General features: G+C 33.5%; 6 protein-coding genes, 1 long non-coding RNA gene and 1 pseudogene across 14 annotated transcripts in view; 4 read left to right on the top strand and 4 right to left on the bottom strand.

Annotated features, from left to right (window-relative positions):
- LOC146938946 (cytochrome P450 86A1 pseudogene) overlaps positions 1–1,236 on the bottom strand; it is a 2,124-nt pseudogene extending 888 nt beyond the window's left edge. The window contains exon 1 of the transcript XR_015031458.1: positions 1–1,236. This exon is cut by the window's left edge and continues 888 nt beyond it. The product of XR_015031458.1 is annotated as a cytochrome P450 86A1 pseudogene (transcript).
- Positions 1,237–22,123: 20,887 nt separating this feature from the next.
- Positions 22,124–22,688, top strand: LOC146938945 (uncharacterized). The gene has a single exon (XM_085752785.1). It carries the CDS (start codon positions 22,279–22,281, stop codon positions 22,564–22,566), a length of 288 nt encoding a protein of 95 aa, XP_085608911.1. The 5' UTR covers positions 22,124–22,278; the 3' UTR covers positions 22,567–22,688.
- A 2,520-nt stretch (positions 22,689–25,208) lies between these two features.
- THIC (thiaminC) lies at positions 25,209–30,390 on the bottom strand. 6 transcript variants are annotated; one of them, XR_015031456.1, is made up of 7 exons: positions 29,338–30,390; positions 28,824–29,146; positions 28,561–28,688; positions 27,334–28,160; positions 26,100–26,779; positions 25,766–25,866; positions 25,209–25,613 (listed from the first exon to the last, which is right to left on the bottom strand). XR_015031456.1 is itself a non-coding variant. In XM_085752784.1 (6 exons), the coding sequence occupies exons 2-6, from the start codon at positions 29,132–29,134 to the stop codon at positions 25,857–25,859; spliced, it is 1,956 nt and encodes a 651-aa protein (XP_085608910.1). In that variant the 5' UTR covers positions 29,135–29,146; positions 29,338–30,390; the 3' UTR covers positions 25,674–25,856. The 6 variants fall into 6 exon arrangements, 2 of the variants coding, with proteins under 2 accessions (XP_085608910.1, XP_085608909.1); XR_015031457.1 differs by having other exon boundaries at positions 25,799–25,866; XR_015031454.1 differs by having other exon boundaries at positions 30,329–30,390.
- Positions 30,391–41,299: 10,909 nt separating this feature from the next.
- LOC146938943 (ATP-dependent zinc metalloprotease FTSH 9, chloroplastic-like) lies at positions 41,300–48,551 on the bottom strand. The gene is made up of 13 exons (XM_085752782.1): positions 47,675–48,551; positions 45,567–45,632; positions 45,325–45,456; positions 45,104–45,169; positions 44,337–44,522; positions 44,152–44,238; positions 43,936–44,049; positions 43,564–43,688; positions 43,371–43,479; positions 43,058–43,183; positions 42,591–42,914; positions 42,389–42,512; positions 41,300–41,823 (listed from the first exon to the last, which is right to left on the bottom strand). Exons 1-13 carry the CDS (start codon positions 48,446–48,448, stop codon positions 41,678–41,680), a joined length of 2,379 nt encoding a protein of 792 aa, XP_085608908.1. The 5' UTR covers positions 48,449–48,551; the 3' UTR covers positions 41,300–41,677.
- A 3,711-nt stretch (positions 48,552–52,262) lies between these two features.
- Positions 52,263–58,811, top strand: LOC146938942 (uncharacterized). Of its 2 annotated transcripts, none has more exons than XM_085752781.1 (5): positions 52,263–53,587; positions 54,923–55,851; positions 56,487–56,894; positions 57,197–57,388; positions 57,545–58,811. In XM_085752781.1, the coding sequence occupies exons 1-5, from the start codon at positions 52,444–52,446 to the stop codon at positions 58,568–58,570; spliced, it is 3,699 nt and encodes a 1,232-aa protein (XP_085608907.1). In that variant the 5' UTR covers positions 52,263–52,443; the 3' UTR covers positions 58,571–58,811. The 2 variants fall into 2 exon arrangements, with proteins under 2 accessions (XP_085608907.1, XP_085608906.1); XM_085752780.1 differs by having other exon boundaries at positions 52,269–53,587; positions 57,542–58,811.
- An 851-nt stretch (positions 58,812–59,662) lies between these two features.
- On the bottom strand, positions 59,663–59,986 carry LOC146938941 (pectinesterase inhibitor-like). Its single transcript, XM_085749707.1, has one exon. It carries the CDS (start codon positions 59,984–59,986, stop codon positions 59,663–59,665), a length of 324 nt encoding a protein of 107 aa, XP_085605833.1.
- Positions 59,987–63,068: 3,082 nt separating this feature from the next.
- LOC146938940 (pectinesterase inhibitor-like) lies at positions 63,069–63,392 on the top strand. The gene has a single exon (XM_085749706.1). It carries the CDS (start codon positions 63,069–63,071, stop codon positions 63,390–63,392), a length of 324 nt encoding a protein of 107 aa, XP_085605832.1.
- A 5,139-nt stretch (positions 63,393–68,531) lies between these two features.
- Positions 68,532–71,130, top strand: LOC146938939 (uncharacterized). The gene is made up of 3 exons (XR_015031453.1): positions 68,532–70,256; positions 70,362–70,470; positions 70,703–71,130. It is a non-coding gene; the product is annotated as an uncharacterized LOC146938939 (long non-coding RNA).
- The last annotated feature ends 959 nt before the right edge of the window (positions 71,131–72,089 follow it).

Below are 72,089 nucleotides of genomic sequence, written 5' to 3'. Positions count from 1 at the left end.
ATGTCTCAGCCAATGCAGCTTTTAGATAAACAAGCTTATCTGCTTCCTCAAAATCCACGGCTTCCTCCGTCCACCGGCGAGAATCACCACCGCGAGTTTCAGCCAAAACCGCCGTTAACTCTGCTAGAATCTTCTCCTCCACGCTAGGATGATTCATGACAAGCCAGAAAAACCAGCTCAATGCCACTGATGAAGTGTCTCTCCCAGCTAGAACAAAATTCAATGCAATGTGTCTAAGTTTTCCAGCATCAAACGGTTTTCCATCCCCGTCGCGCTTCTTCAAAAAGCGCGATAAAAGATCATCGGAGGGGGATTTCTCACGAGCCGAAACGGCGTCCTTCATGTAATTTTCAACAACATTTAAACTCTCTCTCAATTTTTTCTCAGCACCAAAATCTAGAAGCTTCTGGATCCTCCAAAAGAATCCAGGGTAAAGTAGTCTTTGCAATGTAGCTTCAGTGGCGTAATCGAAAGAAAGAGAAAAGGGGTTATCTGGAAGATCCGGAGAAAGAGTCTCCGGATCTTTACCGAAAGTGAGTCCACAGATGTTATCAAAAGTTAACCTTAAAAGAAGATCTTGCAAATCAACGGTAACTTTTTCTTTTACCGCTTTGTCTAGAATGCACCATAACCGGTTTTTTATGGTTCGGTTCACCCAACGAGCCATGGCTTGACGAAGGGTTCGAGTTGTGAATTCGAGTGCAGCGGTTTTACGTTGAACCAGCCATGTGTCACCATCGCTATTGAAGATTCCGTGTCCTAAAAGATCATGGAAAGCGGTTTGCCATGTTGGTCCTTTTGGGTAATTATCAAACCGGGTTCGGAGGATATGTTCGATGTTTTTTGGGTGGCTTGTGACCGTGTAGAAGCCTTGTTTACGGGCTAAGAATGGGAAAGGTAGGATACATGTTTGGTAAGTGTTTGAACCGCCGGTTTGGTTTAGGTTTGAGGTCATCCAATCGTGAACCCGGTTCCGGTTCATGAAGAGAACCGGGAGGCTACCGAAAAATGGAAACACTTTTGGACCGGTTAGGGTTCGAGCAAGTAAGTGGAACCATAATAAATATGCAAATAATGCAGCTGCAAGGGTGAAAAAAAGAGGAAGTGTATTTGTATCAACTTCCATCATCATAATGAAATATGTGTATGGTACTATAATTATTATTGTTGTAAGGATTGTGTGAATTTGTGTTGTTTGGGGAACTTTAAGCAATATATATAATTGGGTTTTGGTTTGGAGTTTAAGGAGAGATGATTGATGTTTATATATATGAAGATAATGGGATGGGATTTAGGAATGGTTGTTGGGAATTTTTTGGCCTTAGATAGTCTGATTAGTCTCTGTTTGGTTGATAGAAGTGGTACGTGTGATACTAAACAAAGTAGAGACATCCATGCATATGCACTTTTTACTTCTATTTCTGTTTTTAGTTCAGCATAATTGTTATCCATCTCATAAGTGTTTTTTTATTAGGGGATCTCGTAATTTTGTATTGTTTTTCTATCTAAATTAATTACCTGTCATTTGTTATTATATTAATTACTTTTTTTCAATAATATATCTTTATTTTTTATAGCTCAACTCACTTTAATTATTTTAGTGTCCGTTTGTTTATAGGGTATGATGGATGTTTCTTAAATTGTTATTATAGAAGGGCATATTCTTTCATCGGTGGATAGAGGCCCTATGATCATATGCTTCTAATTGTTCTAGCTGTTGTTGAAAGTGTGAGACAAAGGACTAATGATGTAAACATGATGTAACATAGAAGACTAGTTCAAGACAAAATAAACTTATTTTGCAAATGAAAGATTTATTGTTAATTTTCGAGAGTATTTGAAGTTTTTTGTGGCACTAGGAAATAAAAAGTGTTATCCCTCTCCAAAAAAAAGTTATTGATTTTGAAGTATAAAATTAATAAAATAGGGGTATACGTTACACTTCATATAAAATGATGATAATGACTCTTGTTACCCTTCATTACTCATCTTATATCACTGTTACTCTTCATTACTCATCTTATATCACTATTCCTAATTTATATTCCCAATCAAACCATAAAACAAATATATCTTCTTTTAAAAAATAAAACAAATATATCTATGTGTGTAAGCAAGTAAAAAAAAGTACATACATAACTCCTAACTACTTTAGTCTCTTTGATGACCAATTAATAAACTTGACAAACTCCTTTGTTTTGATTTGATTCTTGCGAAGCACGGTACAAGTGTAAAGTGTAAGACAAAGAGTAGTTAGAGATGGTATACCCGAAAGAGAAAATGGGTTTTCTGAAAAAATTGGAAATAACTTGAAATGAATTTGTAGTGTTTCGTGTGAGAAAAATTAGTATCAACAGAAAGACTTTACTAGCTTGTTATAGGAAAAAAATGAAGAAAATAACTGATGACAAAAGCAAACGAGAAAAATTTCATTTATCCCCTTTTTCCTTCATAGATTACGCCAACCCATTATTTATGTTTTTACCCTTTTTTTTCTCTTCCGAAAACTTGCAACATTATTTTTTAGTCAAACGGTTTGTTTGAAACAAATGTTATATTGTATGGGCCAAATATGACGTCCTACACAGCCGGATGATCTAGGATATGCTTCGGTAGTGCTCCTACACAGTCGGAACAAAACGGTTGACACGTAGGAATTGTGGGGCATCATCTAGATTAGCCCTGTGAAAATAATCACATTAAGTGCTCCATAGCCCATTCCTAAAAATAAAAAAGCTTAATAGCAGTTTTAGTCCTCTAACTTTCTTAAAGTTGCTATTTTGACCCCCTAAGAAAAAAACTACAAAACCGCCCCTTAAGTTTTGCACCTTTGGCAGTTTTGCCCCCCAAGGTCAATTTTGACTCGGTCTACGCTGACGTGACACCCTAACTGAGGTGCCACGTGTTATTTTTTTATTTTTTATTTTGCCTTGGGAGGTCAAAACTGCTACAGTTGCAAAACTTAGGGGACGGTTTTGTAGTTTTTTTTCTTAAGGGGTCAAAATCGCAACTTCGTGAAAGTTAGGGGGTGAAAACTGCTATTAAGTCAAATAAAAATAAACAAATATTCCACCATCACATTTATATACATCAACACATCTATATACAAACACAATTATACCAACACATTTATAATACTATATACAACATGTTAAATTACTACCTCAAGTAGGCATAAGTATCTGTTGATGAAGTCCTTAGCCTCAGAAAGCTGCTGGTAGAGATTAGCCAGTGTCATCCCACCCTATGACCATTCATGTACCCTACTCAAAATATGCATTCCTTCAAGACATACCACTTTGGTGTGTTTGTTTGTCCGAGTGAATGGTGCATTCGACCAAGTACAACATAAATCCCTCAAGCAACAATAATGTGTGTTATCTCTCTCCGCCTCCTCCTCATAATTAGTTGGGCCCTCTAACTCATTGGTCCGACTAAGATGCTTCTCGTATAACTTCCTCAACCAGGGAATACCATCAATGCCACCCCATTGTGAGCCTGTATCAGCAATCGCCTCCTCCTTAGTCACACCCAACGAAGTCGTCACCGGCTCAAAATTGTACTCATAAGTACTCTGGTCGCTATATTTCATCAGCTTCCCTATGATAGAGATGTGTAGAAGACACGCCACATCTTCAAGTGTGACGATCATCCCCCCAACAGGTTAATGGAAGTTGTTGGTCTCCTTATGCCACTTCTCTCTCACAATGAGGTCATAAGGGCACCACTGGTGGTAACAAACCCAGTCTGAAGCAATGAGGTCATAAGGGCACCACTGGTGGTAACAAACCCAGTCTGAAGTAATGGGGAAAGACCATATGCATTAACTTTATTCGAGAACCAATCTGAAGTCGCTGTCGGGAGTTCCAACAAGCCATCCGTAATCCTCCTCCCGTGCAAGACAACCTTTAAATATGCGTCGACTGACTTTGAAATACAAAAAAGAAAACAAAAAACAAACCTTTGAAAATATAAACATTTGAATAATTAAAATATATAACATTTCAATATAACATTTGAATCGTTAAAAATATAATAATTAAATTAAACATTTCAATAATCAATAACAAACCAATAAACTTACTTCAACGTCGCTCCAAAGCTTGCAAGTGACATGTTTACCGAATAGCAGTAGAAGAGACGTGTTAGTAGGCCCCATTGGGAAAAGCACCTGATGCAGGTGGAGCTTTCGGTGCCCCATGCTGCTGAGGCTCCTCCTCATTGTGTGGCTCCTCAAACTGCTAAGGTTTCTTGTAGTGCTCACAATGCTACGTGTAGTGCTCCTCAACAGTGTGTTAGTACTTCTCCTCCTCATAGTGCTGGGTAGGGTCCAATATCTAGGACGCACTAGTATGGGACATCCCCTCTGTGCCACTCCTACGTCCGTGTCCCATTTTAGTAATTGGGTTTGCAGCCTGCCTCTCACTGTGTGCATTGGAGGTCATCATCTCCTTGTCAAGTCTCTACCTATTTGGCATGTCAAACATATCTATACAACATAAAACAACGAAAAAATCAATCAACAATTCATTGAGACATTTTATCAAACATTTGAACTTCAAAAAATCATTATGGGTTCATTGTGTTATTTCAATCTCTAAACTATCACATTACATTCAAACTTACTCTGACCAATATTCAAAGTCATATTTCTAAGTATTTGATCATTAAATACAAAAAAAAAACTTACAATTTCATCAACCCTTAAAAAGTAACATTTCTCAATTTGTTTTAAAATAAAATAACAAATCTAACATTTAAAACAAAAAGACCATTGCAAAAAGATCATGAACAGTTACTTGTAGTTGAGGTTGAAGTTGAACTTGATTTGCTTGAAGTTGAAGAAATTCGTGCTTGAAGGGAGAAAAGTCATTTTTTTTTCAACTTTTGAAACTATGGCAAAACTGCTGCTGTTCTGGAATAAACCAAAACTTCGGGGCAGTTAACTGCCCTACGATCATTTAGCGAGCGGAATTTAACTGCTTCTGGGAACGAGCTGAAGTTAACTGCCGTTGGTGGTATTAGTGTATTTTTAGGGTGTGATTGAGCAAAATCTTAAGTTAGAATAGCCATTTGTGTTTGGTGGTCTGACTACCATTATAGGTCTGTTTTTTATATTTTAGCATTATTTGCTAAGTCACTTTTAAGTGAGGCATTTCTCCCGTGTTTTTTATTTACATAAAAAAAACCATCTCATTTCATTTATAATAAAATTTTCAATACAAAATGACATATGATGATGGACTGAGCAACTAGCATACGACAATAATGCCCTTGCTAAATAGTTTTGTATCGAAACTTATCGTATTTGTAATAATCTAAGTGAAGTTTTACAAGTATCTACAGTAGCTACGAATTGTGAATTGATACTAAGCTTACTAGACATATCGTCAACCACTTGCTTACAATCAAGTTTAACTGACAGTGTCCTTAAACTCATATTACAAAGCCAAACTATTGCCTCCTTTAATCCCCAAGCATCTGTTTCATGAATTGGAATCATATCACCTTTGTTCCTTGAAATTATCACATCTATGTTTCATTTGACCTCACCCTCTACCGGCCTATGCCAATGAACCAGAATTTTGCGTCCTTAGTCCATTTTGAGTTATTTTGTGCCGCTTCTCCAACTTTATCACTCAATTTCCTCACACAGACCTGCTTCTGTTGAAACAATAAGTCACATTGAGATGAACCGATACGAAAGGACGCGTTTTGACATCCTTCCATAACTTGCAGTTCATTCTCTTCCAAATGCACCATAATATCATTGCATACATACATAAATCATGTTGTGACATCATGTTTAATTGTTGAGAGAAAAGAGAGATAAAGCTACATAGAGCTTCCAACTTATCGCAAATAAAACATCACAAGCCTTCTTCAGCCCATACCTCTTCAACCTTGCTGCACCAAAAAATAAAAACATTGCATTCGTTCTCAAAAGATCTTTCACAATGCACACAATGCTTCAGAGAATTCACTCCTCGAGTTTGGAGTCTTTCTTTTATCGGAAGACACCCTCTAGTTGCAGGCCAAAGAAACACTTTTACTTTATGTGAAATTATTAAGCTACAAAGTCTCAATCAATTTCATCCACTCTTAGCTCTTTATTATCCACAAGATGCTCCATGATGTGATGATGTGTCGTCTTTAATTTCAATTGCAACCAACTCTTGAAAACTCCCAAATTTACTGTTTTAATTAAGTATAATTAAATTACTGTGTAGAAACAACAATCTATGTGGAGACAAATCTCTTTAAAAATTGTTTTGTAGTTGGGCATTGTTTATGTGTTTCACTATGGAAAAGTCTAAGTTTGGGATTTCTAATGAAACTAGCAACATTAAGATACTAGAGAACAAGAACTAAAGAAGATCAAGTTTGTCTCAATAAAAAAAAAAGAGAAAAGAGAAAAATATAATAAAAGTTGAACTAAAAAAATCAACTTACAAAAAATTTTGTGAGACAAATGTTTGTAAATCATTTGATCTGCATTATTATTCAGTTCTCTAGGCCTCCAGTTTTGATCAAATGTTCTTCTTTTATGGGTTATGGGGGGACACTTGTTCAAATAAGTAGGAAGTGCTTAACTCTAGTTTTGTTTATTAAACCTACTTCCCAAATTATTCCACCTTCAGCCTAAGCGTGATTATAACCTAAAACAATCCTTAAAAGTGTGTATTGTGATATAACTTTTATTGATGTTTAAAAACTTTTTAAGTCTTGGTAATATGATGGTTGGCATGTCGACTGTGTGTACCATTAATTATTCATGGCATTGCAAAAGTTGTGAAATGAATGAATGGCAAGCAAGTTAGCCCATCAATTGCTAACATGAATATGAACTTTTGATTATACCATTGGTGAGGTAAATGTTATTTTACTGTCTAATTTTATTTTAAAGTTTGTTCCTTGAGGACAAGTGCTGATGCAAGTTTGGATTTGTGATGACACTAGGTCATATATCATTTTGTTAGTAGTTTTTGTGTGTGTGTGTGTGTATTTTAGTAGAGTTCAGGTGGTTCTGCATGAGTTACAAGCTACAACAGAACAAAAACTATGTGCGCAAGTACGGATCAGATCATGCCACGATTTATGATCATCGGAGCACGATCTCGAGCAAGTTTAGAGAGATTTTGGTTCGCAAAATATCGGACCACGATGATATCTCATCAGGCCACAAATTGGTGGCGCGTCTGGCTTCAATTTGAAATGAATGAGAAATCGAACCACAATCTGTCACGATCGGGGCACGATTTTGGCATTAAAATATATTTTTCTATAAAGCCAGACTGTTTTCTAGAGCAGGGGTTCGAAATTTTAGAGAAAGAAACTGATATTTGGAGCTGGAGATCTGAGCAAAGGTGGGAGACCATCAAAACTCATAGCCAGTTATCAAATACATGTAACAAATCCTATTTTGTATTAGTTATTTGTGCTTTATCCTTGAGTAGCTAAGTTCTTTGAGATTAGGTCATAGATGATTCTTTTCTAAGCTCATAACCATGTAATTTGTAACTCTAAATTATGATGAATGTTAATCTAGTTTATTCAGTATAAATCATGTGTAATCCTTTTATGATTCTAACTCACTAGAACTCATCTTAGAGATTATAGGACTGCTGACACCAACTTAAAACTCATACCTATTTATACTGTTCAACTTAACATATTATATTGTGATAGACAATTGTTAGGTTGTGATTCTAAAATTAACGGACTTAAAACCTTTGATGATTATAGGTTCACCTAAGGAATTATGGAATTATAATTAGAGAGGAGAGCTTTGAGTCAAGGGATTGAACTGAGCTATTTTGTTAATTATCATAAACTGCATATCATTTGTATGATCTAGGTGCAAATTACTAATGAGTAATGGACAGATGATTCGAAAGACCTAATCTTTTCTCTCAACATATTTCAAAACCAACTTTATTTTCAATATTTATTATAATAGCAACCAAAACCAATTTAGTAATTTAGTAGTATTTATTATTTCAGCCTAATTTTCTAGAACTTTCTATTTTGTTTTCAGTTTGTTATTGTTAGGCCGTTTGTTATTTCCCTATTTAAGCTTAACAGTTGTAGCCTAAGAGGACAACTTATACACTTTTTGATTCAATATTAAGCTTAACAGTTGTAGCCTAAGAGGACAACTTATACACTTTTTGATTCAATAAAATTATTTGAGATTTTCTCTCAATTCTGGTGGATTCCGGAACCCTATTTTCACAAGTTTGTCGCTTGAAAACTTGTTCTTTTCTACCTAGGTTTAGCGCTTGCTAACCCTTGCTTCTGTACTGCGTCATAATAGGACGGCTAACACTAGCTTATATCTCATTCATACCTATTTATATTGTTCAACTTAACCGATGATATTGGGATAGAAAATTGTTAGGTTGTGATTCTAAAATTAACGAACTTAATGCCTTTAGGGTCCGTTTGATGGTCAGGATAGGGAGATATAATATGATACATTAATCATATCATGTTTAAATCTCATGTTTGATGCACCAAAGAGATAGAATAAAATAAACCATTTTCCTATCCTATCCTGACTTTCCTTTGTAATTTCTTTCCGGAGTATTGGCTGCGTTAAAAATTATCCTGATGGGATTAAAAGATCGTTACTTATTTATTATCTTGATATTCTGTCATTTTTAAAATATTGTCATTTTTAAAGTAATGATAACATGTATTTTCTATTATAATTAATAACATGTCATTTTTACAATATTTAATTAATTATGAGAACAATTTTTTCATTTAATTATAATGATATCCTGTTTGTTATCATGTGCGCATCAAACACTTGATAGGATTAATGTTTATCATGTCCTTATCATATCCTATCTTTATCCAACTTTATATCATATCATGTCTTTATCCTATCCTGTCCATCAAACGGACCCCTCAATGATTATAGGTTCACCTAAGGAATTAAGGAATTATAATTAGAGAAGATTGCTCTGAGTTAAGGGATTGACTTGAACTATTTTAATAATTGTCATAAATTGAAAATCATTTGTATGATCTAAGTGCAGATTACCAATGAGTACCAGACAGATGATCCGAAGACTTAATCTTTTCTACCAACATATTTCAAAACCAACTTTATTTTCAATATTTATTTACAATTGCAACCAAAACCAATTTGCCTAAGGCAACGCCCCCCGATTTACGTGTATCCAGATTGTTAATATTATTGTGACGTAGAAATTAAGAATACTCCATGTAGATATTACAAATTATTTGATTACTTCGATAGTTTAGTACACTTGCTGAAATTGTATCAGGTTTGAACATTTTAATGAAACTTTTTTTTATGTCATTTGCTTAATTATTTTATCTTAAATTTTAGGTTTTTGGATGTCATTCGCTTTAATGCTATTTTATATCCAACATCTATTATTTTAAATTCTTTCACTTTTGATATTTGGTGGATTATGACAACGACAAAATATAGATATGTTATACCAAGTTAACAAAATACATGCTTATTTGACATTATGAGTGAAGATGTGATGTTAATATCACTAATGTGGTTGCTAACTTGCTATTAGTTTAATGGGATGATCTAACCCACCGTAAGCTCCCCCACAAAGTCTCTCAACATTATGATGAACTATTTTGTTAGTGTTTGAATGTCATTTGTTTAATTTTTTTCAACTAAAATTTAGTGTTTGAATGCATATTTATTAGACTTTTAAAAATAATGTTTTGTTTTTTAATTGAATCTAATTTTTCAAAAATTTCCAAGCTTTATTCCATGTACTCTCAGAGACAAACAACGAACTTTTTTTTTTTCAATTTTTTCTTTGAAGAAAGTCCGTTTTTTTTTTTTTTTTTTTAAGTATGTCCCATGGGCAAGAATTGCGAGAACGCCAATACATACAAAGCAACAAAAAACCTTAGCAGCCAGCCAGCCACTTTAGTATTATTTATTTCTCTAATGCGTTATCTGTTTCATGATATATCAAAAAAAAAAAAAAAAAAACGTGGCAACCACTTGTTTTATTACGTTCATGTTTATGGTGTTCTGTTCTGTAAAAAAAGTATTCTTCTTCTATTTATAGTACTCCCTCCGGTCCTATCTATAAGAGAAATTTTTGTCAACAAAAGTTAATGTATTCGGTTTAAAAAGTGGACCAGATACATCTACTTTTGTTGACCAAAATTTCTTTTATAAATAGGACTGGTGGGAGCAGTATACTTTTTTTAGGCTGACCAAAAATTAAAACATTAATATAGTAATACTAGATTATCAAAAAAAGACAACTCTAATTTAAAATGTCAAAAGTTTTTTTAGTAACATCACACGACATTCAAAACTAAGAACGTTATTTCATTTTTAAAATAAGATAAGATGTCAATATTTGACCTTACTCTATTTTTTGTATATATTTTCAGTCTACCCTTACGTTTATAAATATCATCCAAAGTTCCTACTTTTTACCAAGCACAAAATACAGAGTATAGCTTAAGCCAAGAATCCAGTAATCATATTTGGCTATTGGCTATTTCTCTACCAAACCATGACCATCACCATGATCATGAACTACTTAACTCTATTTTACACTCATCTAAAATGTGTATTAGATATTCTTACATATTATCCCTTTTATAACCTTCAAGATGTAGAATGTGTTGTGTGTCTCTGCAAAATAGAAGAAGGAGATGAGATTAGTGTATTGAGATGTGATCATATGTATCACAGACATTGTTTAGATAAATGGATTAGTTTCAAGAACAATACTTGTCCTCTTTGTAGAGAATCATTGAGACCAGAAAGACCTATCACTGAGCATGGAGTAGAAGTTCTTTCATTTGATTTTTGTTCCATCCGTAGTGATCGAGACCGTGATGATTGGTGGTTACGTTAAATTTAATATGACTTTCATTATTGTTTGTAACTCTATACAATTAACAAATTTATACAAGATCTCATGATATATATTTGTCATATCAAATTATCGTAGTAAATGCATTTAATTGAGTAATAATCAATATTTTATTTTTAGAGGGAGTAATAATCAATAATTAAAATTTTCATATCAATTTATCAAATCAACTTCTTTCTTGTTAAGTATATTAAAGAATTATGACATATCCTACTTGGATCATTACCAGTATAAATAAAAAAAATAGATAAAAGGAGAATGATATTATTGTCCATGACCACACATTATCATATGTATTATTTTTTCTATCATATTACTTTTTCGTGCATCCTATTTTTTACTCGAAAACTCCCATTGTTCGGATTTTGTAATCCGACCCATATTGTAGGAATATTCGGATTGTGCAATCTGAAACGTAATAAAACCAAGAAAATGTTTTATGATTAATATCAAAGATCTCTGCTAACCATCGTACGATCCCCACAAAAACGGCAAAGCAATTTCAAGGATCATATGAACGTCGTAAGACACTCTTAACTAAAAACGAGAAAGAAATTGTAAGAATGGATGAGAAGTGAACAAAGAATGAATATTTCAAAAAGTATGCAAATTTATAGCCATAAACCTTTCTTAGACTGTAACTACAGTAAAAGAAAACGTTTACAATGTCTAAACTGACCAAATATGCGTTAAACACACCACAAACTGTCTAAATTTTTGGTGTAACGCGACCATCTAAATTCTAGGATTGTTCAATTATGTATGTCGAACACTTCACAAACTTTTCAATTATATAATTTGAACTGTTCGAGACTGTGCGTAAGCTTGATCTTTTGAGGTTTTTCATTATGAATAGCACAGGAAAAAAAACAACATAGTTTAACAATGTAAAACAACATTGTAAGAGAAGTGATGATGAAAGGGAAAGTGTTCCAAGAGGTGTTTTTTTAACTTGATCCAACTAACATATTTCTATCGACAGGTCTACTGGATCAAGTTCACAACAATTTCTTCGTGTTCAAATCCACTAAATAATGATGAAAGGCAAGGCATACCAAGAAGTGTTTTTTAGCTTGATTTTGTTGCCTTGCCAACTAACATATTTATATTGTCAGGGCAACGAGATCAAGTTCAAAATAACCTCTTGTAGTTCAGATCCATCGGATAATTTTTCATAGTTCATTGTTGTGCTTTTTAAAAAATGAACCGAACGCGTTAATTTATACAAGTTTTTGTTCGGCGTAGACCACAGAAACTGTCGGTGCAATGCGCACCATAAAAAAAATTGTGTACTTGACTTGTTCAGTTTCTAAAACCTGAATTGTCAAAGGGTGAGAAAATAAATAGTGGTTTATGAATACAAACATTGAATTACGATCCATGTGTTATTGTGTAAAACATGCTCTCTTTAGTTACTAAATTCTTAAGTGTCGAGTGTAGACTTTAGATAGTTTAGCGCCACTTGATTCACATTTCAAAGATCCATACTCGTGTTCTTTTTACACAATGTCAAATGAAAATATGCAATAATCTCGGTTCATTTCTTTTATCTTTGTGTATATTTTGTTAATTTTTTTATAGAGGCACCATCTCATGATTTCCCCAAAGAATCCAAATTCAAAGGATCGTCCTCACACTTATAAGTGAAGTAGTTGGAGTTCGAACCTCAATTATAATGTACAACCCAATAATTTCATCATTTTTACTGGTTAAACAAAGACTTGTGAGCTATTTATAATATTTTTATATTTTTTAGGGGAGCTACTTATAGTATATTATTAGTATGTTTCTTTTACGTAGTATATTATTGATCTTGTTTATACATGAAGAACATATGGTTTATCGCAAGTCAAAAACTCTCACATAAGATATCACATGTAACATGTTCATATTAATAGTTTAGTAAAATAATTATTTAGGCTGTCCAGAAATTAAAACATTAGTATAATACTAGAATATCAAAAAAATACAGCTCCAGTTTAAAATATCAAAAGTTTTTTAGAAACATCACACAAGACATTTTAAACTAAGCACGGTTCTTTCATTTTTTTAAGTAAGCTGTTTCTATTTGACCTTACTCTATTTTTGTTTATATTTCCATAGTCTACCCTTATGTTTATAAATATCACCCAAAGTTCATACTTCTTACTAAGCACAAAATAGAGTATAGCCAAGAATCTTGTAATCTTATTTGGCTATTTCTCTACCCAAACATAACCTTCACCATGATCATGAACTACTTAACTCTATTTTACACTCATCTAAAATGGGTATTAGATATTCTAACATATTATCCCTTCTATAAACTTCATGATTCTAATTTTCCAATAATTGGAGCAATGTACGATGTTTACAATTATGAACACACCAAGGAAGATGTAGAATGTGTTGTGTGTCTCTGCAAAATAGAAGAAGGAGATGAGATTAGTGTATTGAGATGTGACCATATGTATCACAGACATTGTTTAGATAAATGGGTTTGTTTCAAGAACAATACTTGTCCTCTTTGTAGAGAATCATTGAGACCAGAAAGACCTATCACTGAGCATGGAGTAGAAGTTCTTTCATTTGATTTTTGTGTCATCCGTAGTGATCGAAATCGTGATGATTGGTGGCTACGTTGAGTTCAATATGACTTTCATTATTGTTTGTATCATTTAACAAATGTTTAATAGCAGTTTTGGCCCCCTATGTTTACAGAAGTTGCGATTTTGGCCCCCTAACTAAAATAATTCGATTTTGGCCCCCTATGTTTTGCCCCCTTTGCACTTTTGACCCCCTAGGCCAATTTTGACCAAGTCAATGCTGACGTGGCGCCACATGTGTAATTTTTTTTTATTTTTTATTTATATTTTTTTTAAAAAAGTATTTTTTAAATTTTTTAATTAAAAAAATTTAAAAAGTATTTTTTTATTTTTTTAATAATTATAAAAAATAAAAAATTACACACGTGGCGCCACGTCAGCATTGACTTGGTCAAAATTGGCCTAGGGGGCCAAAAGTGCAAAGGGGGCAAAACATAGGGGGCCAAAATCGCAACTTCTTGAAACATAGGGGGTCAAAACTGTTATTAAGCCTTTAAAAAATTTATAGAAGATCTCATGATATATATTTGTCATATCAAATTATCTTAGTAAATGCATTTAATTGTGTAATAATCATTTTTTTTAGGGGACAAATAATCAATAATTAAAATCTTCATATCAATTTATCAAACTGACTTCTTTGTTTTTTTTTTTAAAGAAAACCAACTTCTTTTTTGGTAAGTAACTAAGTATATTAAGGAATTATGATACATCCCACTTTTTTAATATCAAAAATGTTTTAAGGGTCAAATTCATGGTGCTAGGGGTTGTAATTCGCCTTGGATACCACGATTATGGCCATAATAATCAACACTCCTGACCTAAAATTAAGAAAAATCAACTTATCAAACTCTAATACTTGCATCATTACTAGTATAAAAAAAAGAAAGATAAAGGAGAATGATATATGTTTTTTGAAAACTCGATATTCAGTCTAAGAGCCGACAAATTCGAAGAATTCAATCTTACTGTCTACTTACAAAAAAGAGAATGATATTATTGTTCATTCTCTTCCACACAGTATCATATTGTTCTATCCACCCGAGTTCTTATCAGTCACACTCTCTAATGGAGTTAGGTCCAATAATTAAAAGTGAACCCATTTTAAAGTGGCCACTTAAAGATCTATGTTTTTGCATGTCCAATATTAGAAGGTAGAATAATAAAATGTCTTAAAAGCGATTATACTTTTTGATAATATAAAATCAGTGATTTTTTAAGAGAATTTATTTTGTGCCATCCAAGTCTCTCTTCATACACGCTTTGTTTTTTCAATTTTACATCTGTTCGGATTATAAAACTCAAGCCCCCAAAAAAGAATATAGTTCAGATTATATAATTTGAAACATGCCTGTTTATAAGTAAGAATCGGAACTCACCCCTCATTTATACACATTGGATTTTTGACCTAAAAAACAACCAAAACACCCAAAATTCAAACCATCATACATTGTTGATGGTACTAGGGCTCATGCACGGTTCAACTATATGGCAAAGGAGTTCGTGTGCAGGCAACATGTGTATCTGAGAAGTAGGTTGTTGATATAAAGGACATGTAGCTAAACCGAGACTACGATGTCTGAGTATATCTATTATATTTGGTGACATCACAATCTTTACTGACAAGAGCATCTAGTATCTTGATGTGACTTATTTGGAGTACTTATGAAACCTCGTGATTGTAGCTAGGGGTGTTCAAATCCAAACCGATCCAAAATAAAACCGCAAACCGATCCAAAAAAACCGAAAACCGCAAAAAACCGAATATATTTGGATGCGTTTGGATGTTGTTTTGTAAAAACCGCTAAGATCGGATCGGATTTCGGATCACTTTTTCAAAACCGAACCAAACCGAACCGAACCGCAAAAATAAATATTAATACTTATTTATTCTTTTATTAGTATTATAGATTGCATTATTATGTTGTTTATTAAATTTTAATCTTATACATTGCACTAATTTAATCTATATTATTATTACTTCATATGTTTCAAAAATAATCGATAATTTTCATACTATAATTTTATTTTCTTAATATATTTTGCATCAAACCTATTATTTTACCGTGTTTGTGTAATATTAATATTAATAAAAAAAATTATATTCTTCAAAAAAGAGTAAATAAAAAAATATATTTTGCATTTTGGACATCCAAAAACCGATCCAAATTAAACCGCATATATTTGGATCAGTTCGGTTCGGATTTTTTTAGAATACTCATCCAAACCGAACCGAACCGCATGAGATTTTTATTTTGGATCGGTTGACATTTTGCCTCAAAACCGATCCAAACCGCACCGCGAACACCCCTAATTGTAGCATTTTTGCATGGGGGTGACTTCCCTGACACACTTGTACATGGATCTTAACATTGCATGCGTTTATAAGACCAGGAAACTGGCTGGCTACATGATACTATTTTAAGTGTAACAAAAAAATTGTTATTTAAGTAAATGTTAAAAATGTTATATTGTGTTTCTTTATTGATTAGTATATGTTGATGGTGGCATGCATATTTTAGCACTTCGATGGAGTCGGGCCTAGACCAAAAAGAGATCACTATTACTTTTTGCACCATATGCTATTCTCACGCACCCTATAAGAAAGACTAAAATACCCCTGGTTCGGATTATATAACTCGAACCAGATTGTTAGCATTTTTCGGGATAGAAAATCCGAAAACTTACGAACTGTGATTTTTTGTGTTTTATATGATGCCAAAGGTCCCTGCTGATCGCCGTATAATCCCCGCATAAGCTGCAAAGCATGAAGAAATGAAGAAAAGGTAAAAAATGTCGAAGAAAAAGCAAGAAAAGATGTGAAATGAAGAATGAAGGAATTTGTTGAAGATGTAAGCCTATTTATAGCCTAAAACACGGACTAGATCATAACTAAAGTCTAATAAAAGGTTTTCCACCGTCCAAAAATTTATTAAACACACCACTAACCGTCCAAACATTTGGTAAAACGCCACCGTCCAAAAAAACCGAGAGTTTTCGGATTATATAATCTGAAAATGTCCAAACAAAATTCGGATAATATAATCCATACCTGTCCAAGAATTTGTTTAAGAATAATCTTCAAATTTTAGTTTAATCTATGTGTTTAAATGTTATAATATGTGTTTGTTTATTGATTAGTATATGTTGATGGTGGCATGCATATTTTAGCACTTCGATGGAGTCGGGCCTAGACCAAAAAGAGATGACTATTACTTTTCCCACCCTATGCTATTCTCACGCACCCGACAAAAAAGACTAAAATACACATGGTTCGGATTATATAACCCGAACCAGATTGTTAGCATTTTTCGGAATATAAATTCAAAAAACTTACGAACTATGATTTTTTGTGTTTTAATTGATGTCAAAGGTCCCCGTTGACCGTCGTATATTCTCCGCATAAGCTGCAAATCATGAAGGAATGAATAAAAGGTAAAAAATGTTGAAGAAAAAGCAAGAAAATATGTGAAGTGAAGAATGAAGGAATTTGTTGAAGATGTAAGACTATTTATAGCCTAAAACACATCCTAGATCATAACTACAGTCAAATAAAAGGTTTTCCACTGTCCAAAAATTTATTAAACACACCACTAACTGTCCAAACCTTTGGTAAAAACGCCACCGTCCAAAAAAACTGAGAGTTTTCGGATTATATAATCCAAAAATAATTAAACATCTTAAATTAAAACAAGAAAATAACAACTTGGAAGGTGTTCAAAGAGGTGATTTTGAACTTGATCTTGCTGGCCTGCCAACTAACATATTTCGATCGGCAAGTCAACTGGATCAAATTCATAAGAACCTCTTTGGAATCAGATCTGCAACATAACGATGAAAAACAATGTGTTTCAAGATGATTGTTTTGAATTAGATCATGTTGCCTTGCCAACTGAGATATTTATATCGCCAAGGCAGCTAGATCTAACTCATAGCAATCTCTTGGTGTACAAAGTTTTTTTTTGTGTGTTTTACAACAAATGAACCAAGCACGCTTATTAATAGAAGTATTAGTGTGTCATGGACCACAGAAGCTGTCGGTGCAATGTGAACCACACAAAAATCTGTGTTGAACTGGTTCGGATTATATGATCTGAACTATACTTACACCATATCATAATGTGTTTAATGAATGATCTTCAAATTTTAATTCAATCCATGTGTTTAAATGAACATCTTTAGCGTAAAGTAAAACATAATGAAAATTTAAAGAATATATGTATCTATTATTGAATATTCTCATCTATAGCGTAAGGTTAAGGGAAGAATTTTTTGCCAGCATTATGTAGATCTTCGGCTAGCCGAAGATCTTCAACATATATATATGTTGTGAAAGTGCCTCAAAATTGAAGAAATTGGAATTCTGGTAGCAGAAAATCGGTGGCCGATTTTCAGTGCATGGTGGCCGATTTTGGACTCTGTTTTTTTTGTCTGTTGGTTTTGTAAAAATCGGTGGCCGATTTGGCGAGCACGGTGGCCGATTTTGACAGCAGAAAATAAAACAGAAACGTATTTTTGGGCCTAGATTTGTTCCAGTTTTATTGAGGATTCTTTTACTATAAATATAGGCATTGTATCAGTGTAAACCTGGAGATAGAGGGGGCTGAAACAAGGGTTTAGAAATCAAACTAGGGTTTGTATAGAGTTTGTCTCTTGGCAACAAACTAGGGTTTGAAGGTTGATTCACCTTGGGAAACACTATTAGGATTGAGTCTCTTGGTTACGGGAAGAGGCTGGGATTTGGGTAGAATTCGGCGGGAGACTTATTCTTGTAACCCATTGATATCTCTTTTGTAACGTTACTCATCATATAGTGGAACGGAGGGCCGCTCTCTCCCCCAGACTAGGTCAATTTGGACCGAACTGGGTCAACAAATTCTTTTGTGTTCTCTCTTCTTTTCTCTCTCGCTGTTTTCTACTTTTGGCTTGTGTTTATAATTGTTCCATACACTTTGATTTTGGTTGCTTGATTATCCCTTGGTCCACACATCAAGTTTGTTATTGGTGTGATTTCTCATCGAATTCGCAACAATTGGCGCCCACTGTGGGGCAAAGGTCAAAGAATAATCAAGTATCATGAGTTCGAAGTGGGATATTGAGAAGTTTACCGGCGATAACGATTTTGGGTTATGGAAGGTAAAGATGGAAGTGGTGTTAATACAACAAAAGTGTGAGAAAGCTTTGAAGGGCGAAGGTTCGTTACCGGTCACCATGTCACGAGCGGAGAAGACCGAGATGGTGGACAAGGCCAGGAGTGCCATTGTCTTGTACCTCGGAGATAAAGTTTTGAGAGAAGTAGCAAAGGAACCAACCGCGGCATCGATTTGGGCAAAGTTGAAATCTTTGTATATGACAAAGTCTTTGGCTCATCGGCAAGTCCTAAAACAACAATTTTACTCATTCAAGATGGTAAAGTCAAAGGCCGTCATGGAGCTATTTGTGGAGTTCAACAAAATCATTGTTGATTTGGAGAACATTGAGGTGTGTCATGAGGATGCGGGTGCTCTGATGGTGTGGTGTTGTTTGGAGGATGAAGAAGGTGGTGTGTCTCACCTTGAGAATGATGCCTAGTGGAGCGGTGGTCGTCTGGAGAGACGATAAACACTCAACATCAGCCTGGAGAGGCGGTGGTAAGAATACTCAGGATCTACCTGTTGAGGTAGAGTTTCAAGGTGGAAGACATAATGGGATGTACTCATTTGTTAGTTGAGAGGTTGGAAGCTCATCTTTAGGTGGAGTTGAACACACCGGGAGTGGTACGACTATGGAGGACCTTGGGTGCTATGCTTGAGTGGTGAGCAAGGGATTTCTTCCTGAAGACAGAAGGCATTCCGGAGGTTGAAGAATGTATAGCACGGCTTGTGAAATTACCCTAAAAGTCCAAGGGTGATTGGATGCAAGGTGATCTTCAAGGAAGCGGGAGATGTCTCGTATTGAAGAGGTATGGTGTAGTCTTGTAGAACTACCTGAAATTCCTAGTGTAGTTTGGATACAAAGATCTTCGAGAAGGCGGAAGACATTCTGATGGCTGAAGAGGTTAAGGTGTGTACTTGTGGAACTACCTAAAATTCCTTGAGTAGTTTGGACACAAGGATCTTCAAAGGGGCGGAAGGCATTCCTATGGTTGAAGAGGTTAGGGTGTAAACTTGTGGAGCTACTTGGTGTAGTGGGAAGCAAGGGAAAGAGCAGCAAGGTGGTTGATGGTTTGGGATCATCACTAATTTAGAGTCAAGGTGGAGATTGTTGTGAAAGTGCCTCAAAATTGAAGAAATTGGAATTCTGGTAGCAGAAAATCGGTGGCCGATTTTCAGTGCACGGTGGCCGATTTTTGACTCTGTTTTTTTTGTCTGTTGGTTCTGTAAAAATCGATGGCCGATTTGGTGAGCATGGTGACCGATTTTGACAGCAGAAAATAAAACAGAAACGTATTTTCGGGCCTAGATTTGTTCCAGTTTTATTGAGGATTCTTTTACTATAAATATAGTCAACAAATTCTTTTGTGCTCTCTCTTCTTTTCTCTCTCGCTGTTTTCTACTTTTGGCTTGTGTTTATAATTGTTCCGTACCCTTTGATTTTGGTTGCTTGATTATCCCTTGCTCCACACATCAAGTTTGTTATTGGTGTGATCTCTCATCGAATTCGCAACAATATATATATATATAATTTAAAAAACAATAAAACAACTTAATTCAACAACATATAACTAACCATAGATAAAACATAATTCGACAACATAAAACACGTAATAAAAACAACATAAAATACATAATTAAATAAAACATACATAATCACAGATAAACTAAATTAATGTCTTCATGTGGTGCATCCAGGAGTGCCCTGACCTCTTTGTAGTTCTTGGGCCGGATCAAACTTTTATGAATTTGTTCAACTGATCTGACAAACGAAACGTCCAACTCGATCGGCCCTCTATTACTGTATTGACCAAAGATCGAGAACATGGTTCTCACGTCGTCGTTCATGAGCTTCATTCAGTTGAACCGCACACTCCCGACTGAGTCAATCGTTGGACGTCGATGCTCAACACCATCCATCCTCTGTGTGTCTCTGTAGTTGAGTTGGCGGTTGATTTGATCCAGTCGACCCTTCAACCCGGAGAGGGTGACATCAGTGCCAATCCTAAATAGATGGGGGTGGTTTCCCCCCGTTGTAGTAAATTGCAGCTAGATTGGTGTTCAGATCAAACACAAAGTTTTCAATGGGTTTTTTTGTATGTGGGTTACTGGGACACCTATTTAAAGAGGTTTCTGGGCGTCCTGGACCACATAAACTGTCGGTGCAATGTGGACCACACAAAAAAGATTATGTCCTAAACATTATCAGTTATATAATCTGAAACTTCCCTCACCCTACATAAAGTACGAAGTTTCTCTCATTTTCACCCAGTATAGAATAAATTCGTATTATATAATCCGAAAATCATGTGTAAGAGTTCATATTATATAATCCGAACCAAGTCAGAGTTTTTTGCTGGTGGTCTGCACCACATAAAACACGTTTTCAAAGATTTTTACCATGGCTGGTAAAACCCCTTTGAAACACGTTTTTTGACTTAGAATTAAGTGTAGTTACACTATATGCAACCCTTCCCCCTATAAATAGACTTCAAACCTTCAATATTTCTCACACCATCATCTCACACTCTCTCCACCTCTCCTCATCTTCCTTCTACAACAATGTGTTTCCATCGTTGGCCTTTCATAAAAAGAGGCTACTTTGAAAATTCATCGATTGTATGAACGGTCAAAGGGGATGGCAATGCGCTAGATAGAAGTGCGATTTATCTGGGTGTCAGGTTGATATGTTCGGGTGCAAGGTTAACCATCAAGATCTCTTTCGGCCTAGAGAGGAAACAAACCATACCTCAACCCTTCCCTCCCCACCATCTAATTCTCCTTCCCCTTCCCCATCAGCTTGCACCACTAGTTTAGCTCTCCCCCTATCTTCTTGCGCTGCAGATTTAGTTTTAAGTTTGTGATAAATTAGCTTTAGGTGTTTCAATATTCTATGTAACAAGCTTTAAGCTTCAACTTTATTGTAAATGTATTGATATAATAATAAAATGAGATTTTATGTGTATCATTTTGAGCTTATATATATATATATATATATATATATATATATATATATTATATTTTATATTTGAATTTATTTTATGATTATGGCATCTAAATAATTTAAAATAAACCAAAGTCTAATTAAAAATCTTGTAAAAGCCATTTTTGGATTATATAATCCGAAAATTTCTGAAAATCTTGTTCGGATTATATAATCTGAACCAAGGGTATTTTGAAAAGAAAAAAAATAGGACGCGTGAGAAAAGTAATAGTCAAAAAATTTCTTCATATTTTGGGCCTTATTCCTTTCTTGATATGATCCAATATAACACTTGACCAAGAAAATACCCAAAAGGGGGTAGAAGAGGCAATGGTTCTAGTTTAGCCACACGTCAAAGTCACAGCCTCATCAACCAAGGATATGAACCTCCAACTTGCCATAACTTTGCATATATGTGAAAAATTATAGGTACCAAATAAAATAAAAAACAATCAAGATAATGCACTTGTGGAGGACTCGTGGTATAAAGTCCCATGTCACCATACTAAACATAATCCAATGGCTCACATTCCCTTATTAGATCCAGCCACAAAAGATATACATTATATTATCATCAACACTTTGCAACCACTCTCCTCAATCACAAAATTCTCTCCACCCCATTTTCTTCTAAAGTACCATTGATTAATTCTCAAAGTCTCAAAGATATCAAAATGACTTCATTGTTCATGTCATTTACTCCAACAACTACTAGAACTAGAGTTTTGGCACCTACTGCAACAAAGGGTACTACAAGTGCACCCATCAAAGAAGAGAAAGGTTTTCTGGATTGGATTCTTGGAGGAATGCAGAAGGAAGACCAGTTTTTTGAGACTGATCCTATCCTCAAGAAGGTGGAGGAGAAGAGTGGAGGAACAGCTAGCAACGGTCGCAAGAACACCGTGGTTGTGCCACCACAAAAGAAGAAGGGTGGTGGCCTTGGTGGCTTGTTTGCCAAGTGAAGAAGCAATTAATTTGCCTTCAATTTTTTTTACATGTTTTAAATGTATGCATTGTTGTACTTTCCACTTGGCCATCTTGACCTTATGAATATATAATTTATGGTATCAATAATTATGCTTGATGTTGGTTCATATTTTATTTACATTTTACAGAAAAAAATCTATTCATTTTGGATCAGTTACCAACCAGGTATAATCTGTTTAACAATTTGAACTCTTTATTTTTTTTTTTCATAGGCAAATGTTAGTGGTTAATTTGTTAGCTAGAGAGAGAAAATTAGAGCTTCTAATAGAACTAATGTCTTGAAAGGAGTGAGGTAAATTTCAACAAAGTATGTAACTTTCATTCTAGGGACTTCCAAATATAATCTTCTGCTTTAAGTTTTAACTCTACCTTCTGCAGTAAAATATTCAAATTAAATTTCAATAGAATCAAGTGAAGAAAATATGAATGGCATGGCCTATACACTGTTAACTGGTTTTTAATAAAATATTGATCCAAATTTGGCATAGTACTGTTAACTGAAAAATTTCCTCTAATTAAAGATGCAGAAATTTGCACTGCTGTGGCCAGACTCAAGAATAATTTTTTATTAGATCTCTAATGTATCCTCTCAAGCAAGAGGGCTGCTTTGCTGGGTGATTTGCAGGAGTGACATATATGTTAGGGTGTTAAGAAGATCGTAAATTCAACTCTCATTACTAATAAAATAACAAGTAACATCTGTCTTTTAAAACAATTCTTTTGCGGTGGAGCGAAGATGGAACTCTTAACCATTTTACCACACCTTTTTTCGGTGTGCCAGAGTATTGAACCTCGGTCACCAAGTTTGAAGAACAAATTTTCAATTTTCAACCAAGTGATTCTAGGGTAACTATCATTTTACCACACATCTGACACCATGATTATGGAGAAGCTATGATAAGCTTATGAAAATCTCTAACGATGCACACATTATTAGAACTTGGTAACTCATCTAAAGAAGATACAATAAGTTAAGTTTATGTAGTTCTCTTAGATATATAGCACACATATATGACACATTCAACAACAACCTTCTGGTGTCAAACCATTGTTATTCAGTAAACCTTATCACATGCAAGATAATACACTCTGATATATAGCAAGCACACCTGAATGGTTCAGATTCTATGAATCAAGCTTTCTTAAAGAAAAACGCATTAACTCGTTTTTAGGAGTAGCGGTTAAGGAATTTGATCTAGAAAAGGAAGATTGGATGTGGAAGAACTCAATGCAATCCTCAACAGCAGATGCTCTAAAATAATCAGCAGAGACACCAATAGTCTTTGATCTTCCCATGGAAGATGAAACTCGGTTCGAGGATCTTCTCACAGACGACATGCACATGGCTTTTTTAACTCTTTCTGCAACACCCTTCAGAAACTCAATAGGGGAAAATTCTGACCTCCAAGGAATCCTTATTATGCAGCAGAACTTTCCATGCAAGTTTCTAGCTTCTCTCTTCCTAATGTTCTTTTTCCATGACATGCTAGTTTTCTCAAAGAAGTAGCTAGTGCAACTCATTTGTTTCTCTTTTATTTTCATTTTGCATGGTGATTGTGTTATATACAATGGAGGTAGTGAAAGGAAGAGGGAATTTGTTTGTAATGTTATGTGGTAAAAGATAAAAGGAATTGTAGTTGGTAAGACCCAACAATATAGTCGTTAGAATGGTTGGAAATGAGTAAATAAGAAGGTTCAGATTTAGTTAGCCATGTTAATAAATTTTCTTTTGCTATAAATGAAACATTTTTCATGGTTGAGACTTGAGAGTGTGTTTGAATTTTTTATAATCTTTAATAGACCCTTAATTAGGAAACAAGTATGTGTGTGTTTTTCTTGTGAGTTTTGGTTTGTCATGAAAGAGGTGTATAGAAGGTACAAAGACTAGTGCCCAAAAAAAGGTAGGTTAAGGATGGTTAGAAAAGAGGAATATGTAATTGGTGAAAAGGAAACAAATGAGAAGAGAAATTTGTTTTCTTATTTCCCATTGACTATGTAGAGAATACTTTCATGATACTTTACTTAGGCAAAGACATAGTGGGATTTTGGTTCAATAAACATTCCTGGTTCCCTTATATTTGGACAAATCATAAGAGAAAAACCTTCAATCTTAATAATGTTGTGGCAGCAAATAAAAGATTGGATGGTTGAAATGGTTGGGAAGATTAGGTTAGCTTTTAGTGTTTGAATTCTAAATCTTCTGTTTAGTATCGTGCATCCTTCAATTCATCAACCTAGCCTCAGCGGTTGGATTAATCTAATGATGGAGATATAATACTATCTTTAAACCATAAAGATACGGAAATTGCTTGATCTCGCGAGAGAAAAATTCCCGAACGTGTTGTTGGCAATTTCTTTAAAACAGCAGCGGTTTCCTGATTTGTATCCAAGGGCCCATGTTTTCCACCAAAAGAAATCTAAGGATGGAAAACACTTCGCAATACCTTCGCTATGTTGCAGTTCGCTGCAAATAGCACTACTCTAAAGATAATGTGAGCTATATTTTATTAGACATGTAGGATTAAAATAATGCGTGTACTTGACGAGTTTGAAATGTGTGCTGCCACAATCCTGTGATTGCACGCAGTCAACCACATTGATGACCGTTTGATCAATATTGAACAATCAATATTTCAAACTCGTATTTTAACCCAAATCCATACATCACATAGTTTCGTCAGAGAAAACTTCACCTTTCATGATTATGAGAGATTTAGTATAATTTATGATGTATTATAAGACCTTCATTCTATATTTTAACAATAGGAAACTAATTATTCAGATCATGCAGTATATTCTTCAAGTTCAGCTACTTTCCAACCGTGAACTATTGGCACGACCAACATGCTGTAGCCGCTTCCGCAAATAGTATATAACACATCTGCAGAAATATAACAAAAACAAAAAAGTAATGCACGCTCCCTACGCAGGCATCACCCTGATCAGGTTCGAAGGGACTGTCTCAGCCCGAACTGCTAGCGTGCTAGCTTAATAGCCAGAGCTCATGCAGATACAGGCACCCCTGGTGCATCTCGCGAGTTAATAACTTCCCAAAAGATAAAGATTGTAACAAACAAGATGATTTGATAGTAATGCAATTTATTGCTGAGAATTGGATAACACGACAAAAGTAGAATAAAGATGAAGTTCTTAAAAGTTGTTCACAAAGTAAACTTTGTATTATTCCATAGCCTGAAAATACATCACCATCCTGGCGGGCCAGTTGTGTATCTAGCTCCATGTTCTCTCAAATGATTTGGACCATTTATATAGCCCTGCAAAAAAAGTACTTGGATTATGATATGTTAAGTAATCAATCAAAGGGACCGCATGATTTGTATAATAATGTGGATTATGATGTATGAAATATTCTATATTAAGTTTCCTACTCGGTAAAAGTTTTCTTATTAGCATCTTTATATACTTGATTCACAACTTGTCTTTTTAATCTATATTAAGTGAAAATGCAAGACTTATAAAAAATGTTATACAATATACTAAGCCTTACCCCTCCTTAGAACTTATGTAAGATTCTGGCAAGTAAATCTCTCCTCCAGCTTCACCATGTTGTTCTCCACTGATCGTTTTCTTCGCAGCAAGAAATTCTGCACTCATAGCATTCATCCCCTGCTTCAAAGCTTCCTCAACATCCTCCCCATACCCATGTTTCTCAGCATACTTTCGGACATCCTCAGTTATCTTCATAGAGCAGAATTTAGGACCACACATCGAGCAGAAATGTGCCACCTTTGCACCTTCTGACGGCAATGTTTCATCGTGGAAGGACATGGCTGTCATTGGATCCAATGACAAAGCAAACTGGTCCATCCATCGAAATTCGAATCTTGCCTTGCTTAAGGCATCGTCCCATTCTTGAGCGTGTGGATGTTGTTTGGCTAAATCAGCAGCATGAGCAGCAATCTTGTAAGCTATAACTCCAGCCTTCACATCATCTCTGTTTGGCAACCCGAGGTGTTCTTTTGGAGTAACATAACAGAGAAGAGCAGTACCAAGTGCACCGATATTTGCAGCACCAATAGCAGAGGTGATGTGATCGTAACCAGGGGCAATATCGGTTGTTAAAGGACCAAGAGTGTAGAAAGGTGCTTCATTACACCATTCTAGCTGTTTTTGCATGTTTTCAGGAATCTTGTGCATTGGAACATGTCCTGGTCCTTCATTCATCACCTGTAAAGCAACTCAAAGTAAACAAAAAGAAATCATGGTCTCCAGACATATACTTACGGCAGTTAACACATCAGCTGATGATAGTCGAAATATATTAGGATATCATATGAAAACATTTTATAGCTTAATATGAAAATAATTTGACTTTATTTTATATTTTGTTATAGAAAATTTTATATACAAGAACTTATATGGTAAGTGCTTAAGTAATTAAGTTGTTTATTTAAACAGGGCCAAAATAGATAAGATCACCATATAACAAAATCTAGTTAAAACCATGGTGCACTATTTTAGTATGACTATAAGAACTGGATTCAGCAGCAGTGGTGAATTCAACAGCGGCTACCTAAGTCAATAATACTAAAAAATATAACTAGAATAGTCACAATAAAGTCCTCGTTATTCATACTACATAATCAAGAATGAAAAGAAATGCAGAAAATGGATATGTGCATATTATATAAGGTCAATATCAAAGTTGAAGTTAAGGTGACATTAGTTTAAATTGCCAAAATTTATTCAGTAAAGAAAGTTTGATATTATATATATATCACCTGTACATCCTTTTCCCATGCTCTACGAGTGAGTTCTCCTTGTGTCAAAAGCTCGGCAAATTGAGCTGTGTCATTTGCATCATAAATGGATCCAGGTCTTAAACCATCACCAATGGATAGTGCCACATCATACTGATTGCAGATGTCGAGTATGTCATCCCAGTGCTCATAAGCGAAATTCTCTTTGTGATAAGCTAAGCACCACTTTGCATGAATCGATCCTCCTCTCGAAACTATTCCGGTCATACGCTTTGCAGTTAAAGGAATATACCTAAGAAGTACTCCTGCATGGATGGTGAAGTAATCAACACCTTGTTCAGCTTGTTCAATCAAGGTATCCCTGAAAACCTCCCAGGTAAGATCTTCTGCAATTCCGTTAACTTTCTCAAGTGCTTGATAAATAGGTACAGTCCCAACTGGAACGGCAGAGTTGCGCAAGATCCACTCTCGAGTTTCATGGATGTGGCGACCAGTTGAGAGATCCATGACAGTATCAGCTCCCCACATAGTTGCCCATTGAACCTTGTAAACTTCCTCTTCTATAGAGCTTACAACTGCAGAATTTCCAATGTTTGCATTTACTTTCACCAAAAAGTTCCTTCCGACTATTGTAGGCTCCAACTCCAAGTGCTTCTTGTTGGAAGGGATGATAGCTCGTCCACGAGCAACTTCTGACCTCACAAACTCTGGGTTGAGCTTCTCGCGAGTCGCGCAATAAAGCATCTCCTCGGTAATGATTCCTTGCTTAGCATAGTACATCTGAGTGAATCTTGGAGCACCGATTTTTTCTCTCCTATCAATCCAGTCTTTGCGCAATTTTGGGAGTCCTAATTCAAATACATGAAAACAAAACCAACTAAATTAATTCAATTTTCTAAAGACTTGGTGTTAGTATACATTAGCAACTAATCTAAGACTCATATATCATATTACTACATGCTATTCCATGCTAACTTCAGGAAAAACAAGTGTTGATAAATAAAAACATATAAAAATGAAAATGCTCAGTTAGCTAAGTTTCATTGTCAATGTATATTGCCAAAATGGTTAATAGAAATTAAGAGTTTGGTCAATCGAGAACATGTGGACAATCATAGCAAACTGAAGAAACTCGGAGACAAGGTAAAACCTGTCCTTACTAGTCTAACATTATTCACACAAAAACGTACCACAGATTCAAGATATAAAGAAAATGCCATGGCGAGAATAAAAACATGATTTTCATACCTATCCTTGGATTTATATTTTGGGGACCACTGGTGTCATAGTTATCAAAGTGTGATTCATCACCAGACAAGTGAACTCGTCGAAATGGAACTTTGAGCACATGACCACTTTCTTCATGAATGACTTCCCTGGAAACATGATGATATATTAATTACGGTGCTCACATAGCAAGTTTGCTAACAAAAGGCACAGAAAGTCAAACGATTTGTAAATCGAAGCCTGTTAATATTGAAAAGTATGTATTTAATGAAAACAAAGTATACCTGGATTCTTTTGTGCTCTTTGGAAAGCACTCCTCGAAGGACGGAAGTGGAAGAAAATCAGGAGAAGCAGGGTCAACGGTGTGCTTCTTTTGTTTGGTTTTGTCTGCATTAGTTGTTGGAGGATCGAATGTCAATGTGGCTCTAGGTACCAAAGCCATGGAAGATGGAGCTAGTTCCTTCTTCCAAGCATTTGAAGTGCGTCCAACAACGTCAAACCGAGGCAAAAATGTAGAATTCGGGAACTTTGATTGAGAAGCATGGTTACCATTCTTGCAAACAACCGATGTCACATTAGCATGCACCGACGCCATCTCGACGCAGAACTACAAAATTCAATTTTGAATATCAAATGTTTAAACAACTGGCGTGCATACAAAAAGTGTAAATTTATGTTATCAATATACATAAATTTGAATAGATTCTATGTCAAAAAAATTAATTTCAAATACTTAGAAATCAACTTAATGCTCTTGATGAAAAAATCCATATCAAAACCCCTAAGAATGATTCTCACTTTTCATCATATGTATTCAATTGGAATAAACCAAATGCGTGAGTGTTGTATCGGCGTCGGACATCAAACATGCCTTCCAGCTGAAGTGTAGGTATAGTTTGTACATATAACAAAATGGAAGCAAGATAGGACTGTCTTTAGAGCCACACATCATTGTCAATATCCCGATCTTTTTGACACGACAGAAAAGATTATTTAAAACTAAATAAAAATACCCAAAAATATCCAGACACAAATTCACAAGGGGTTGTTGAGTGAAGATTCCTTCATCTCAGAAAAGCAGAACAAGACAAAAGCATATACTTTCACACAACATCTTCCATGCCCCTTTTACAAAAAAGATATTATGACAACCAAACAAGCCATACTGTGATGCAAGAGTTATCAAAATAACCTCCTCATTTTTTTTAAAAAAAATTTAATTAAATTAAAAAAAAAATGACCCCTTAAGTGGAATCACCTACAAAAATTTACAACACCAAAATTATTGTAAACAAAGCAATTAGATTTAGATTTATCTCAAAAAAGAAAAAAACCAATTAGATTTAGATTTTTCGTAGTGCATGTTTGAATTAACGGTGGGTATGACAGAATCACTGTCTGATACCATAGTTTTGACAAAAACTACACTTTAGAACTTCAACAAAATCACAGTGATTTCGTCAAACTCACCACAAATCCAAACATGCACGCTTATAATTAACTGTCTCTGATTATTAAATTACACTAATAAATTACATGCTTTCTCTTTTGCATGTATAAATCAATTAAAGTGAGACGATATTTTCCATGCAAGCTCAATTTCTCCCTAATCTCACTGCTCTAAAATGCAATCAAAAACCAAGAATAAGGTTATAAAAAAAAATCAAATCAAAGACACATCAAACTTGTCAAACAAAAAAAAAAACATGATCATATGTTAGATGAATATGAAATGATGTGTAACAAGAGAGAGAGAGAGAGAGAGAGAGAGAGAGAGAGAGAGAGAGACCTGAGAAGCTGGTCTTATCTGCAGAAATGAAATGGCCAGTGATTGAGAGAGTGAACGGTTCTACACTAACGTTGGAGAGTGTCGTGTATTTATATTAGAAGAAAGAGAAACACTCACAAAAAGTGGCACGGGACAAATGGGACATGACGTGGTTCTTGTGATTCTTACTACATTTTTTACTACAAACTTCCATTCATTTCAATTTTGATGTGCTCAAAGGGTGACTCTTTTTTGTTGGTGTCTTGTCTTTGCTCAAAGGGTAAGTAAAAAATCTATCTATGTACTGTTTTTTAGGATAAATTATGCATGTACTTTTTTTTTTACAGAAATTATGCATGTACTTATATAGTAAAATTTACTTAAAATAAAATATTAAATTAACTCGCTATCAAGCCCTTTTAGCGTTAGTGACGAAGCCACGACAAATATTTAATCATTTATTTTTTTTCAGATGATATCCTATTTTTTTTGTAGTGATTCTATTCAAGATGCTTAAACCATTTAAGGAGTGTTTAATTCTTATCCGTCTATTTCTGGTCAACTCATCAATTTGGATAAATCAGAAATCTCTTTCAGCTGAAATTACCTGATGATCGTAAATCAAAAATCTCGATGTTGAAATGCTCCTTTAATTAATGAAACTTTTCTCCCCTTTGAGGCTCAACAAATTCTTCAATTGCCAATTTCTTTCTCCCAATTACAAGATGAGTTTGTGTGGGGTGCTTCACGATCTGCTATTTTTTCTATGAAGAGTGCATAACGTTTCTCAGAGGCAAGGCGTGAGGTACTTGTCTCTCATAGCACAATGCAAGACATTGATCAACAAGTTTGGAAAATAAGAAGTATTCCAAGGCACATCCATTTTGCTTTGAAGATTTTACATGAAAAACTACCACTCAAAAATGATCTTTTTTAAAAAAGGAATATGTTGTGATCCATTATGTGTTTATTGTGGGTAACATAATAAAATAATTTCACATCTCTTTATGGACTGTCATTGGTCAAAGCATATGTGGTTTGCTTCTTCTTTGGGTGTGGTGTTCAATTTGCATGCTTCCAGGTACGTACCTTTTCAGAAGTGGCTGAAAAGAAATATTATTGATACAAATGAGGATATTATAGTTAGTGTGTTGGCCTTGTGTTATGAAATATGGTGCACTAGAAATAAAAAAAAATGTTTTTAGGGGACTGAAATTGATGTGACTACCACTGTACAAAAGACGCAGAGATCTATTGCTAGCTTTAATAATGCCAGTACGGTGTTGTTGAAGATGTTAAGTGGAGGTCCAAACTTACTCATATCTGATGTTCACTGGACACCCCCTGGTTGTGGTTGTTATAAGCTAAATGTGGATGTAGCAGGTCCAACATAGGGGGTAAATGGGGTATTGGTGTTGTTATGAGAGATTATGAAGGTGTTTCGTTGTTGCTAGTTGTTGTCAAGTCTTTTCATTACTAGATTCAGACGTAACAGAAGCTTTAACTATGCGGAAGGGGTTGAAATTTGCAAAAGACATGTCTTTTCTGAATCATATAGCGGAATCAGATGCTCCTAATGTGTTTCAGACGTTGAACACTCATCAACAATATCCAAACTATGTTGGATCTATTCTTGAAGATTGCATTAATTTTAATGTCTTTTTTCATAGTTTAAGTTTCTTGCATGTTAGGCGTGAGGCTAACCAAGCTACCCATTATTTACCTCAATACTCTCTTCATAATTTTGACTATATATGGATGTAAGAGACTTCACCTTATATTTCTGCAGTTTTGACTTTTGATTCATTGTCAAACTTTTGTCCATGAAATTTTCTTTAACGTCAAAAAAAAAAAAGTGAAGAAAAAAATAATTCGGAGGTTCAAAATGTATAAAGTATATTTGCATTTTTGTAAATTCGATGGGTTCTGTAGCTCTTCCCTTGCTTAGGACGTTTTAGGTCGAGTTTTGTGTGTCCTTCATTTGATTCTAACGTTAAACTTGATAAATTTTTTAGAATCGAACTCGACCTTTAAGCCAATTAAAGTCAATGATGCATGAGTTCAATAAGGACATGATGATACATAAACAAGGACATGATTAAGTCAATGAAAGTAAATTAAATTAAGTTTTTTCTCTTTAGGTTCTTTCTTCCATTTTCTGCTTTGAGAGGGTGGCATTGGGTCAAATTTTGACCCAAAATCACTTCTCTTCATTTTTTTTCTCTATTTCAATCTAAATCACATATATCTAAGTTTTTCTTCGTGATTTCGTCGTCTGAGTGCGGTATTGTTTGTTTGTCATCTTGTCAATATTGCAGGTCCGGAGACATGGATATTTCGGTCACTATGATTTTATCAGATTATTTGTAGGCATTTTGCCGTTGTATACTAGTAACTCTGATTGTGAGTTTGTTTGCAAATTTATCCTTTACTTTTTAGTTATGTTGCCATTTTTTGTCTGATATGGGACTCTTTAACACACCCCTCACTACCAACACTATTGAGTTTGGTTTGTGGACATAAATAGTGGTGGCCGATAGTTTAAACCTAATAGCAGGTGACCCAATGGATCTTGGAGAGGCTTTGATTTGGGTTTAACTCATTCTTACAAAACCGACTTGTGAGGTGAGGATTGCCCCCACTTATAAACACAGATTCAGACCATCTTTTATCCAATGTGTGCATTGGCGGAGCTGCATACACCTCAGAGGATTCAGCTGAACCCCCTGGGTTCTTAAAATTACATCTACTAATCTATCCAATTTCAATTTTGAATCCCCTGAAATTTTAAATTTGCACCTTTATCTCAAAGATTGTTTCACTTCTGCACTTCTACTTTCTCTTTTTTACATATTTGAATGTCTGGTTGTATCTCTTTGGTTTTCATGCCATGAATGTGTGAGACACTCTTATCATACTCTCCAAGTGTATCAAAATTGCAAACACATCCTTAGTGCATATGTTTTTTTTAGTAATTTTATAGATTAAATTGGACAATGACAAAACATATTCTAGAATAAGATTGACTATCTAAAAACTAATTCGACGATTAAAATGACTAAATAAGAGAGACATTTATGAATGTATTTGAAATTTTGATACATTCATAGATCAATATGACAACAATATACACATTCATGGTAAAAATTTGAAAGTGAATGTTTGAACCCCCTGACCCAGGGTCCTGTCAACGTCAATAGATATGTGACTCCTTAACAAATAGAATGAATTTAAGTTTCTCAAAATAATTTGAAATTTATTTCTGGTGTGTCTAAATCGATTCAGACTTTTAAAAATGCAACACATTTTTTTTTGAAGAAGCTAAATTAACCCACTTAAATTGACACTGCAAGAATCAAACTTGAGATCTCGAGGAGGAACACACTCCTACGTCCCAAGTCAATGCCATCATGACAACCCAAGTGGGTTCAACAACACAATATCCTATTGGCTATTGTAAAGAAATCATTAAAATTTAGATTGTTCTTAAATGTTTTGCTTATAATTTTTATCTCTTTTCATTTGTCTCCAATTATTGAACTATAACTTATCTGATTTATATGTTTTCTCTACGCATGCCTACATAACCTAAAGTGAGACCATCTTCTCCAATTATAGCTTTCGAAACAGCACGTTGAGAAAACAAAGATGAACGTGTAATCAAACACATTTGCATGACAAACCGGTGTCTAGTGTCTGAGAGAGAGAAGTTCTGAAGAAGCAGTTTACAGGATTGGTCTTATCATGCGACAATGAAATAACACTGATTGGGTGAGTGAACAATGTTGGAGGGTGTTGTGTTTACAGGATTGGCTTTCTCTCATTTCAAGCTCTTTGAATAGAACATTATGCTAATCTTTATACATAAATAGAATGCAAGCGAACAATAAGATGTGCCGCTAAGCTTTTCTAGTTAGCAAAATCAATCCTCTTAAATACAACATTCATATACATAGGCGACACTGCATTTCTATGCATGACTATTTGAACTCTTTGTAAAGGTCACACCTTCTGGTGTTATGAAGACAAAAGTATCAAACACAAATAATTTAAAAAACATGTTGATTGTCAGAACACGTTTTCTCATATTTGACGATTTTGCTTGAAGCGGCTTTGAGAGTTCCTTGTTACACAGTAAAAACTCTGGTCCCCAATCCCACAAGCAGGCAGTAAAATCTACACATACTTTTATATTTTATTTTATTTTTAAAAAAATTGTAATAAACAGATGCAATATTGTTAAAAGTGGTTACTTTTATCTACAAAGTAGTTTTTTATTTTAAAAAAAAATTAATAAACGGGCTCTTATGGGAGTGGGAGAAGGAATTGTTACAGTAATGTAAGCTGTTTTTCTGATATTATTTTGCAGGTTCCGAACACTGACCGTTGGAGTTGGCGCCTTGATACAAATGGCGATTAATCCGTTCGTAGTGTTTATTATATGCTCATTGCGGATGACAGTCAGGTTGTGGACACGGTTTCTAATTTGATTTGACACATATATGTCCCGATAAAGGTGTCTCTCCTTGCTTGGCAACTACTCCGCAACAAATTACCCACCAAATCAAATCTTGTGGCTCGTGGGATCATTTCTCAGGTGGCTCAAATGTGCGTGATTGGGTGCGGTGAAGTGGAAACGGCGCAACATTTGTTTGTCTCTTGTCCATTTTTCGTGAATTTTGGTTCCTTGTTCGTGATTGGGTTGGAGTCTCAGGGGCTGATCCTTTTGATATATCTGACCATTTTCAGCAGTTTATTTATCTGCCAGGCGGGTCGGCGACAAGACGTTCATTTATGCATCTTTTGTGGCTATTATGCGTTTGGATTTTGTGGTCCGAACGTAATAATAGATTGTTTCAAAATAAGGTTAATAGTGTTCATCAGTTGGTAGAAAAAAGTAAAATTGCACTCTTACTGGTGGATGAAGGTGGCTAATGCGGTTTATGTGTTAGGTGTCCAGAGTTGGCTAGCTTGACCTCTTGATTGTCTGGGCATTTGATTTTTGTTTTGTTGTCTATTGACTGTTTATAAACTCTGATTGCGTATGTAGGCACACATTGTGTTGAGGATGTGATCCCGTTGTTGTTGCTATATATAATTTTATTTTTGCCTCTTAAAAAAATAAAATAAAATTATACTCCCTCCGATCACTATTATAAGCAAAAGTTAACTTTTTAGGTTCATTCAATAAATGATGTATGTGGTCTAACTCCCTTAGATATTTTCACTACAGACTTCGTTTCATTGCAACTTCGATGTGCTCAAAAGGCAACATTTTTTGTTGTTAGTTTTGCTCAAAGGGTAAGTACGAGAATCCATCTCAAAATAATTGACCATTTCGCAAAAAGAAATTATGACCTTTTAAATTTCTCATACAACATTAATTTTTTTTAGGGTAAACAGTGCTTTTAGCCCCTGTAATATAGGTCACTTTTGAGTTTAGCCCCTGTAAATTTTTTTTTTAGATTCCACCCTCATAAAATTTTTTTGTTTTGGTTTTGGCCCCTGACCCCCTTGAGTTAGCAGAATCTTTGACGTGGCGCTGACGTGGCATGCTGCGTCACCTTTTTTGATGACGTGTCATGCTGACTGTATAATTAATTTTATTTTATATTTTTTTGGGGTACACGTGGCATTTTTTATTTTTTAAAAAAAAATTTAAAAATTCTGGAAAAATTAAAAATAATTAAAAAATTGAAAAAAAATCTGAAAATTAATAAAAAATTCTGAAAATATTAAAAAATTCAGCAAAAATGAAAAATTAATAAAAAATTGAAAAAAATATTAAAAAAATTCTGGAAAATTGAAAAATTAATAAAAATGAAAAAAATTTAAAAAATACGGAAAAAAGTTTAAAAATTCTGGAAAAATTAATAAAAATAAAAAATGATTAAAAAAATGAAAAATAATGAAAAATTCTGAAAAAATAAAATTTCGAAATTTTCTGAAAAAAATTAAAATTCTGGAAAAATGAAATTTTCAAAATTTTAATTAAAATTCTGGAAAAATTTTAATTAAAATTTTAATGAAAAATAAAAATTGTAAAAAAATTCTGGAAAATATTTAAAAAAATTTCGAAATTTTCTTGAAGATTAATCATTTTTAAAAAAATGAAATTTTTGAAATCTTCATTAGTATTTCTTGAAATTTCAAAATTTTCATTAGTATATATGTCGAGCTTAGGTTTTTTCAGTGTATTTATTTCCAAATTTTTTTTTGGGAATTTTTGTGTATTTATAAACCGAGAATAAGGGAAAAAATATGTGTATTTATAAACCGAGCTTAGGTTTTTTGTGTATTTTTCGAAATTTCAAAATTTTCATTAATATTTTTTCCGGGAATTTTTGTTTCTTCCGAGCTTAGGTTGAATGACAAGTGCTTTCCGAAAAAAAAGAATATGAATTTTTTTTCCGTTATACGGTTGAATGACAAATACTTTCCCAAAAAAAATATGAATTTCTTTCATTTTTCCGGTATTGAAAAAAATTTGGAAATATGAATTTTTCGAAATTTATTAATTTTTTCCAGAATTTTTTCATTTTTTTAATTTTACCATATTTTATTTTTTATTTTTAAAATTTTCCAGATTTTTGTTAGTTTTTCCAATTTTTTTAAAAAATTTCAGATTTCAGATTTTTTTTATTTTTTAAGAATTTTTTTTCGTTTTTTTTTAAAAAAAATTTAAAAAAAATATTTTTAAAAATATTTTTTTATTAAAAAAAATCAGAAATGCGTGGACATTCATTTACACACGTGGCATTCAAAAAAAAATTGAAAAATAAAAAAAAATGCCACGTCAGTGCCCCTCATAGATTCTGCTGAGTCACAGGGGTCAGGGGCCAAAACCAAAACAAAAAAAAAAATTATGAGGGTGGAATCTAAAAAAAAAAAATTACAGGGGCTAAACCCAAAAGTGCCCTATATTACAGGGGCTAAAAGCACTGTTTACCCTTTTTTTTATGTTTTCCACAAATTAATATTGCATCACTCTCAATTTAGCATATTTTTTTAAGCAAATTTAACATCTTCTATTATGCATTTATAGTAATATAAGTACATCAATGTAGGATAAAGGTATTTTAGTAAAAAAAATGTTATTCTCTCTTTCATTTATACAATTTTCTTATATTTGTAAAATTAAGTTGATAAGTTAATTTGGGACAGAAAGAGTATTATAATATAGGGAAATGTTAACATATTTTTTATGAAAAATTAATGAACGCACCTTGTTATTTGAAATCGTCTTATAAAAAAGGACACATTTTTTAACGTCTTATAAATAGGAACGGAGGTAGTGTCCTCGTGCGCTTAACTCGGTTGGTAAGTTATGTACGAATTGGTAAGTGATGTAACAAGTAATAAAGTGATAAGTTATCGTTTCCACAGAGATTATCGTTCAACTTAGCAATTAACGAAATTTATTTGAGTAAAAGCAATAAAAGAGATTTAATGGGTTTGCAAGTTATTAATTGTCTAGCACAATAAGAATTTCGGTTTTTGATTCAAATGGTTAACCACAATTATGGTATCCTTGAACCCATTTCACCTTCTTTGTTGCAATTAACTCGAACTAATATTAGTTATGACATGACTTGATAAAAGAGAGTATGACATTCCTTCAAAAAAAAAAAAAAAAGAGTATGACATGACCACGTGATGTAACGTTGGGAAATTCAAGTATTTATGACGTTCCCCTAATAGTCCTAACAATCGTACTTATAATCAATTAATTTAGAAAATAAGCAATTGACTACTGTTCTGCTTTTGGCACCGGCGGGATAGTCAGTCATATACCTTAGGCTATATGACTGTGGAACATATACAAATTAAATCAGGCAATTGAATCATAAATTCACTAGAAAACTTTATTAATTAAATTCAACAAATAAGTAGCGGTTCATCGTGGAACCCTAATCAAGAGAGGTTTAGTTACACATGGTAACCGACATCATTACAAAACAATTGAAAAACATACCTTAGAGAGAACAAGAAGACGAGAAAGCTATCTACCTTGAAGCTCTAATGTTCGACCCTTGCTTTGTACCGCTAGCTTTTTGAATGAATAAAAGTGTGTGCAAGTGTCTCTATTTATACTACATCATTACTTAGAGGTTAAGAGATAAGAACTGAGCTTTTTCCTCTGATCCACCTTGGAAAACAAGCTAAAAGTGCAATTTTCTGGCTCAGGTGTGCCTGGGCGCAGGAGGCAATAGCTAGAGGGATCTCATATGCCTGGGCACTTTGGACAACCTTTGGGTCGAAATTTACAGTTTTTCGTTCTTTTTCGAGTGTTCTTTCGTCTTGAAATGCCTTGGAACTTGGGGTGAATGTTTTCTAACTTTTATTGTCTTCAAAAACCTTTTAAGAACCATTGATTTTCATTTTTCCTATCTCTTGATCCTTCATATGATGTCTTGCTTTGCCGATTTACATGATTTAACATCAAAACGACTCAAAATATATATGGAGTTGCATGATTTAGGATAAAAGTGAATTACAATGAGTCGAATGAAAAAATTCAAAATGTTCCTCAAACCATTGTCAATTCCTCTAAATGACCTCTTATTTGCCTTCAAATGCAAAGAAAAATAAGTAAAAACATAGCCTAAAATATCATATGACGCTCCATCATCAGTAATAACATTGTATATAATATACCCCTTGGGAGTTCAAACCCTAGACACTTCACTTATTTATCTTAAAATGTGGATTTATATCCACTAGCCTACTTGACAAAGAAAATAAGAATGGAGATAGTAAAATTTACTTAAAATATACTTCCTCCATCCCATAATAACTGAGTTAATTGCAAAAAAAAAAGTGTTCCAAAATAACTGAGTCATTTCACTTTTCAATACAATATTAATTACTTTTTCCCCTTTATAACTTTAATTAATACTACTTTCATTACTCCCAATTTAATATATTCCACTTTGCATTTATGATAGTGGAGAATGCACCAATACTTAACAAAAGCACTTAAAACTATTTTTCTCTCTCCTTCATTTATACATTTTCTTAAGAGTAGTGCTATATGGCACGACAAGTTTGTCGCACCATTTGCACGAAGACCTTTACCACTTGTTTATTCACGGCTCAGGCTAGATGCTTAACAACTTCTTAACACAAGTAAAATAAAATATTGATTTTTTGACACAAGTAGAATAAAAGCAAACTAAATTATTTAATTTTTCACAATATGAAATGTTTGTTATCTATTACTACAAAATATTCTGCACCAACCGCTTGCACCAATTCTCCATATAGTTTGAAGCGGTGCTTCTGTGACATAACAGCCTGAAGTGGTATAAAACTAGGTCGGTTATATGTAGCATCATCCTTTGAATATATTGTAGCGTGAATTCAACAAATTAACACCATCAAGGTACTCACTGTACAGTGTATCACATAGTGATTTCATTGTTCTACTATCAAAGGTATGTGCAGTAACCAAAGCTTAATGTTCTACTATACAATTAGTATTTAAATTAAATGGAGTAGAAGTAGGAGAGATGGATGGAATTGGACTTATGAAAGTGAGAAATTAAACAAGAATTCATGTGTCGTGCATATGGTACGACAAAAGTTGTCGTGTCATAAAGCATTTTCCTTTTCTTAATATGTGTGAAATGAGCTTTTGGCTCAGTTAGTCTGGGACGGAGGGAGTATTATTAAATTAAATCTTGTTAACAAGTGCTTCTAAAATAGGAGTGTAAAAGAGATGATTAGGTCGGGTTTTTGGGTGTCCCTCATTTGATTCTAACATTAGTGAGATTTAACCTGGTGAGATAAGAGTTCAATAAAGACAAGATGATGTTACTCTTGTTGTAAAAAAAAAAAAAAAGAAGAAGAAGATCGTGTTAGTCTTGCCAAATAGTAACACGAACATTTTTTTTTTTTTTGAAAGAATAAAATTGATCAACAATTAACTCATATGGTAATACTACTGGACCGTGGGAACAATAGAAACATAATTTGATCATAATCACCCATATAATCGTATAAAATTAGGAACATTAACATTCTTTTTTATCAAAATCAATCACACAATAATAAAAACGGGAGTTTTTCCACCTTTTCTGGTTTCATCACATTTGAATGATTAGTCTCAGCGGTTGCAAGTAGAGTAAACCCAATTCACAAAGAAATAAGGAAAATAGTAGTTTTTCTTCATTATGTTTGGATTTTCAATTTTTTGGTACGATCAATTTTTCATTTTCTTCCAAAGTAATTATCGTATTTGATGCAATGGTTCTTCTATAATAGTTTTAAAATCTTAGTCTTTAAATATGTATATCAATTTCATAAAACAAAACTCAAAATTATGTGGAGAAGTTCCTGAAGTAACATTTTCAAATTACAGATCTTGAACACTTACATAACTTTGGGAATTTAGATAGCTTCATCCCTCAAAGGCATTACTTTGCCTTAGAGCTTTAGATGATTATGCATTACCTTGTCTACTTGACCAATATCTTGATGATGATGCCATCATGATAGGCTATCATTGATAGCACTATATTAAGCTGAACTCTTAATCACACCTTTGGATTTGGTTATCAAACTTTTTTTCAATAGTGGGATGATTTAGTATTTGACTATTCACGACATGAATATGACAACATTGCAAAAGAAATTCAATCAGATAAATAGATGATCCACCATAAGTATATTGCATTATTGTTCTCTTTTTGCTAGTAAAAAGTTGCATTTATAAAGCAAAGATATTTCCCTTAATATATATATTAAATTTCGACTCTTATTTTGTCACCAAGAAAATGGACAAAATCATCACTATCAATCACTCACACCTTCACAAATGGACAAAGAAACCTCATTATCAAATGATGATACCTCAACTTTATGGGCTTGTTTTATTATATCATTAGTATCTTAATAATAATAATCAATAATAACTAAAGGAAAGAGGTCACCATTTCGAACAGGTTAATTTACTTTGCTTCAATTTGGTTAAATTATTTGGGAGTAACATAAACAGAAGAGTCCAATATCTTCTTTCACATAATCAAACTGTATACATCTATGTAAAAATTACATTAGTACCCAGTCATATGTCATATTAACAATGTATGGATGCAGCTGACCAATTGATTTATATATCTATGTATATTTCCATTTACCTGACCTGTGGCATTGGTTGTGTGAATTGGATTAAAATATAAATAACTTTATGACTGTTAAAAAAAAAGGATGCAAAATTCACCTTACAGAAATATACAAAGTTGTAAAGGTGAACTCATCCTATTAGTATTTGAGATAGAAGTTCACTGGCTTCAGCTATGTGATGTGAAAAGTTATGCCCCAAATTACATTTCACACTGCTACCATATTCAAAAATTCGTTTTACTGTCATAAACCTGTCTGCAATGGGAGAAGAGACTCTTGCAATGGGAGAAGAGGTGCTTGAGTACTTTTGACGAAAAGAGCAAGCTCTGTTGGTGCAACCACCATTTTTAACCACTTCTGTAGCTCTTCACCCTCAACTTTCTCCTTTTCTGAAGAACAAGCACCATTAGAACGTTATGGCTAAACCGAAATGAAGTGGTTCAACATCATAAGTATCATGGTTCTAAATTGTGATTGTGGTTACGGTGTGAATCTTAATATTGTGGGAAAATGCAGCTGCAATTGTGGTTCCAATGCAGTTACAGAGAATTCTGAAACCTTTATATTGCAACCACAATTTAGAACTATGATAAGGATCAATTTACAGTCATGGAAGCAAATGATGCATCCCAAGTTCAATACAATCCCTTCAATATTTAATAGAAAAGCTTTAACTCCAAGCATTAGCATTTTTTAGATTGTTTGGGAGAGCTTATGGAAACAATGTATGATGGATATGTCCATAAGTTGTTTTCATCTTATTTTCACAAGATTTCCAAGATAGCTTATAAAAACCACTTATATAAAAACCATTTGACTTTATTTATCTATTGTTATATAAATATCTTATTCATAAGCACTTATATGATAAACACTTATGTCATAAGCACTTACTTAAGTTGTTTATCCAAATATCTAAAATCACTAAACATTGAAAATAGCAAGTATAATTACCTTCCAAGTAAGCACCAAGACCCTCCAAAACAGTAGGATTTGCTCGGATAATGGAAAGAGCAACAGTCAGTGCAGACTGCAGTAAAGTTTGCACCTCCTTTTGAACAAGATCAACGAGGTCTCCCTGTATTTACAGAATAGGATCAGCATACAAAACGATTGAATTGGAAGAAAAGTAAATTAGTTAATTAACTGCAGCAACCTGATCCTTTCCCCAAGGAGCTGCACCCCCAGATTCATCGATCCCACCGCTAGAAAGTGTGGACATTGACATAGGGCCTATGGTCTGATTAAGACCATATTCAGCTATAGCCTTGTATGCCATATCAGTCGCTCTTCGTATGTCATCAAATGCACCAGTTGAAACTCGTCCAGAATAAACAACTTCTTCAGCTGCACGTCCTCCAAGAAGGGTCACCAGGCGACCATGCAACTCGTCAATGAATAGCAAATATCTATCCTCATTTGTTGGCGGAGTATAAGTAAATCCCAAAGCCCCTCCTGACCTTGGCAATATACTTAATTTCTAAAAACACACAATACAGCGTATTAAAAATGAATTCCAAAGAACCAAGTAGTTGTAAATATAACACAAGCTGAATCCGAATATTTGTACTGGCAGTAGCATTTTCAAAGAAGCTAATAATAGAGAATCTTCAAAGAGTTTACCTCAACACGTGGTTGTCCAGGAAGAAGCTTTGCAACTGCAGTACCTACTACAGCGTGACCAGCCTCATGTCGTGCAACAACAGCTTTCTCACTTCCTTGCAACTTGGCAGTTTTCTTTTCTATGCCCTAAAACAAGTAACTTGGTTCAATTTCACCACAACAACTGATCGGCAAACTAAATTTAATTTACTATTTTGTTGTTTGATAGAAAAATTTAACGAATATACACGTGTAAACAATTAGATGCATAAAGAAACGTTCAAAATAAACAAAAGACCAATTTCAGTTGATTATATACCACAGTATGACTTACAGCTATTGATCTTTCTACAGCATGAATGAAATCAATTTTCTCTACAACAGATTTACTTTGTCTTCCAGCTAGTAAAGCAGCCTCGTTTACTAGGTTTGCGAGATCTGCTCTGTAACAATATAACATGTGTCAAATCAATATCCAATATTTATGTATTCAAAGAAAAAGGAGAGTTAAAAAACAGCTGCATTACCCAGTGAAACCAGTGGTCATAGAAGCAATGTCGCCAAGACCAACATCCTTGGCTAAAGGAAGTTCTTTTTTGGAAACATGAACTTTTAGGATTGCTTCTCTTCCGATCCTATCAGGTGCTTCCACCTAAGAAGAATTTTCGGAAGTTCATTACAGATATGCAAAGTCAAGAATTCTTAGCTAGTTCAATATCAGTATTTTGGGATTCTAAACCTATATATGGATACCAAGTTTTGGTGTAGCTTAGAGTAAATAATCACAGAGTTTTGTAACTTCAAAAAAAAAATTCGAAAAAAGCGGACAGCGACACGTTAGTGCCCGTCTACATGCAAGTCAAAATAAAGGAGGTACTGTACTAATATAGAATACATACCATAACTACACGATCAAACCTTCCTGGACGGCGAACAGCAGGGTCCAAGACATCTGATCTATTAGTAGCTCCAAGAACTATCACTGCAGAATTGCTGTCAAACCCATCCATCTCCTGTAATGTAAATTGAGCTTGTTAGCCTCATGGATAATAGGGTTTTTGTTCTTAATACTTTTTACATTTGAAAGAAATGAGTAATGTCAAGGGAATACTAACAGTGAGCAACTGATTCAAAGTTTGCTCTCGTTCATCATTGCTGACCATGCGAAATTTTGCCTCACGGCTTTTAGCGACAGCATCTATCTGCATACCAAAATAAATTCTGATTGGTTTAACATTAACAATAGAATCGCAAGTCGGGATATAAGATTCCCATGAAACAAGAGAAAACATTTTCATACCTCGTCGATAAATATTATGGATGGAGCTTCCCTTTTTGCCCTTGCAAAGAGATCTCTTACACGAGAGGCACCCATGCCAACATACAACTCTACAAACTCACTAGCAGAACAACTTATAAATGGCACATCAGCTTCCCCAGCCACAGCCTTTGCTAATAGAGTCTTGCCTGTCCCAGGAAGGCCCGCCTGTAAGATAAATCAACAGATATTTACGGCCTACCACTCAATCCAAAACAATGTTAAAATTCATCAAACTACATGTTTAGATAACAACCTAATTAAGCACTTATATAAACGCATATCATATAAGTGTTTATGTATAAGATTTTTATAACAAAAGATTAAATAAAGTCAAGCTATTTTCATGAGTTATAAGGTGTTTTCAAAAGCTATTATGGAAAACTTGTGGAAATAAGTTAAAAATAGCTTATGGATATGTCATAAGTTGTTTTCATAAGCTCTCTCAAACAGTCTCACAAGTTCTTATGCTAGTAGATAAGCTTGAATAAGTCACTCCAAACAGACACTAGCTCAAACATGCAGAAATGACACGGGCAAAAATAGTTGAAGGATTTATTCCTACAGCTACCTGTGACATGCACATAGGGTAGTCAAACAATATCCTAAAGTTTATTGCAACTAATTAAATTACTTAAATATGATAATGAATATAACACGGTAGACAATTCTGCTGAACGTTTGGTGCAGATAAACCCATTCAAATTTCAAAAATTTGATTTCTTCCGGAGAAGTTATGCATAACTCACCAATAAAACACCGCGAGGAGGACGAGCACCAAGTCGTGTGTATCTGTCTGGATTTCGAAGAAATTCCTGACAAGTGAAAATCAGCATAATCAAAAAAACATCCCTGGATCCACCAGAAGATTGAAAATGAAAATAAATGACTAAGTTGTACAACAGAAAGCCTTTAAAATTAAAACACCGTTTAGATTGTAAGCACTGAAAATGATGAGGGAACAGCCTACCACAATCTCTTCAAGCTCCTCTTTAGCCTCATCGACACCAGCAATATCAGCAAAAGTGACTGTTTCACCTCGTTCAGATGACTTTGTACTTGAAGTGCCTGATTTGCGGTTCCGAATCTGACCAGCAGTATGCTGCAAACAGCATATAATCACTTAGAAAAATATAGTTTCAAAACTGTAGGAAACATAATTGAATGAGAAGGCCCAATAAATCAAAATGGATCCAGAATGCAAACTCACACCTGAGAAAAGTTCATAGGGAATCGTTGGAGAAGCCCTGCAAGCGCAGCAGCATAAAACAAGGCTATCTGCGAAACAGCCATGGAAATTTGTAACGAATTACAATAAGAAGGTGAATATTATGACCCACTGAAACATTAAATTAAATTAAATCAAATGTACAAAGCAAGGCTTGATATTTATTTCACATTAATCCCCTCAAAATTTATTTCACAAGTTAGAGTAAACATAACCTGATCACAACTATAACATGCCATGTTTAACACATGTGAGAAGGTTCTTTGTTTCTCCCTGGTGTATGCATACTCACTTCATTAGGCCTATATAAAACTTTGCTTCTTTTAAACAAACTCTTCAAGAATCTATAAATTCAAATGGGTTATTATCATGGTTATCAATATCTAACAATTCATGTGAATCATATCTCAATTTGATACTAAATTAAACCAAATCTAAATGAATCTCTAGTGTATAGCTATTTGGACATGAATATCATCTTGAATCCTTATTCACTATGATGAATCTTGATTCATTCTAATGAATCACTACCTAAACTTAGTGCATGCAACTACTTTTTTTTTCTTTCAAATTTATACAACCAATCAATTTTACTTTTTTCATTTTCTATATGACTTTAATATTGAATTATTCTGAGCTTCATACATGATATATCAGCTTATAATATTATTATGTCACTTGTTTTTTACTTAAAAATGACATTTTTTACTTTATTAGTATTGTAATTTGTATCTTACAATTCATGATAAGAACTTGTTAAAAAGGTCTTACACCTCTAACAGCTATTGATTTTGAACATTAACAGTTTTAAAGGACTTGGTAAAAAGACTGCAGTATGAAAGAATCATAATTCTTATTATCCTTGAAAAGTTGTAGAAGTATTTCCAGACAAATGAACATACCACAAAGAAACAATTATGCTTTAAATCACAAGCCTCCTCCAAACACAAGAAACTGAAGAAAGGGAGGGAAAGAAAATAGCTAGAACTATAATAGATTGGGGTCCAGTTTAGTTTCAAAAAGTGTTTCATGTTATCATTTTAGTTTTTACTTTTACTACAAATCTTGACCTTGTTTTCATTGTTTTTAAAGTGAAACAGAAAATGTTTTTTCAAACAAATGAGACCCTTGATATCCATTTCTAGCATCAACCTCCTCAAACTCTAAGGCTCTGTTTGGGAGTTGGGAGGGGAAGGGAGGGGAGGGATGAGATTAGAGGAAAAAAAATAGAAAAATATTTCAAAAATTCTGAGAGTGATTATATAGAGAATGATAAATTAATACAATGTATTTTTAACTTTAAAAGTATTATAACAACATATATATCGGATTTGTAAAACTTACCCAAACCCTCCAAACTCCCCCTCGAATACAGTTTTAGTTCCCCCAAATTAGGGGGATTTTGTATTATGAAGAAAACAAAGCCCTCCACTCTCATAACTCTCCGTTCTTTCCATTTCTTTCTTCCTTTTTCTACAAACCCCCCCAAAACTCCCACAGAGCCAAAGGGTGTGTTTGGGATGAGTTTTTTGGAGGAGAGGGTTTCGAAGGGCTAAGTATATATCTAGAAAAATATTTGATATTTTTAAAAATTGAAATAACAACATGGTAAATGATCATATAGTATTTCAATCACACTTAAATTTATTTTCAAAAACATTTATAGTGTCCATAATTTAAAAATGAAAAGTAAGCCCTCCACTCCAAAGCCCTCTATCCAAACAAACCCTAAGTAGATTTAGCTTAGGTATTAACTTATATCTAAAATTTCAAACACAAAAAAATAAATAATATCAATCATCTATTCTATTTCTATTAAAAACTACTATGGTCAGTGATAATTGATAATCTCTCCCAATCACTTACCGCCACTCCCATGCAATACAATCAGTTAGAAAAAACATAACGAACCGCAAACTTGAAACTAAAATACCGATTGAAATAAGCGATTAGGTTATGATCAGTCCAACATATCCTCACCAATTAATCCTAGAGTTCCATTAATTAACAACGGTGTGATTACCTATTACCTATTACCTAATCAACTTATTAAAGGTTAGCTACTAAGGAATAATTCAATCAACATGCTTACCAATGCAGAGTTAAGGAATCCACCAGAACGCTTATCCGGCGACCCAAACTCCACCTGATTCTCCAACATCTTCTCATAAGGAGTTCTAATATCACTTGGTCTTGTTGTAGTATAAACTATCCTCTTACTTGGTGCAACACCCTTCACCAAAGACTCTGATTCATGATGCACTTCACCATCACCAACATTTCCAACACCACCTTTCAACTTGAACATAACATTCACCCCATCAACCTCCACTTTCTTGACCTCATTACCATTAACCCTACTCAAAAACTCACTATAAGGCACACTCACAAAAGTTGTTGAAACCTTAGGTTCCGCCCCGGGTAACGAAACTCCGGGCCGAATCAACCTCATTACAAAAACCATCATCCCTAGCTGCAAAAGCAAAACACCAATCTCCTGTGCTTGAACTAACGGTTGCCACCGTAACTCCGGCCACCTCCACCGCCACTTTCCACTTTTACTCTGTTTCTCCTTCCTCCGGTCTGAACCGTTGCTCCCTGAACCGGTATCATCAACAGCCGGTTTTTCCTCTGAATCGGTTTCACTGGTGGAACGACAAACCCATCTTGTGGATCTTTCGTTGAACCACAATCCAAATCTTCGTGAATTGTAAGATTGAGATTGAAAACGACATGAAGAAGGAATAAAACGACGTGGGTTGGGACAAACCCTAGAATTTTGGCGGGAAAATTGACATGTTTGGTGGTGTGGATTTTGATGAGTTAAAGGAGATCGATAATGAAAGTGGTACTCTAAAGGTAACATTTGAAGATAGTGATTAGAGAAGGAAACGAAAAACTGAATTTTGTGAAGTGGGTTGTGGTGATTTTTATGGAAGAGGTTTTGGGTGTGAACAACAATGGTGGATGAGGAATAAGAGAGATGAAGCTCTTACGTTTTTGTGTACGAATTTCAAATAGCAAATAAAAAATTAATGTTTTGATATTTTAATTTAAGTTTGCTACTAATCCTAAAAAAACAGGAGCTTATAGCTTATGTTTTATAAGCTCGGTCAACTAGAAAACCTGTTTGTTAAAATCTAACTTATTTACCAACTTATAAGGTTTGAAAATTAGTAATGGTGTTTTTTTTTTATTGAAATTTTAATTTGGATTAAAATTTACAATATAAAGGTTTGTTGTTTTCAAGTTATATCAAACTAAATTAATATGATTAATGACATCAATAATATAATAGAAAAAATTAGGCTTAATACATCCCCAGGTCCCTCAACTTATTTTTTCTTCTCACCTCAGTCCCTTAACTATTAAACGTCTCAATTTGGTCCTTTATCTTCGTTTTCTTCATCGATTTGGTCCAATTTTATTAATTTTAAATCTCTAAAAAAGAAGACCGTTGGATCAAGCAAGTTCATCATATCTTACCGTGTACCACCAACACCTAAGTATCTGAAATTTAATTTTTAAAAATAATATAAATCCATTTATATTAATTTAGAAATAAAAAAATCTAAAAAATTTGTAAAATTAATTTTCAAAAATAAAAAAATTCTAAAAAATTTGAAAAAATTGGAAAATTAATTTTAAAAAATAAAAAAATTCTAAAAAATTTGAAAAAAATTCAGGAATTTTTTTTTTAAAATCTGAAATTTAATTTTCAAAATACAAAAAAAGAAAAAATTCAAAATTTTACAAAAATGGTTAGATTTTTTTTCGAAATTAAAAAAATCTGGATATTTCACCATGGATAGTTTGGATATTTCACCCATAAAGCAGGGGCAGTTTTGTCAAATCCTCACACCCCAACTCATTCTCATCTTTCACGTTCTCTCTCTATGGTCCTTCATCTTCATCAGATTTGGACCTCCATCATCACCACCAGAGTCCTCCCCCACTGTCAACCTCACCACCGCCCCTCCACCCTCACAACCACCACTGTCCTCATCAGTAAACACCCCTTCATCTTCTGTTCAGATCTAGACCTCCACCGGCGGCGACATCCTCCATTCAGATCCGGCCCTCCACCGCCAACGACATCCTCAGCACCACCTCATGCCGTTTTCTTTCGTTGCCAATCTCCTATTCATCTATCTTTTATCACATTTATATTGATATGATTTACGGTCCTTTTTAGCGGCGGCGATGGCGAGAGTAAACAGTGTGAGAGAGAGAGACGAGACTGAGATGAAAACAGGGGAGACAAAGTAGGCTGTAGATATGTCTGGTTGAGGTCGAAGGTGGAGGGAAGACGAAAATGAGTGGCCACCAAGTTGCACATACGATGGTGGTGGCGGCGTAGAAGAGAAGAAGCAAAAGTTTTTTTTTTTAGAACTTTTTAGAATTTTTTTTATTTTTTAAAATTAATTTTCCAATTTTTAGAATTTTTTTATTTTTTAAAATTAATTTTCCAATTTTTTCAAATTTTTTAGAATTTTTTTATTTTTGAAAATTAATTTTACAATTTTTTCAAATTTTTAAGATTTTTTTATTTGTAAATTAATATAAATGGATTTATATTATTTTTAAAAATTAAATTTCACATACTTAGGTGTTGGTGGTACACGGTAAGATATGATGAACTTGCTTGATCCAACGGTCTTCTTTTTTAGGGATTTAAAATTAATAAAATTGGACCAAATCGATGAAGAAAACGAAGATAAATGACCAAATTGAAACGTTTAATAGTTAAGGGACTGAAGTGAGAAGAAAAAATAAGTTAAGGGACCTGAGGATGTATTAACCCAAAAAATTATGATCTAAATTCTTTTTTTAATGACACCAACAACGATTTTATTATAAGAAAAGTTGTTTAAAGGTATAATTGAGATAATGAAAAAGTGAATTTTTTTTTATGTGGTGGTCGAGGTTAGAACCCCGGACCTTGTATATATTATGCATTGTTCTTAACAACTGAGCTAAGCTCACGAGGACATGAAAAAGTGAGTATAAATATATTCATCTAGTTTTAAAATTACGAAGGCAAATATTTATAACAGAGATAAGATAGTTGAATTGCTAATTTTGTCAAACAATACAAATTCAATCATATGCTTTAAGTTAGTTTATCATCTATTCACTGTTATTTACCAAAGAAAGCCTATGACTTATTCTATTACTCTCTCTCTTTTTAGACAATATATTGTTGGTATAATATTAAAAACATCTATACATATAATTTTAACCAAAATCTAATTAATTTCATAAAAAACATATTGCTCATAATTAAATGTGTTAGCGTGATAAAAAGAGCCGACCTTTGTGTCCGTCTTAGCACTAGTATAGTATAGCAAAATTTGAGGCAATACGATTATTGTGAGGATTCTCATTTTGTGTACAGAATCAACAACACATGTTGGACTAGAGACCACAAGCCAGCCTAGTTTTCTTTGGCTCCCAGACATGTCCAATTCCTAGAAGAAGAAAAATAAGACATATCTAATTACACGTGCTAAAACTTCTTGTGTTACCGTTTAACAAAACTTGTTGCGCTTGTTGAAATGAAAAGATACTTGTATTGTTTGACTTTTCTTCAATATTAACAAGCAATTTTACAGCTTCAGTTACTTAATTCCTTGGTCCCAAAATGTAAGCAAAAATGAATCAAGATAAATAGATGTATCTGGTACAAATTTTGAACCATAATATATTAACTTTTGTTGACCAATTTTTATTTATATTTTAGGACGGAGAGTATGACGCAACTTGTTACCCGTTTGTTTTCTATTTATATGTAAATAATCATTGATATTTACATAATTAAACCTGTTAGTTTAAAAAAAATTAGTAGCCTTAATGTTTTGTGGATGCACGAAATAAAAATGCAAGTTAGCAATGAACACCTTTTTTATTTGGAAAAATAAAAACAAATGCCCACATTTTCAAACTAGTTTTAAATAAATTTTCTTATGTCCTGGTGAGCTTAGCTCAGTTGGTATGGACAATGCATAATATATGTAGGGTCCGGAGTTTGAATCCCGGCCACCACAAAAAAAAAAATTCTTATTTTTTAAAAAAGAAAAAGTTTTCTTCTCAATTTATGTTAAAAAAATTCAACGTTGCTTAATTAAAAGCATCGTTGCTTTTAATTGAAAAATTCTTAACTTGTATAATACTTTCTCCGATTCAAATGAACTGATCTACTTGAGTATTTTAAACATATTAATATATATATATATATATAAATAAAAAAGAGAGTAACATGTTGAATTAAATATATGAATTGGTCATTTCATGGACTAACTTTGTTGTTTGCTCATTTTACATTATCCAAAAGCCAAATATCTGTATGTTTTGATTAATCTATGAAACTAATTTTTTTGTTTTTTAGAATTAGTAGTCCTCCCCTACTTTGTTTTTTCTCTAAACCATTTTTTCATCTATATTGTGTACATAGTAAAACTCCTAAATAAGAGGATCTGTGAAATTTTCAACCAAACAAAAAAATTTCCTTAAAAAAGACAAACTAAATTGTCATGGTTCACAACCGAGTTACATTTGTCAAGGAATCAAAAACATGTTTATTGGTAACCACCACTTGAGAGAAAAATTGACCTTGTTTTTCTCTTTACTCCTCTAGCTTTTCAATTTTCTGGATTCTATGAACCTTTACCAAATCACATCAATTCTAAGTGTTCATGCATTTTCTTTGAATATTTATTTCATATGTCACATATGCCACATTTTTTTTTTGTACTTGTTTGAATCTAGCCATGAATAAAATGTGCACAATTTGAGTTTTCTACCACAAGCTTGAAAGCATATATAGTTTGTTCTTAGTGCCAACATTTAAAAAAGACAAAGATGGGTTTGAAAATGAATGTAAAGGACATTCAACTTCATTTGTTAAGAATTTATCATGTTTCAACGGAGTCTAGTTACATGTTTATACGAAGGCATCCACGATTTTCATGTATTTTTTCGGTATGCTTCGTCATATATGTATTCCTTTCGTACATTTACACGTTCTTGGCTTATATGTCACCTTTTCTTGTATGTGGTGCAATTTTCTTGAGAATTTTTTGGAGTTCTGAGAAAACACAACTAAGGTATGTGAAAATAGAAGAGAAAAAAGAAGAGCAAGAAAAGAAAGTTGAACCAAAAGTTTCACAACCAAAGATACCATTACCAAACAATATTGTAAGACCGGAACAAATTCTTTTTAGGTATCCATCACAAAATGCAACAAGTAGAAGAAGAAATTTTAGAGAGAAAAAATGGGATGTGTATGGTGGATTAGAAGAAAAAGCTAAGGATTTATCAGAAGTTTTTCAAAATGAGTTCACTAGTAAAAGAAACATTGATCATTTTAAGAAAGGAGAGAGTTCTTTGTATTATGGTTTATCACCAGGTAGAAGAACTCATCAAGCTTCTAAGAGATCAACATTAAGATCTGAGCCATCAATGATTGATCTCGTTGAATGTAACGATACAGAAATCGAGATAGAAAAGATGGAGGACGAAGACGAAGAAGAAGATACAAAAGAGGATGTGAAAAATGCTATTGAATGGACCGAAAATGATCAGAAGAATTTGATGGATCTTGGAAATTCTGAGATGGAAAGAAATAGAAGGTTGGAGAGTCTTATAGCTAGAAGGAGAGCAAGAAAATTGTTGAAGTTGCAAGTTGAGAATGGTTTAATTGATAAAAAATCATTGAAACCAAGTTTTATGTCACCTTTGAATATTAGAAGAAATAGTTCTGATATTGATGATTTAGAAATGCCTGGTTCTGCTCCTTCTATTATGCCAAGGAGTCCTTATGATATTCCTTATGAGCCTTTTGAGGAGAGACCAAATCTTACTGGTGATGGTTTTCTTCAAGAGTTTACAGGTCATTATTATCATAAGGATGTACCCTTTTGTAGGCATGAAAGTTTTAATTTGGCATCAGAAATGAAACAAGAACGTGGAACTAGATCTTACTCAAGATTCAAAAGCCTTCCAGGTGACAATTGGTTTATTTTCATCACTTTTCTATCTATCTCTCACTCTAACACTAAATATATAATAAGAAAATTATATTGTGGTATAAAAAAGAGTATATTAAATAATAAGAAAATTAGATTAAAAAAAGAGTATTTGTATATTCAATTTTGTCACTGTAAATGTAGGGTTGTATTGTGATTGTAATTGTAGGGTTGTATTAACTTAGTCCATGAAATTATAGGGCTGACTCAACCTAGTCCCCCATATTACAAATATTTCAAAATGATCTCTAGAATTGCAAAATTTTAATCAAGTTCTTCTATGACATTTGATGTATGCGTTTGTTATCAAATGCATCTATGACATTGTTAACTTATGTTGTAATTGACTCAAAATTGATGTTGAAGTTCGTCAAAAATCGTGGCGCGATTTGGTTCAGCAGTTTGGAGTTTTTGGTTTGCAGAATTTCGTGGTACGATTTTGGAATAGGTTCAGTACAATATTGTGTACTAACTTCAAATCGTGGTGCGATCCGGGAAATCGTGCACGATTTCCTCGGGATCTGAACACTATATAAGCCTTCATTCATCTTTTCTTTGGGAAATCTAATGTAACTAAAAGAGGGAACTTTTATGTATTTAGAGGCTAAGAGTTGAGTGTCTTTGAGTGAGATTCTTAGGTTGAGAAACAATTGTAAACATCTTGGTAAATGAAATCATTGAGTCTCCTGGTCACGGGTAGAGATTCGGAAAAAGGGTAGAAATTAGGTTTGCTCTTGAGGAAATTGTGGTTTATTGGGGTGAGATTTAAGTTCGAATTCACAACAACTTAGTTTCAAATTCATCTTCGATATTACAAACTTAATGTCATTCTAGTCCCTACAAAAAACAACGAAGAGAGGGATTTGATTAATATTTTGCAATATCCGGGATCATTTTTAAAATATTGATATCATGAGGGACTAAATTGCTACTATCCTACAATTTCAAGACAGTTTGAGTATTTACTCGGTAGAAAAATTGATTATTGTTAAGTATGGCTCATATTCATGATAAGTTGGTAGCCGCTCGAGCGTAGCAGAGCAGAGAGCGTGGAGCTGAATGTTCTATGAGCGTCACAAGTGGCCCATTCATGATAAATTTGTAAACTGAGCCGTAGTATTAAAACAAATTTTTGTACTATGTAACTCTAAGTATTGCACAATAGAAAACTACAGCAGCCGATCTGCTGTCACAAACACAATTGTCCGAACCCTATGATCAATTGGCATGTCCTTGTGCGTTTATTTATCTGCTTACTTTAAATCCGAATATGCTATTCTAAAAATTAAACTGTATGTATTTTACTCTTGCAGATAAAGGAAATCATGACTGGCTAATTGACCAGTTGATCTACAATGAAGAGGGTGAACTTAGAATTCAAGAACCAAAACCACTGAACAATGGAGAGGAAACAAAACACGAAGATGATGAAAAATGTAAACCTGATATGGATGACATAAAAAACGTGAAAGTGGCGACTGATCATGATACAAAATCCATGTCAGATAAAATAAGTGAATCAAACTTAATAGCTCCAAACATCTCAAATGTTGAAGCTAGTGTTTCACAAAAGCCAGGGTCAGGGCCGACACTAAGGTTTTCGTTGTCTCGTGAGAGACTCCTTAATTTACCAGTTTCTTCTACCGATACAACACCTGTAAATGAATCTATGTTTGACATTATTCCATCTCCAATTGATAAAAGGCAAGAAACTATGTTCTTAACCGATCGGCGCATTTGTCACACACCAACATATTCTATAGCTTCTGATTTACAAGTAGAAGTTTCTGAAGTTGGTTCACCTACATCAACAGTTGATGATAGTGATAGAGATTCCGCGTTATATGATGGAGATATTGATAAAGGTGTTAGTTCTGGAAGTGAAGATTTGTGGGGAGCCTCGTTCCATGGAAGAGCTGTTGCTAGAAATGAGGAGGATAATATTGGTGAAGATGTAAACAATAGCTCAAAGGTTGTTTCACCTATTTCTTTAAGACAAATAGATGAAGATGTAGCTGATGTTAGCTCATATTCTTCAAGAGATGAAGGACCTGATGATACTCCAACTTGTTGTGCTGTAAATACCGATCAGAATGTCTTCGGTAATTATATGGAATACTCTGAGGCGAAATATGATGTACCTCAATCTTCCAATTCTTCTGATGTGACAACACCTCAAAACGAGTTGATAGGTAGCTCTACGGATCAATTTCCTAATGAAACACACCAAGAAAAACAACAGGTGAGTCATTTTGATCTTATAAATGGAAATTATTTATCCTACATTCCTACTAGTCACATAATTCAAATCTTAATTGGTTCAAATAGTTATATAGTGATTGAAGAATGCATGCATGAACAAATTATGCCACTCTATTTTTGCATGAATCAATCATTTCATTATGCGTCCTTCTTTCCATCCATATGGTGATTATGGCTCATATCCATCGATTAGTGGGATGAAACCCGAGCGTACAAGAGCTCCTGACCTTTTAGCCTTGCTTATTCGTTTGTTAGGTTGACACTAGGAGGGTGCGGGGTGTCAAGCCTCCTTTGGTGCAGTCCGAGGGTAAACTTGTAAACTAAACCATGGTATTAAAACAAAGCTTTATAATCTGTAACCCTAATTGCATAATAGAAAAGTACAGCAGGCACTTTGCTATTGTAGATGTAGGCACAGTTGGCCGAACTCCGATAATTTGTTGTGTTCATGTGCACTTACCTTATTACTTTTTAACCAAATTTGCGATTCTAACACCATAGAAGGTAATAGAGGGAATTCATGCATGAGAAATTATGCCATTGTTTTGCTTGATTCCATATAAGATAATGATAAGAATATACTCCTCATTATTCAGAATCTATGTTGTTTAACAGGAGGGGAGCAACCTGTCAGCGAATTCAATTAACGAGTCACATGTTATCAATGATGTGAGTAACTCAGAAACCATAGAGCAAGGCAACACAGAGAATTCAACAAATATTGAAGATCCTACTCCTACCACGTCGGTTATAAGGCAAGAATCACTTGATGAAGGCTCTAATGAATCAATTTCATCATCACCAAGGTCTGTATTACCAGACACAACCAAATCAGATGAAGATTCTTCGCCGACTTTTAATCTACAGATGGATATAGGTTCTCCACCATCTAACATGGAGGCTATGACACAAGAAACTTTGAATCATGATGAACATACACATGACACCATGCCTCAAAATATTCAGCCTTTGGTGGATGATATCATTGATGAATCCCGTAACGTTGACTTCAATCATTCCCAGGTATAGTTTCTTGGACAATTTATGACATGTAGATATTATAAATATGATTAGTATTAATTAGGATATTGTCCATAATCTGATTTCAGCTTATTTTCATAAGCTCTCTAGGATAGCTTATAAAAACAGCTTATAGATTATTTGAAAATTGTTTAACTTTTTATCTTTTGCTATAAAAATAGTTCATACATAAACGCTTATATGATTAGCGCATATGCTATAAGTGCTTATCTAATGGTTATATCTTTCATATGAGAAAGAAAAGCTTATGCCTTAATTTGCTTTTTATGTGTGATATTGACTAGGAGCATACAATCATGGAGAATTCCATTGAAGAATCGAATATCTATAGAAACATAAATAGCAGTGAAAGTAGTGAAGACAGTTCTACTCGCCAAATTAACCAAGAGACTACTTCAGAGGCCATCAAACAAATCAATGATATGGAAACTATGGAGAATATGGATGAAGAATCAAGAGATTTAGCTGATGACAAAGTAACATTTTGATTCTTTAAAATTGATATGTTTATGTAGTTTATATATGTTTTAGAGTTAAATATATTTTCGATCTCAATCGTTTATTTGACCTTATATTTAAACATGAAAGCTAATACACTTGCATCATGCATCATTGTTTTTTAAACTCAGCAGGTGCCACCAGCAGAGCTGGTTGAAGAATATAAAAATGAAATAACAGCAAGTGGTAACGTCAACGAGGAATTACCGCAACCAGGAGTCCCCGATCCAAAGGTTAGTGACAAAGAAACAATTGAAGAAAATAAAAATGAAATAGCAGCAAGTGGTAACGTCCACGAGGAGTTAACGCAACGAGAAGTCCCCGATCCAATGGTTCGGGACAAAGAAACGATTGAAGAAAATAAAAATGAAATTGCTGCAAGTGGTAACGTCAATGAGGAGTTACCGCAACCAGGAGTCCCCGATCCAATGGTTTGCGACAAAGAAACTAGTGAAGAAATAGCAGCAAGTGGCAACATCAATGAGGAGTTATCGCAACCAGGAGTCCCCGATCCAATGGTTTGCAACAAAGAAACAGTTGAAGAAAACAAAAATGAAATAGTAGCGAGTGATAACGTCGATGAGGAATTACCGCAATCAGGAGTCCCCGATCCAATGATTCACGATAAAGAAACCATTGAAGAAAATAAAAATGAAATAGCAACAAGTGGTAACCTCAACGAGGAGTTAGCGCAATCAGGAGTCTCCGATCCAATGGTTTGCGACAAAGAAACCATTGAAGAAAATAAAGATGAAATAGTAACAAGTGGTAGCATCAATGAGGAGTTATCGCAACCAGGAGTCTCCGATCTAATGGTTCACGACAAAGAAACAATTGAAGGAAATAAAAATGAAATAGCAGAAAGTGGAAACATCAATGAGGTGTTACCGCAACCAGGAGTCCCTGATCCAATGGTTCGCGACAAAGAAACAATTGAAGAAAATGAAATAGCAGGAAGTGGCAACGTCAACGAGGAGTTACAGCAACCAAGAGTTCCCGATCCAATAGTTCACAACAAAGAAACAATTGAAGGAAATAAAAATGAAATAGCAGCAAGCGGTAACATCAATGAGGATTTACCGCAATCAGGAGTCTCCGATCCAATGGTTCGCAACAAAGAAACAGTTGAGGGCCATACAGAGGATTCATGTAAGACATGAAGTGGTTAACCTTGAAAGTGCTAAAGCTTGATACACATTGGAGTTTGTCCTCCCTTGGAATTTATTGGCAAAAGAAAGTGAAGTTAACAATATTTAGTTCTTCTCTCCATTGCAAAATTACTTATAAGTTGATCAAAGAGGTTGAACTTGCCAAAGAGATGAAAGACTTTTGTAAAGTTGCATATACACTCATTTCATGTGTTTGCTGTGCATGTGTGCTGCAATGCTATCTTATTCATAATGTAGAAAGCTAGATATAGAACAATAGTAGAATTTTACAGAATTTTCATTACATATGTGAAATGGTCCTCATGGTTTATTGGGGTCCAAGGAATATAATTTTTCCGTTTTTTGTATGAAATATTTGGAAGCCGCGTGAGGATGAGATCAACTATGTATTTTTCTTTTCAAGTAGCCTATTGGCTAGAATTCACTTTTTAAAGTGAATAAGTGGGGTGTTCGGGGCATGTATATAACAATGCATCGTCCCCCGCCAATTGAGTTATACTTGCAGAACACTATGTTATTTTGTTTGTTTTCATTCTTTTTTTCTTTCTTTCTATCTTCACATCATTATTATTAAAACAAACACATAAAGTGAATGAGACCTAAATCAAATTTTAAAAGAGAACTTTTTTGGTTTTTACTTTTTTTCATAGATTCAAAACCATTGCCTCACTTGTTGGTCAAGAATCAAGATCGCTTAATAACTCTTAGGGAGAGCCTGCCGCCCATTTGGGTCCCACAATGCTCGAGAGATTAGTCTCCGCAGTTGCGCACGGAGGATACCCGGTTTACACCAAAAATCAAGATCGCTTAATATTGATTCAATGAATGTGTAATTTAAGACGTCCGATTTCTAATCAATTATTAAGTTTTTTTCTTAGAAGGAAATTTATTAAGTTTGATTACAACATGTAACTGTATGGTATTATTATTGCAACAACTAATCAAGATCGACCAGGGCAAATTCTCAGAAATATAAATTCATCACAGTTAAGCGACTTCTAATTTCATTGAACATATGATTTTCAAATAATCAGTGAAACTTATTTTCATGCCAGTAAGTAACTATCTAAAAAGTCATAAACCCTAATATTTGCCAGCCAAATAATCAGCTAGAATCATAATAATAATACTAACATCTTCCAAATCATCATTACTCTTGAGTACTGGCGAAGAAGGCGGAGCCATTGAGCTACAATGATCAGCATCTTTCACCACAGTAGCACCATTGAAATTCATGTCATTGAATTTTCCAGAGGTGAAAGAAGTTTTGGCTTCGTTAAGAAAATATAACACATCATCATAGTCCTTAGAGCATGATGAATACTGTTTTTTCAAATTAGGGTTAGGAGTGTTCTTTATGAGATTGTGAATTTGGGTGCTGGTATGAAAAGCATTGACATGAGCCATATTAAGTACAAGTAAAGAAATTTTATCAAGAGTTGCTCCTCCTTTTGCTACTCCAGGAATTGAGTTTAAGATAGTGACACAGTTACGAGGGTTTTTGTGGTGTTTTGAACAAATATCACGTACTTGGACTATTCTATCTGAACCAAGGGATGGAACAAAACATAGAAATAGTGCAAGCACTATGAGAGAGGGTTTAACAAAGGAGTTATGAAACATGACTATGATATTTCTTGCTAAAATTTTTTTATTGTTGATGGGAATTATGTATGAAAGTTGTACCAATTTATACACCAACATTCTTGTACTTTTCCATCAAATGTGGCTTTTGATTACACGAGATATTTTACATTTATTGGTTGATTTGGTGTGTTAAGTTTTTTCCATATCTGTGTTTTTTGACCGATTCCATGAGAAAGTTATACTTAAATCAATACTATTTAGGCACTCACATTCCGTATCTGCGTTTTTTGATCAATACTATTTAGGCACTCACATTCCGTATCTGCGTTTTTTGACCGATTCCATGAGAAAGTTATATACTTAAATCAATACTATTTAGGCACTCACATTCCATATATGCGTTTTTTGACCGATTTCATGAGAAAATTATATACTTAAATCAATACTATTTAGGCACTCACATGAAATCAATAAAATTAAACAAAAAATATTTTAGTCACATCAATTGACAGCATTTAATTTTATTCTCTTTTAATTTTGTTGATTTCATGCGAATATGCCGAAATAATATTGATTTAGGTATGTGTCAAAAACTTTTTCGAGATTCCATATGTGTATTAAAAAACATTAATATGCATTTAAAGGTATATTATTTTCTTGCTAATGATTTTCGTCAAAAACAAAAATGTAAAATATTTCTCTTTCAAAAAAAAAATGTAAAATATTTTATATTCTATATTTTATATTAGTGCTAGTGAATAGTTGGTTTGAATCAGGTTTGTTCGAGTTGTGAGTACAATTCTCAGATGGTTGAAATTATTGTTGTATTTGTCGAACACAAGCAAAGCAAATTATTAACATGCCAAACAAATTTTTTGACTGAGCTGCGAACTAGAACACTCTTATAGTTTATTTTTACCAAACACACCCTTAAAGTAATGATATATTTTTTTTTGGTCAGTCCTTAAAGTAATGTTTTAACTTATAACTTTTTATATTTTATTCATTTATTAGACTTTAGTTTTATTTTATTCTTTATTCTTTTTTACAAAATAAAAAGGAAACTTAAGATAATTTACTAGGGCTGTCAAAATAGGTTAGGCCCGCCAGGCCAGCCTATCGGCCCTATATTATTGTGTGGGCCGGGCCGTTAAAAAGGTACGAAAAAACGACCATGTCTTTTTGTTGTGCACTCGCATATATTTTTTTTAAAGGACACAAATTATATTTATTAGTATTAGCTCAAATAAAAAGATATTATTTTCCATCAAAATTATGAAAATAAAAAATATGATAATGAAGTTTAGTTAAACAAAAAAAAAATTGAATTCATATATCACATATGTCATTGCAAAGAAAAAAAAAGAAAAAAAAAGTTGAAAAAAGTTAAAATATTTATCAATATAATTTATACAAACAGAACATACATCATCACCCAAAAAAATAACATACATTACATGTACTTTTACGTTATTTGATGTTTATCAGTCGCTTCAATAATTAATTTTATCAAACACTTTAATTTCAATAGGTCAACTTTTTAGGTATAAACTTTCAGTTATCAATCATCAACCATAAATTAATGTTTAGCTATCAGGTAGTTTATATGTTATAAGTTAGTTGATTAGTTGATAGTCAATTTATAAAAAAATAAATAAAAAATCCGACTTAAGGAACAAATGTGGAATATGGGACCGGAATAGAGTAATTTTTAAGATTGTTTTTCTCTCTTCTTTAAAAAAAAAGGTGTTTTTCTCTCTAAATTTTGTATTCCGAGCAATAAAGAAATTACCGTGGACTGTTTAGTGGCTTTGTGAGCTGTTTTATCCGAGGACGACAATACATTATTGATGCATCGTTGAAGGTAAACCACAAAACGTGTTGAAGAGAACAACCTAATCTACGATTCATTCTAATCATTCTAATATTTTTTTGACATATTAATATTCTTTTTTGTTTGTGTTGACAAGTTAATAATTATTTTGTGTGTTTGACAAATGCTGATGCAGCAACAATTTAAACGATATTTTTTTTTGGTAGTGACAATTTAACTACGATATGATTCAAACAAATGATTCCCTAGCACTAATTAAAAAGATTTAAATCTCGAAATTCAATAATAGTTTTTAACCTTTTTAATGAATACCCACGATAGTTTTTAATCCTAGCAAGAAAATCATATACGTTTAATAGTGAAAATCATCAAATTCAATGAAATTTAATTTATAACGCAAATATAGAAATGCTTAATTAACATCAAATATTCTAACAATCAATAAAAATGATTTTCTAACAATAAATAAAAATGAATTTTTTTAGAGGTCAAATAAATAAAAATGATTGTGTACTTAAAAACTACATTTAATGTGTGCTAGAACCGTAAAAAATATTTTACGTATAACTTTTTTTTGAAGGGCTATAAAACTTTGTTCTTGAGGGGATATATAAACTTATTGCTAGAAAGAAAATCATATATTAATAGTGAAAATCATCCATTTTATTCTGAAAAATTAATTTATAATGCAGGAAAAGCTTAATTAACACCAAATATTCTACCAATAAATAAAATGATCGTGTAGTTAAAACCCACATTCAATGTGTACAAGAATCGTTACCTTATAAATTGGTACAAAATTTCATGCATAATCTCAAGAAGAAAAACATTATCAAGAAATATCATATCATGGTCATGTTTCATAATTTCTTTGTTAAACCCTCTCTCATAGTGCTTGCACTATTTCTATGTTTTGTTCCATCCTTTTGTTCAGACAGAATAGTCCAAGTAACTGAAATTTGTTCAAAACACAAAATCCCTTATAATTGTGCCATCATTTTAAACGCAATTCCAGGTGTATCAACAAAAGGAGCAGTTCTTAGTAGCCTTTCTTCATATCTAATTACCATGGCTAATGTCAATGCTTTTAATACCATAACCCTAATTCACGAGCTTATAAGTAACACTAGTGACACTAATTTGAAACAAATATATGCATCATGTTCTATGGACTATAATGATGCGTTACTTTCTATTACTTATGTCAAAGATTCTTTCAACTCTGGAAATTTCAATGGCATGAATTCTAATGCAGCTATTGTGGTGAAAGATATTGAACATTGTGGGTTAAAGGCTCCTGATTCTACCCCACTGCTCAAGTATAATCAACCTTTGGAAGATGTTACTAATATTATTATTATTCTAGCTGATTATTTGGCTGGCAAATATTAGTTTAGATTTTGTTTTTTTGGATAGCTAGTTCCACAAAAAATGTGTTTTATGGTTTATTGAGAATCATAAGTATAATGAATTTATATTAGAAGTCGCCTAATCGTGAATTTGTATTGAGCTATCGCTACGACTCTCAAGATACATGAGCATGTTTGAATATGGATTCTTTGTAGTGGTAATAATACCAAAACTACCACATAGTTATATTAATCGATCTCAACCATCAATTTATATCTAATAGTTGTCTAAATATCAAATCATGAATTAAAGTACATATTCATTAAATCTTAAATCATCCGTTTTGTTCTACAGTTGGGAGGAGATGAGAGATATTTTAATAGAGGGGATACAAAATATTTTAGGGTTGGTTTGATTCAACAAAAGGGGGAGTAGGTTGTTTAGGGGAGGAGAGAGAAAGAGAGGAGAGGAGAGGAGAGAGAATGTATTTTAATTTAATATATCTTTGGTTTCTTCCTAAAAAAAACAAAAAACCTTTGATTCAAAAGAGTGAAGGCGAGGGGAATAATATTAATTTGAAAATGTGTTTGATTCAAAATGAGAGGAATTTTCAAATTAATTTATATTTTTACCCCTATAATCTTATAGCACTGTGTTATCATTCATTATCAATTTCATTTATCATCTAATAAAAATAAATTAATACGAGTGGTGCTATATGGCACAACACTCTTTTATGCACGAATACGCACGACACTTTTAACAACCTACAATTTACTCGGTAGAAATAAAAAAGAATAGCATAAAGGTCGAATCCTAACTCACTTTTAATCGTAACAACTATGAACTGCTGGTATTTGTAATAAAACAAGATGGTGATATAAATATCATTTAGAATCTAAATGGATCATTTTGAGTGATATAAAAACTAAAAGAGAAGCATGTTTTTTTTTTTAGGGATAAAAGAGAAGCATGTTAGTATTGTCGTGCAACAATAACGACAAATATTGTCGTACATTTTAGTGTTTTCCAATTAATACCTAACCAGATCATCTCATAAAATATAAATTTATACAACCAGATTCATCTTCATAAAATAAACTCATTAAATTTATATATTTATATAAAGGATATGAATGAAAAAAAAAAAACAAGACATTCTTTTCGTCACGTGATCAGCCATGGAAAATCAACTTGTGATAAAAGCAGAGCTTGAAGGCATCACCACGACTTTTACCGTGACCATCAATGCTCTGACTGCACAGCTGGCGAGTTATCAACTCAGGTTAATAACAACGCCAATAACAACGTTAACAACAACACCAATAACAACAACAAAAACAATCAGAACATGCGAGGAGGCCTGATAATGGTTCCACGTGGTGGAGACAATCGAATTATTGATGATTTGAGTTTTAACATCTTGATAGATACCCCTTGAATTTAGATGTATATATTCAAATGAATATTAAAAACTATTTCAATTCGGATCTATAAATACAACAAAACAAAAAACAAGTTTGTTAAGATAGTAGTTTTTTTTTTAATAAGTGTGTTAAAAAAGTTGTTGTAATCAAGTAAATGTTTATAAAAATATATTGTATTATATAGACATTTTTTTATTTTAGTATAGTTCTTCACCAATCAGTAATTATATTTACGCTCAGAATTAATATATGTGTTGTTACCAAAAAAATGAATTTATGTATGTGTGTTGATAGGCGAGGATAAATTCCGTCCAAACTAAATAATGGCGAGAGATCGCTAACGAAAAAGTACTGCAAGGGAAAGATGAAAAGGACTTTGAAAGGAGAGTCAAAGAGTGCTTTAAATTTTCGAGAGGAAAGCGGATGGGAACCGACAATGTGTCTCGACTAGATGTAGAACGGTTTGTGTCAGTCTTCCAATCGGCTTAGGGCGTCGACCGGCGTGGATTGTGATGATGGCCCAAGCCTGGGTTGTAGAAATGCTCGCGGAGACGTCATCATCATGATTGATGCAGCATCACGCGCTGATTCGGCGTGCCTCAGCACTTGCGTGCTCCTGGCGTCGACTTGTGGACTCCCCATTCAACCCATCTTGAAACACGAACCAAAGATTCTGACATGTGTTCGAGTCAACGGAAGACTAAACCCGTATTATGTAAGGAATCTTATTGGTGGGAATCTCTTGTGGGTCACCGCCAACCGACCCTGATCTTCTATGAATGGTTTGAGTGAGAGCATACATGTCGGGATCCGAAAGAGGGTGAACTATGCCTAAGCGGGGTGAAGCCTGAGGAAACTCTGGTGGAGGCCCGCAACGATACTGACGTGAAAGTAGTTGTTTCCCTCAAGATAGTTGATGGTTGGATTTAGGAAAGTGTACCAAATCGTTTACCAAGTAATAAAGTGTAAGTAGAGTATCGTATCCACAAAAATTGTCCTTCCAACTAGGAAATTCTCGTTACTTATTTGTGAACAATAAAATAAATAAAAACAATTAAAATAATAGATAATTTAGTCTGTTTGCAGCGGAACATGTGTTTAGGAGTTAACCTGTTTTTGATCGCAAAATGTTAACGACAGTTAGGATTCTTTCGAATCCACTCTATTCTTTTGTCGGAATTAATTAATGGTCAAACATTAATCTTTTGGTTGATAAAAAAAATATGGGTTGTAACATAAAATCAAGTCAACGTTCATCAAAAATTCAAAAGCATTAATAACAAGATATATTAAATAAACATAATTCAACTTGTATTGAAAGGGGATTTCTTAGATTAAATGGTTCAAACAATTCAACAGAGATTCATGATTCAACCGGAATCTAGAAGTTTAGTTACTCATTGTAAAATAATTCATCATTAAAAGTAATTGAGATTAAACATACACAAAGTGAAGAAAATTGGCTTCAATCTTGTGCTCAAGGCTAAAAATCGTCATGTTTGGTTGCTTGGATCATACATATATTCCTCTAAGCTGTTAAGATCCAGTAACATTGTTTCTGGGTGAAAAATCGTATTTATAGGAAAAAAAACTTTCTCTCCCACGCGTATGACGTATTGGTGATCACACATTTTTCCTAAATCATTTAAATCACTTTTTTCCTTCTTGTATGTGCAGGCAGCGTATAGAAGTGTGTAGAGCGCACGGGCCCGAGAGCAACTTCCTTGACTACTCTTCAATATGTGTAAGGCACGTAGCACGTGGGGTCATGCGCAGGGCTTGTGGCCCAAAAGTGAATTTCACTTGTTTTCTGCACTTTTCATGGGCTTTTTACTCTTCATATGTGTTTGGGAATTCAGACATAATTTCCCTAAGTTGTCTATACTTCAAAATTTTGAATGTGCGTTATTTTCATGTTTATATAGCTTCTAGATGTGTCTTTTGATCGGATCGACCCACTAGCCTATACCAAAATATTATGACAGTCTATAGAGTTGTCTAGTTAGAGAATTATAAGGCACACAATGACTACAATAAAACATTACAAACATCTTCCCAAAAACCATAAGTAATTTATTGAACATGCTCTATAAAGACCTGAAATAAAGGATAAAATACTCAATAAAAAAACTAGATTTATGTTGTGGCTATGATTCAACAGTTGTACTCATCCTTTGATTGTGGTTTGTAGCAATAATCAAGGTCTTTGTATGGGGAAGTTTCAATGAAGTACAAAATTAACATTATCTTTTTTCTAAGCCTACATATTATTTACACACCTAACATTGTTGCTCTTATGATAACTTTTACCTTTTGACTTATATTACTTAAACCTTCCATGAAAGGTTCATTATTCTTCTGATGAATCCTGTCATCATCCAATATTATTATATTCTTTTCGATTTTTACCCTAATTATTACGAAAGGTTATAAGAACAAAAAGGTAATTGAAGGTTGATCGGAAATTCAAAATCATTAATAAAATGATGTATTAAATAAACATAATAAAGTTGTATTTGAAAGAGGATTTCTTAGATTAATTGGTTCAAACAATTCAATAGAGATCCATGATTCAACCCGAATCTAGAAGTTTAGTTACTCATGGTAAAATAATTCATCAAAAAAAAGTAATTGAAATTAAACATACACAAAGTGAAGAGAATTGGCTTCAATCTTGTGCCCAAGGCTTAAAATCGCCATGTTTGGTCGCTTGGGTCATACATATATTCCTCTGAGCCGTTAAGATTCAGTAACATTCTTTCTCGGTGAAAATGCTATTTCTAGGCAAAATTTTGCTCTCACACGCGTATGGCGTATGAGTTAACACACGCATTACACCGACCTAAATCATTTTTTCCTTCTATTACGTGCAGAGAGCATTTAAGAGTGTGTAGTGCGCACATGCCTGAGAGCAACTTCCTTCACTAATCTTCAGTATGTGTAGGGAACGTCGGAATTGGGTCATGCGCAGGGCTTGTGGGCCCAAAGTGCATTTCACTTGTTTTATGCACTTTTCATGGTCTTTTTACTCTTGATATGTGTTTGGGACTTGAGACAAAATTTCCCTAAATTGTCTATACTTCAAAATCTTGAATGACTTTGATTTTCGTGCCTCTTTAGCTTCTAGAGGTGTCTTCTGATCAAATCGACCCTTTGGCCTATACCAAAATATTATGACACTCTATAGAGTTGCCTAGTTAGAGAATTATAGGACACACAATGACTACAATAAAACTTTACGAACTTCTTCCCAAAAACCATGAGTAATTTACTGTACATGCTCTATAAAGACCTAAAATAAAGGATAAAATACTCAATAAAAAAACTAAATTTATATTATGGCGAGGAGTCAACCGTTGTACTCATCCTTTGATTGGGGTTTGTAACAATAATCAAGGTCGTTGTATGGTGATGTTTCAATTAAGTACAAAATTAACATTATTATTTTTTCTAAGCCTACCTTACACACCTAACTTTGATTAATTTTACCTTTTGTTTTATCTTACTTAAACCTTCCATGAAAGGTTCATTATACTTCTGATGAACCATATCATCATCCAATATTATTATATTCTTTTCGAGTTTTACCCTGTTTATCATGAAAGGTTATAAGAAATAAAAGGTAGTTGAAGGTTGATAAAAAAACTATTTCTATTAGATTGATTGTTTATGGAGTATTCTAATGGTACAAGGACAACATATATATATATCATGTACAAAACCTAGTGTTAATAGTGAGTTGTAACATAAAACAATTCAAAGATCAAAAATTGAAAAGAAATAATAACAAGATATATTAAATAAACATAATTCAAATTGTATTGAAAGAGGATTTCTTATATTAATTGGGGAATTAGTCACTTTAGTCCCTGAATGGGAGAGGATTCGTCACTTTAGTCCCTGAATGAAGAGAAATTGCAAAACAATCCCTGCATGGTCAATTTCAGGGACTAAAGTGACTAACCGAGTCTACATTCAGGGACTAAATTGACTAACGAAGTTTGCATTCAGGGACTAAATTGACTAACAAAGTCTACATTCAGGGACTATTTTGAAATTTATCTGCATTCAGGGACTAAAGTGACGAATCCCTTCCGATTCAGGGACTAAAGTGACTAATTCCCCTATATTAATTGGTTCAAACAATTCAATAGAGATTCATCATTCCAACCCTAATCTAGAAAGTTTAGATACTCTTGGTAAACTAATTCAGCGTAAAAATTAATAGAAATTAAGCATACAAAAAGTGAAGAGAATTGGCTTTAATCTTTTGCCCAAGTCTAAAAATCGCCATGTTTGGTTGCTTGGATCATACATATATTCCTCTAAGCCGTTAAGATTCAGAATCATTATTTCTGGGTGAAAAGTCGTATTTACAGGCGAAATTTCATTCTCTCACGCGCATGGCGTATGGGTGAACACATGCCTTACACCGGCCTAAATCACTTTTTATTTCCTTGTAGTATGGGCAGGGAGCATAGAAGTGTGCATAGTATGCACGAGCCCGAGAGCAACTTCCTTGATTGATCTTCAAGATGTGCGGGCCACGTCGTGCATGGGAAGTAAATTTCACTTGTTTTTTGCACTTTTCATGATCTTTTTACTTTTGATATATGCCTGGAGCTTGAGACAGAATTTTCCTAAGTTGTCTAGACTTCAATATCTTTGTGCTTGATTTTCATGCTTTTATAACTTCTACGAGGTGTCTTCTGATCGGATCAATCCACTGGCCTATACCAATAGACTATGTAGAGTTGTCTAGATAGAGAATTATAAGACACACAATAACTACAATAAAACATTACGAACTTCTTCCCCGAAACCATGAGTAATTTAATGTAAATCCTCTAGAAAAACATAAAATAAAGGGTAAAAAACTTAAATATATGTTATGACTAGGAGTCATCAGTTTTACTTATACTTTGATTTGGGTTTGTAGCAATAATCAATGCCATTGTATGGGGAAGTTCCAAAAGTTCAAAATTAACATATCTTTATTCAAAACCTACATGTTATTTACACACCTAACTTTGTCGCTCTTATGATTAATTTTACCTTTAGATTTATATTACTTAAACCTTCCAAGAAAGATTCATTATTCTTATGATGAACCTTGCCATCATCCAATATTATTATATTTTTTTCCGGCTTTTACCTTGTTTATCATGAATGGTTATAAGAAATAAAAGGTAATTGAAGGTTGATAAAAAAAAAACTATCTATTTTAGATTTGTTTATGGAGTGTTCTAAAGGGACACGCACACCATACAGGTTTACGTAAAAGACTTTTGATGATTTAACAAATTTTCATAAGTCTTTCTTGTATCTCCATACGTGCTAAATATTTAGCTATAAAACTATAATAAAATTTATGCTTTTTACATCAAAGGGAGAAAAGATATGACAAATTTTTTTAAGCTTGTTTACTTTTTGATCTTCTTTGTTTTCCTATTTTTTCTTGCTAGGGTTGTAAACTCTGGTATTCCCTTTCCCTATTTTAATTTCTCAAAGTTTTTGCACTACTTTATTCACAACCTTTTATACATTTTCATTAACACTCCTTACTTCTTTTTATACATTACAGATTATCCTTATCCTTGTCTTGTCGGCAAGAAAACTTGTCAACTAAATTGTCCTAAACCTTTGATCGGTGTTTGTAGTAATAATCAATGTCATTGCATAGGAAAGTTCAAGTTAAGTTCAAAATTATATATGTGTATATATATATTCTAAGCCTACCATTTGATATTCACACCTAACTTTATCGCTCTTATGATTACTTTCACATTTTGATTTATATTACTCAAGCCTCTTGATTTTTTCTGAACAGGCCTCGTGGATATTGGTTATATTATGCGAATTTTGTCATCTTTGTTTTCTTTTCAAATAAATGGAAAATAAAAATGTCTTTTTTTTTTTTTGAAGGATGGAGGAAGAGAATGTCACCACCTAGTTGTGAAAATCTACTTCTATAAATTAAGTTATAGGATAAAGACCTACGACAAGATCGGGAAGAATACTATGAATGACTTAAGTCGCAATTTTAGATTAAAAAAAGGAAAATGCTACTTCTCAAGAAAAATAGTTTCAAGAATTTTTCAAGACACAATTGACAAATTTTAATTGGATGATTTATTTGTCCACTTCCTATTTTTGAGCCACACCTCCTTGAATTGTGGCAAATAGTGCATTGTGATTGGCTACTCTTTATTCTTGAATAATTCTTGATGTTATTTTTCGAGAGATATAGCATTGCTCTTAAAAAAATTGTTGTATTTGAATTGCACTTAAAGTGTATTAATGCTATAAATTATTGAAGTTGCTGGTTAATGACATATATTTTGTTTCTAGCATTATTTTGTTTTAGTTTGAAGAAGCTAGCATAAGCATTTGTGATTATTGCATGCGTAGAGACTAGGGGTGTTCGCAGTGCGGTTTGGATCGGTTTTGAGGAAAAATGTCATCCGATCCAAAATAAAAATCATATGCGGTTCGGTTTGGTTTGGATGACTATTCTAAAAAAATCCATACCGACCCGATCCAAATATATGCGGTTTAATTTGGATCAATTTTTGGATATCCAAAATGAAAAATTTATTTTATTTTTATTTAATTTTTTTTATGAATATAATTTTTTTATTAATATTAATTAATATTATACAAACACAGTAAAATAATAGGTTTGATGCAAAATAAATTAAAAAATTAAAACTAGAGTATGAAAATTATCGATTAATTTTTAAACATATGAAGTAATAATAATATATATTAAATTAAAGCAATATATAAGATTAATAATCATCAAGCAACATAATAATTCAATATATAATACTAATAAAAAAAATAAATAAGTATTAATATTTACTTTTGTTGTTCGGTTCGGTTCGGTTCGGTTTGGCTTGGTTTTAAAAAAGTGATCCAAAATTTGATCCAATCATAACGGTTTTTACAAAACAAGATCCAATTGCGGTTTTCGATTTTCTTGGATCGAGTTACAGTTTTATTTTGGATCGGTTTGAATTTGAACACCTCTAGTAGAGACGTTAACCTTTAGCCTTCAAAAAGGAGTAATAATCTCCACATAAAGTGATTATAAGGCTTACTATGTAAGATTTATCTACCTCATTTGACTTCAAATTAAAATACAAGGCACTTAATTGTGTGCTGATAGATAGGGATTTGTATAAGAGAGGTGTCAATGGTGGTCTTCTAAAATGTGTAGGAAAGAATAAGTCTTTCAAGATCATGGGTTAAGTCTATGAAGGACTATGTGATTCCCTTAGGCTCGTTGTGGGATTAAATGGTTTGGTTA

This window comes from Medicago sativa, chromosome 3, assembly GCF_051527215.1.
Source record: "Medicago sativa cultivar Bolivia chromosome 3, Bolivia_mono, whole genome shotgun sequence".
Classification (NCBI taxonomy): domain Eukaryota; kingdom Viridiplantae; phylum Streptophyta; class Magnoliopsida; order Fabales; family Fabaceae; genus Medicago; species Medicago sativa.
The sequence above is the reverse complement of the archived record's forward strand: the minus strand, read 5'-3'. Positions and strand labels throughout refer to the sequence as shown.

Coding starts and splice junctions, on each gene's coding strand:
- LOC146938945 (XM_085752785.1), top strand. CDS start 22,279: ATGACTTCATTGTTCATGTCATTTACTCCAACAACTACTAGAACTAGA.
- THIC (XM_085752784.1), bottom strand. CDS start 29,134: ATGGCGTCGGTGCATGCTAATGTGACATCGGTTGTTTGCAAGAATGGT. Junction 28,689..28,823: donor AAGAGCACAAAAGAATCCAG/GTATACTTTGTT, acceptor TCATGTTTCCAG/GGAAGTCATTCATGAAGAAA. Junction 28,161..28,560: donor AAATATAAATCCAAGGATAG/GTATGAAAATCA, acceptor TATTTGAATTAG/GACTCCCAAAATTGCGCAAA.
- LOC146938943 (XM_085752782.1), bottom strand. CDS start 48,448: ATGTTACCTTTAGAGTACCACTTTCATTATCGATCTCCTTTAACTCAT. Junction 45,170..45,324: donor AGGAGCTTGAAGAGATTGTG/GTAGGCTGTTCC, acceptor TTCACTTGTCAG/GAATTTCTTCGAAATCCAGA. Junction 42,513..42,590: donor CTCCTTGGGGAAAGGATCAG/GTTGCTGCAGTT, acceptor CTGTAAATACAG/GGAGACCTCGTTGATCTTGT.
- LOC146938942 (XM_085752780.1), top strand. CDS start 52,444: ATGGGTTTGAAAATGAATGTAAAGGACATTCAACTTCATTTGTTAAGA. Junction 53,588..54,922: donor AAGATTCAAAAGCCTTCCAG/GTGACAATTGGT, acceptor TTACTCTTGCAG/ATAAAGGAAATCATGACTGG. Junction 56,895..57,196: donor TTGACTTCAATCATTCCCAG/GTATAGTTTCTT, acceptor GATATTGACTAG/GAGCATACAATCATGGAGAA.
- LOC146938941 (XM_085749707.1), bottom strand. CDS start 59,986: ATGGCTCATGTCAATGCTTTTCATACCAGCACCCAAATTCACAATCTC.
- LOC146938940 (XM_085749706.1), top strand. CDS start 63,069: ATGGCTAATGTCAATGCTTTTAATACCATAACCCTAATTCACGAGCTT.